This window comes from Aegilops tauschii, chromosome 3 (assembly GCF_002575655.3).
Source record: "Aegilops tauschii subsp. strangulata cultivar AL8/78 chromosome 3, Aet v6.0, whole genome shotgun sequence".
Taxonomy (NCBI): Eukaryota; Viridiplantae; Streptophyta; class Magnoliopsida; order Poales; family Poaceae; genus Aegilops; species Aegilops tauschii.
In genome coordinates this window covers 430278399-430350487 of record NC_053037.3, presented here as the reverse complement: position 1 = coordinate 430350487, position 72089 = coordinate 430278399, and the positions used below count along the sequence as shown (strand labels likewise).

At 46.5% G+C, this 72089-nt stretch overlaps 1 protein-coding gene across 6 annotated transcripts in view; it reads left to right on the top strand.

Annotated features, from left to right (window-relative positions):
* Positions 1-70066: 70066 nt before the first annotated feature.
* LOC109741570 (ubiquitin C-terminal hydrolase 13) overlaps positions 70067-72089 on the top strand; it is a 20959-nt gene continuing 18936 nt past the window's right edge. For 4 of the 6 annotated variants that reach the window (XM_073510749.1, XM_020300658.4, XM_020300659.4 and 1 more), the window contains exons 1-4: positions 70114-70314; positions 70541-70622; positions 71596-71731; positions 71813-71970. In XM_073510749.1, coding sequence (XP_073366850.1) covers positions 70285-70314; positions 70541-70622; positions 71596-71731; positions 71813-71970 — 406 coding nt within the window. In that variant the 5' untranslated portion in view covers positions 70114-70284. Of the gene's footprint in view, positions 70315-70540; positions 70623-71595; positions 71732-71812; positions 71971-72089 lie in introns of all 6 variants that reach the window. The other 2 variants (XM_020300657.4, XM_020300656.4) reach the window with 1 other exon arrangement.

Below are 72089 nucleotides of genomic sequence, written 5' to 3'. Positions count from 1 at the left end.
GCGAGAGGCCCAGCTACTAGCTAGATAGGGGGAGGAGTGTGCGGTTGTGAGATCGATGAAAAGAGGGGCGAGAGTTTACACGTGTGTGGGACCGTATGAGAGACACGAGGCAAGGACACATAAAGGAGGAGATTGAAGGTGCGTGTGTATGTTGTAGGCAGACATCGCTGGAGAGGTTTATTGATCGGTGTGTGTCGGAAAGGAGTTGTGGAGACTGTGGGAGAACGACCTAAAGAAAAAAATGAATGTGTGTGATGGATAGAATGCTGAGGGAGGGGGAGGGCGAGGAGGGCGTGTGCATGCACGAGAGAAAGTTAGTGGTAGCTACAAAGGTTAGAGGATTGTGTGGGTGTAAGAGACTAACAAAGATCATAATTTGATATGAAAGTGGATTCATATATTTGAATAGGAGATCATAGTGTTTTAAACATATGCATGCATGAATATAGCGGTGATACGCGTGTTGTGGTTTTGCACATGTTATACCATAATGTGATAATGCATGGCGTTTGCAACTCACAGCTAAATGTCGAACAATCTAAACCATACTATACATCGAAAAATCTCACATTTTATTTGAATTTGTGATAATGTGTGGCGTTTGCAGCTTACAACTAAATATCAAATAATCTAAACAATACTATATATCGAACATTCTCACATTTTATTTGAATTTGTGGTAATGTGTGGTGTTTGCAACTCACATCTAAATACTTGTGGGCGTAGAGGGCGGGGCACCATACATAATGTGATAAACACATTATACATATAAGACATGGTTTAGTTTGTGAAGATCTAGCTAGAGCTTGAAATGTACTATGATTTGAAATCAACATAAAGTGGATTCAAAAAATCGAGTTCGAGTTCATATACTACACATAGTTCATATGTAACTCGAGACTAATCATGTGGTGTGCTGTGAAGATAATACACAAACGATGGTTTAACTTGACAATAATGACGATTGTAGATCTTATTAAAATAGAGAAACGAATTCAAATGCTTTGACTTCACAACAATCATTATTGTAGATCTTATTCAAATAGAGAAACGAATTCAAATTTAGTTCATATTGAAGCGGTAGTATATACGTTTGGAATGCACTAAAACGTTCATTTGAGTACTAGGTTGCATGCATTATACACGTAGCGAAATATTTTAATTGAACATAACATGAATTCAAAGTTTTGAATGAAATTTGTAGTGCGAATTGATTTGGTACAGTACACGTTAGGCTTGTCCGGAAATTTCAACCCGCGCCTTGTGAGCCCAAAATATTTAAGATATATCTTTGTCTCGTTGTGCTCCGACAACTCCCTCCATCTCAACTCGCGCCTTGCTATTCCAAAATTACAACGCGCGTGAAAACTCCCACCTCCTGTGAATCCTGACACGCGAAATGCCCGTGATACCCCTGAATCGAAACAACCGCCTCAAATCGGTGGGGGTACTTTCGTAACTTACCCCATGTTTCGGACAAGCACGTCCCTAAGCCATGGTTCCCCACTCACATCCCATCTGGCCACCCATTCGTACACCGAGGCCAGGAAAACCCGCTAAGCCCCACACCCTCCTCCGTCCGCCACCTAGCCGGAGCCTCTTCCCCGACGATGTCGTCCACAACAACACCTCGACATCCCTCATCCACCGTGCCAAATGAGGATTTGTCGTCGATCTGGTCGTCCTGCCGGTTCAGCCACCCCGTCCTCCACCTCCAAGGAGCTGCCCTGACGTTCCCCTCGTCTTTCGCGCCACCTCCATTCCCAAACCGCTGTCTTCACCTGCACCACCGGAAGAGCATCATCATCACCGTTTCCTCGGATGAAGCTGCGGCCTAATCGGCGCCATCAAAGAGGTTGTACACTAATCACCGCATTTTCTTCTTGATTCGATCTCATGGTGCTATCGGCGCTCGGTCCCGAGCCGACACGGCGCGGCTCCATTCACGGCGGCGTCGCCGGCCACTTCCTCCACGGCGTCACTCCCTCGGCGGCGACGTCCACATCAGTAGGAGCTGCTGCTGGTTTAGCTCTCGCTCGCGCTGCTACTCTGCTCTTGCTCTCGATCCCCTGCCTGGTCTGCTCTTGCTCGCGCTGCTGCTCTCGCTCTTGCTCTTGCTTGCGATGCTGCTCCGATTTAGCTACACTTCAGTCGACTGAATCGACTTTTGGGTCAGTCGGTTTTCAGGGGGTGGGGGGCTCGCCGGAGTTAAGGAAGAACCAGCCGCAGTGGGGAGGGGGGCTCGCCGGAGAGGTACCCCACTATCTATCTTAGGGTTCAGGGTGGGGGCGATGGTCGCCGGCGGTGGTGGGGCGGTGGCGTGGGGATCGCCGGAGAAAAAGCTCGGCACGGGGGGCCTAGAGGGATGACCGGGGCGGCGGCGGACCGGCGGTGGGGAGTGTTTTCGGGCGGGCGGGGCGGTGCACCGCTGGCCATGGGCGGGGGGCGGCTGTTTGGCCGGTGGTAGCTGGTGGCTCAGGGGGGGGTGGAGGTTGAAGATGAACTGCATGCCCTTGATTTTGTATCCAACGGCTGCAAAATCGACTGACCAGAGATGAAAAAGTCAGTCGACTAACGTGTAGCCTCACCTCTAGTGCATTCAGTTTCGACAGTAAAATTCAGTTTCGACAGCAAAATTCAGTTTTGACAGTTAAGTTCAGTTTCGACAGTTAAATTCAGTTTTGACAGGTAAGTTCAGAGATGAGCGGCTGATGTATACATCTAGCACTTTCTGGTTATGTATTTTACGTCATCTATTGGAGATGCTATTAGAATTCCACTCAGGTTAAAGTTGTCTCTCTTGTCCTGCTTCAGCCTCGGCGTCGTACAACTCATCGGAGCTGCTCCAACGACGAAACCCTCCATCACAGCGGAGCAGTACCTCGGGCTTCATCTCCAGATGCCTAAGATCTTCTTCCCCTCCTCCGACAGCCAAGTCAGCCGGAGCATCCTCACCGGCCAACCCAATCACGTTGAGATCGACATGGCTTCGCCAAAGAGGTTGTACACTTCTTGTGGTTTGACTTAATCTCACCATGCTTCTTTGCATCCTGTGATCTTCCAATTCTTGTGAACCAAACACCCAGATTGGCAGAAATCATGTGTTTTTAAATTCTCTGTTTTGCATGTGCATTCCTATCCTATTCCTGTCTATTTCCTATCCCTGCATTGTTAGAATCCTCAAATTCAAACAAGCCCTTACACAATTACTCCTGTTACAGATATATTTCAAAGAAAACCTTGTGTGGTTTGTCCTGCTCCTGCGGTGCTGTGTTCCACCCCAGCTCAGCTGCTCCAACGACTGAAGGGTTCATCACAGCAGGGATCCGCTCTCCAGACTATCTTTCGCCGCCTCAGATCTTCTTCCCCGCCGCTGGCAGCCACGACAACTGCATTACCATCATCAACTGAGCAGATGACCTTGAGGACTACACGGGTCCGGAAGAGAGGTCACACTCTTCCGTGTCTGCTTACATTATGCATCGCTTAATATGATGACATGTTACTTTATCGTCGTGTTCACCTATTAGACTCCGAGTCAGGTCCAAACTTATGCTGAAACTTGAGTTTTTAAATGGTTGTGGGGTACATATTGGGGCAGCAATCAGTACTATCTATCTACTATCTGGTTAATCTCGGGTGTCTACTATGAGTTTCATGTTGGGTGTAAACAAACATTAAAGGAGCCATTATCTGTATTTTTTAACTAAAACTATTATCTGCCTGCTATCATTGGTTTTGGGTCTATCCATAGTTTGCTACCTTCACTCTGGATTTGTGCATGCACTCCTTACATAATCTCACTATGTTTTATTCCTATGCATGTCAGTTATTGTACACAATGGAACTGAACATGTAGAGCAAAAGAGATGAGCCTTGTGTGGCAATAAAATTTCATGCAGACGTCGCTCCATGGTGGGCGCAAAGGCAGCCCCCCTCCACCCATTTCGGATCGTAATCAAGAGGAAGATAACTGTTCTGAGGGGGATTCAGAAGCAGAAGACCACTCCTATTTACCCCATGAGGTCTTCGCTCTAACTGGGCATGCTGATGTTGGTAATATCATGCATATGGTGCCTTGCATTGCGTACTGTATACATCAACGATGTCATCTGCTTAGTTTAGACATGCTTTGTGTCAATGCCATCTGTTTAGTTTCTTTATCGTATATGTGAATCATGCAATGCCATCTTGTTTAGCTAGGCATCATATATGTGAATTTTGCAATGCCACCCTGGTTAGCCAGTCATCTTATATGTGAATTATATCATGACATCATTTTTTTTATTACGTGTTAAATTTGTCAACAATTTTAGTACATTCAATTACTCTTCCTGTGCATCAGCCATTCGGCACGGTCGTGGAAAAATCTAGAGTGGAAACAAGGTCTTCAGAGCAGACAATGCTATCTGACGAAGCGCATGTCTTGCTGGTTACAGATAGCTCCTCAGAGGAGGATTCAGAGACAGATGACCAGTCCTATCCCCCCCCCCCGAGGTGCATGCTCTAACTTGGCAGGGTTATGTTGCTCATATCGTGCGTATGATATCTTGCATTGCTATGTCATTTGCTTAGTTTAGACATGATTTGTGTGAATGCCACCTGTTTAGTGTCTAATTACCATATATGTGAATTATGCAATGCCATCTTGTTGCAAGACATTATATATGTGAATTATGCAATGGTATCTTGTTGCAAGGCATTATATATGTGAATTATGCAATGCCATGTTGTTTAGCCAAGCGTCATATATGTGAATTATATATGATGTCCCTTTTTTTTGTATTTCTCATTGCTTTTGTCGACAATGTTTGTATATTCAACTGCTCTTCCTATGCATCAGCCATTTGAATTGGTGATGGAGAAATCTGGAGTGAATACAAGGTCTTCAGAGCAGACAATGCTACCTGCTAAAGCAGATATCTTGCTGGTTACAGATAGCTCTTCAGAGGAGGATTCAGAGGCAGATGACCAGTCCTATTATCCCCCTGAGGTGTATGCTCAAACTTGGGCAGGGTTATATTACTCATATCATGCATATGTTGTATTGCAATGCTTAGTTTTTACATCATATACACGATATTGAATGCCATCTCCTTAGTTGACACATCATATATGTGATTGCCCTCTGCTCACTTCCTTAGTATATAAATCATACATTTCAATTATATCATGTCATGATGTTTACATAGACAGCATGTATCTGAATTATGGCATGCCAACCCATTTTCTAAAGACATAATATAGTTATATCATCTCATCCTGTTTACATAGTCATCATATTTTGAATTATGTCATTCTATCCGTGAATTATATCATGCCATCATGTTTCCGTCGACGGCATGTTTGTGATTTATGGCATGCCAGCCACTTTAATAGACACATCATATAGTTATATCATGTCATCCTGTTTACATAGTAATAACATTTTGAAGTATGTCATTCTATCCTGTTTAGTTAGCCATCATACATGTGAAATTGTGTCATGCTATCCTGTTTAATTAGCCATCATATATGTGAAATTATGTCCTGCTATTCTGTTTGGTTAGACAACATAAATGTGAATTATTTCATGCCCTGTTTTCTTCCCTACTATCCATTGCACCTATCTATCTTACAATGTCTGTACATTCAATTACTTTTCTTGTTTATCAGCCATTTCAATTGGAGGGGGTGATGGCAGTATCTGTGGGAGTAAAAACACGGTCTTCAGAAAAGATCGTGCTACCTGTCGATGGAGATAGAACCACGGTTGTACTTGCCCAAGAACCAGCCCCACCACACATAACCCAGACTCACACAGATTGTACCCCTACCCAGTTGGACAGAGAACCAGCTACACCCCTTCTAACCCCAACCCCAGCAGATAGTAACCTAGTTCCCGTTGACACAGCACCGTCTCCACCACAGAGCACCCAAACACGATCAGTTAGTAAGGCAACTGCAGTGCCCAAAGCACGAGGACCACCACTCCGAACCCCAAGTCAACGCTTAAAGCAGAAGAAGAGTTGTTCTCGGGTCAGGTTTCGTAGCTATGGTTCATACTACTCTGCTCTTGCATCACTGTATTTACTCATACCAACTAATTTCAAATTTGAAGGATGCAATTGAAACTCCAATGGCGCAACATGTATGTTGTAAACCTGTTTCTTTAACGTGTTTGCTGTTGTAACTTGCTCTATGTTGATTTCAGTTTCAATTGAATAAACAGTTATGTTCTCGTGCCATGCACATTACAAGTGTTGTTATTGTTGTGTAGTTTCCCACACTTCTATTCTGTCTATGCTGCTTTGTCTTAAATAGATATGATTCGAACTGTATCTATCTTGATTTGGCAACATAAACTAGAATGATATAGACCATACAGTGGCCATACTACATAGATATATGTTTGTTTCATGCTGTTATCCTGTCCACCTTACTACTGAACTGGTTTACCAAAATGGGTTTCATATACTACATTGTTAACCTATGATGGGTTTATTTGTTTCTCTTTTAGAACGCGGATAAAGTATTGGAGAAGATTACCCCGTTATGCAATGGTAAAGGAAGTAATGTAGATAAGGTTCAAGATAGTGAGACATCCCTGTTGTTCTCCAAGAAAGCTGATAAAAACTATATTAAAGACACTAAGACAACCCCAAAGTCCTGTCTTGATGTAGTGTTCGAGTTACTGGCTACTACTGCTGGCATCAGCTCTTCGAACTCGCTGCCTGAATCAGTTCGGCTTCTTGAGTCTCAACTTCAAGTTGAAAGACATCGATCAGATGTTATGCGACAGGAAGCCGAAGGACTGAGGAAGTCCCTGTAGAATTCAGATGCATACTTTCTGGTGCAACAGCAAGTGCTGGAGGATTTAAGCGCCAAACAAGAGAAAGTTAATAAGCTTGCTAACCATCTTGCCAGCATTATGGGTACCCAGGATATTGTTTCTTGAGCTCTTCTGAAGTGGTTTCAGTTCTGGACTTGTTTTGCTGCGGCGTTTATATGCTGCTTTGTTCCCTATATTTGCACTTGTGGCGAACTTTGATGCCTAGTGGATGTAATATGTGTAATAGCCGTGATAGCCTAGCATAAGTTGCTTGCTTATTTATTTCCTTATTGTCTTGTTTATTTGTTTTCTTGTAGTCAGTGCAGTTCATTTTCCGCGGTTAATAACCTATTTTTTAAAACTAGGCCACATTAACAATGGGCTACATATTTACTGTAGTTAACATGGGCCTCCTACGGGCCGTAGAAACAATGGGCCTTCTAAGGGCCGTAGAAACAATGGGCCTTCTAAGGGCCGTAGAAACAATGGGCCTTCTATGGGGCGTAGACACAATGGGCCTTCTACGGGCCGTATCATCAATGGGCCTTCTACGGGTCGTATGATCAGTTGGCCAAACATGGGCCAATAACAGACCACATTATGGTTGTAAATGGGCTAGAGTTGAAATCGTCCGTTCATGGGCCGACCATAATGGGTCGCGATTAATCGGCCGTATTTGATGACGCTATGAAAACGGCCCAACATATTAACGGGCCACAAACGGGCCGACTGTAACCACGGGCTGAATTTGGCCCACAAGCAGAAAATGACAGTAACGGGCCGAAAGTAAATGAATGTTGGAAATGAGCCCAAGAATAAATGGGCCCTGAGAAGGCCGAAAGATAACATGGGCTGGAAACAGCCCAACGGAATAATGGGCCGTTAATGGGTATAAAGTGATACACTGTTCATTACGGGCCAGTTTTACCACGGGCCGTTAATGGGCCGAGGGTTACTATGGGCCAAAAGATGTCATGGGCCATACATGGGCTGGAAGTTAAAACGGGTTGGAATTATATTGGACGGCCCAGATGACGCTACTGGGCCTAATTCGGATAGGCCGTAAACGGGCCCTGGGTTAGCGGGCTGTAAATGGGCTATATGCGAACAGGCCGTTAACAGGCTTGCCGTGGGCCGGCCCGCCACCTTTTGACCTGTTGGAAATATGCCCTAGAGGCAATAATAAATGGTTATTATTATATTTCTTTGTTCATGATAATAGTCTGTTGTTCATGCTATAATTGTATTGTCCGGAAATCGTAATACATGTGTGAATACATAGACCACAATGTGTCCCTAGTAAGCCTCTAGTTGACTAGCTCGTTGATCAACAGATAGTCATGGTTTCCTGACTATGGACATTGGATGTCATTGATAACGGGATCACATCATTAGGAGAATGATGTGATGGACAAGACCCAATCCTAAGCATAGCATAAAAGATCGTGTAGTTTCGTTTGCTAGAGCTTTTCCAATGTCAAGTATCTTTTCCTTAGACCATGAGATCGTGCAACTCCCGGATACCGTAGGAGTGCTTTGGGTGTGCCAAACGTCACAACGTAACTGGGTGACTATAAAGGTGCACTACGGGTATCTCCGAAAGTGTCTATTGGGTTGGCACGGATCGAGACTGGGATTTGTCACTCCGTGTGACGGAGAGGTATCTCTGGGCCCACTCGGTAATGCATCATCATAATGAGCTCAATGTGACTAAGGCGTTAGTCACGGGATCATGCATTGCGGTACGAGTAAAGAGACTTGCCGGTAACGAGATTGAACAAGGTATTGGGATACCGACGATCGAATCTCGGGCAAGTAACATACCGATTGACAAAGGGAATTGCATACGGATTGATTGAATCCTCGACACCGTGGTTCATCCGATGAGATCATCGTGGAACATGTGGGAGCCAACATGGGTATCCAGATCCTGCTGTTGGTTATTGACCGGAGAGGCGTCTCGGTCATGTCTGCATGTCTCCCGAACCCGTAGGGTCTACACACTTAAGGTTCGGTGACGCTAGGGTTGTAGAGATATATGTATGCGGAAACCCGAAAGTTGTTCGGAGTCCCGGATGAGATCCCGGACGTCACGAGAGGTTCCGGAATGGTCCGGAGGTGAAGAATTATATATAGGAAGTCCAGTTTCGGCCACCGGGAAAGTTTCAGGGGTTACCGGTATTGTACCAGGACCACCGGAAGGGTCCCGGGGGTCCACCGGGTGGGGCCACCTATCCCGGAGGGCCCCGTGGGCTGAAAGTGGAAGGGAACCAGCCCTTAGTGGGCTGGGGCGCCCCCCTTGGGCCTCCCCCCATGCGCCTAGGGTTGGGAACCCTAAGGGGGGGAGCTTCCCCCTTGCCTTGGGGGGCAAGGCACCCCTTTCCACTCCTTGGCCGCCGCCCCCCCAACCCTAGATGGGTTTTGGCCGGCCCCCCCTCCCAAGGGGGCCTATATAAAGGGGGGGAGGGAGGGCAGCAATACACAGCCTTGGGCGCCTCCCTCCTCCCCTGCAACACCTCTCTCTCTCTCGCAGAAGCTTGGCAAAGCCCTGCCGAGACCCGCTTCATCCACCACCACGCCGTCGTGCTGCTGGATCTCCATCAACCTCTCCTTTCCCCTTGCTGGATCAAGAAGGAGGAGACGTCGCTGCACCGTACGTGTGTTGAACACGGAGGTGCCGTCCGTTTGGCACTCGGTCATCGGTGATTTGGATCACGGCGAGTACGACTCCGTCATCCACGCTCATTGGAACGCTTCCGCTCGCGATCTACAAGGGTATGTAGATGCACTCCTTTCCCCTCGTTGCTAGTAGACTCCATAGATGCATCTTGGTGAGCGTAGGAAAATTTTAAATTATGCTACGATTCCCAACAGTGGCATCATGAGCCAGGCCTATGCGTAGTTACTATGCACGAGTAGAACACAAAGCAGTTGTGGGCGTTGAGTTTGCCAATTCTTCTTGCCACTACTAGTCGTTTCTTGTTTCGGCAGCATTGTAGGATGAAGCGGCCCGGACCGACCTTACACGTACGCTTACGTGAGACAGATTCCACCGATTGACATGCACTAGTTGCATAAGGTGGCTAGCGGGTGTCTGTCTCTCCTACTTTAGTTGGAACGGATTCGATGAAAAGGGTCCTTATGAAGGGTAAATAGAAATTGGCAAATCACGTTGTGGTCATACGTAGGTAAGAAAACGTTCTTGCTAGAAACCTACAAACCACGTAAAAACTTGCAACAACAATTAGAGGACGTCTAACTTGTTTTTGCAGCAAGTGCTATGTGATGTGATATGGCCAGAAGATGTGATGAATGATATATGTGATGTATGAGATTGATCATATTCTTGTAATAGGAATCACGACTTGCATGTCGATGAGTATGACAACCGGCAGGAGCCATAGGAGTTGTCTTTATTATTTTGCATGACCTGCGTGTCATTGAATAACGCCATGTAATTTACTTTACTTTGTTTCTAAACGCGTTAGCCATACAAGTAGAAGTAATCGTTGGCGTGAAGACTTCATGAAGACACAATGATGGAGATCATGATGATGGAGATCATGGTGTCATGCCGGTGACGAAGATGATCATGGTGCCCCGAAGATGGAGATCAAAGGAGCATGATGATATTGGCCATATCATGTCACTATTTGATTACATGTGATGTTTATCATGTTTTTGCATCTTATTTGCTTAGAACGACGGTAGTAAGTAAGATGACCCCTTATAATAATTTCAAGAAAGTGTTCACCCTAACTGTGCACCGTTGCGAAGGTTCGTTGTTTCGAAGCACCACGTGATGATCGGGTGTGATAGATTCTAACGTTCGAATACAACGGGTGTTGACGAGCCTAGCATGTACAGACATGGCCTCGGAACACGCAATACACTTAGGTTGACTTGACGAGCCTAGCATGTACAGACATGGCCTCGGAACACGGAGGACCGAAAGGTCGAGCATGAGTCGTATAGAAGATACGATCAACATGGAGATGTTCACCGATCTTGACTAGTCCGTCTCACGTGATGATCGGACACGGCCTAGTTGAATTCGGATCATGTTTCACTTAGATGACTAGAGGGATGTCTATCTGAGTGGGAGTTCATTAAAAATTTGATTAGATGAACTAAATTATCATGAACTTAGTCTAAAATCTTTACACTATGTATTGTAGATCAAATGGCCAACGTTGTCCTCAATTTCAACGCGTTCCTAGAGAAAACCAAGCTTAAAGATGATGGCAGCAACTATACGGATTGGGTCCCGAACCTGAGGCTCATCCTCATAGTAGCCAAGAAACATGATGTCTTAGAAGCACCGCTAGGTGAAGCACCAATCCCAGAGAACCAAGAGGTTATGAACGCTTGGCAATCACGTGCTGATGATTACTCCCTCGTTCAGTGCGGCATGCTTTACAGCCTAGAACCGGGTCTCCAAAAGCGTTTTGAGAAACATGGAGCATATGAGATGTTCGAGGAGCTGAAATTAGTTTTTCAAGCTCATGCCCGGGTCGAGAGATATGATGTCTCCGACAAGTTCTTCAGCTGTAAAATGGAGGAGAACAGTTCTGTTAGTGAGCACATACTCAGAATGTCTGGGTTGCACAACCGCTTGTCTCAGCTGGGAGTTAATCTCCCGGATGACGCGGTCATTGACAGAATCCTCCAGTCGCTTCCACCAAGCTACAAGAGCTTTGTGATGAACTACAATATGCAGGGGATTGAAAAGACCATTCCCGAGGTATATTCAATGCTAAAATCAGCGGAAGGGGAGATCAAAAAAGAACATCAAGTGTTGATGGTGAATAAAACCACTAAGTTCAAGAAGGGCAAGGGTAAGAAGAACTTCAAGAAGGACGGCAAGGGAGTTGCCGCGCCCGATAAACCAGTTACTGGGAAGAAGTCAAAGCATGGACCCAAGCCCGAGACTGAGTGCTTTTATTGCAAGGGAAGTGGTCACTGGAAGCGGAACTGCCCCAAATACTTAGCGGACAAGAAGGCCGGCAACGCCAAAGGTATATGTGATATACATGTAATTGATGTGTACCTTACCAGTACTCGTAGTAGCTCCTGGGTATTTGATACCGGTGCGGTTGCTCATATTTGTAACTCAAAACAGGAACTACGGAATAAACGGAGACTGGCGAAGGATGAGGTGACGATGCGCGTCGGGAATGGTTCCAAGGTCGATGTGATCGCCGTCGGCACGCTACCTCTGCATCTACCTGCGAGATTAGTTTTAAACCTCAATAATTGTTATTTAGTGCCAGCTTTGAGCATGAACATTGTATCTGGATCTCGTTTAATTCGAGATGGCTACTCATTTAAATCCGAGAATAATGGTTGTTCTGTTTATTTGAGAGATATGTTTTATGGTCATGCCCCGCTGGTCAATGGTTTATTTTTGATGAATCTCGAACGTGATGTCACACATGTTCATAGTGTGAATACCAAAAGATGTAAAGTTGATAACGATAGTCCCACATACTTGTGGCACTGCCGCCTTGGTCACATTGGTGTCAAGCGCATGAAGAAGCTCCATGCAGATGGACTTTTGGAGTCTCTTGATTACGAATCATTTGACACGTGCGAACCATGCCTCATGGGTAAGATGACCAAGACTCCGTTCTCCGGAACAATGGAGCGAGCAACCAACTTATTGGAAATCATACATACCGATGTGTGTGGTCCAATGAGTGTTGAGGCTCGTGGAGGATATCGTTATGTTCTCACTCTCACTGATGATTTAAGTAGATATGGGTATGTCTACCTAATGAAACACAAGTCTGAAACCTTTGAAAAGTTCAAGGAATTTCAGAGTGAAGTTGAGAATCAACGTGACAGGAAAATAAAATTCTTATGATCAGATCATGGTGGAGAATATTTAAGTCACGAGTTTGGTGCGCACTTAAGGAAATGTGGAATAGTTTCACAACTCACGCCGCCTGGAACACTTCAGAGAAATGGTGTGTCCGAACATCGTAATCGCACTCTATTGGATATGGTGCGATCTATGATGTCTCTTACCGATTTACCGCTCTCATTTTGGGGTTATGCTTTAGAGACTGCCGCATTCACTTTAAATAGGGCTCCGTCGAAATCCGTTGAGACAACACCGTATGAATTATGGTTTGGGAAGAAACCTAAGCTGTCGTTTCTAAAAGTTTGGGGATGCGATGCTTATGTCAAGAAACTTCAACCTGAAAAGCTCGACCCCAAGTCGGAAAAATGCGTCTTCATAGGATACCCTAAGGAAACTATTGCGTATACCTTCTGGAGAAGGAGTTTCTCTCGAAAGAATTGAGTGGGAGGAAAGTGGAACTTGATGAGGTGATAGTCACCCCTTCCGAAACGGAAAGTAGCGCAGCGCGGGAAAATGTTCCTGTGGTGCCTACACCGACTGGGGAGGAAGTTAATGATGATGATCATGAAGCTTCGGATCAAGTTACTACTGAACTTCGTAGGTCCACAAGGACACGTTCCGCACCAGAGTGGTACGGCAACCCTGTCCTGGAAATCATGTTGTTAGACAACGGTGAACCTTCGAACTATGAAGAAGCGATGGCGGGCCCGGATTCCGACAAATGGCTAGAAGCCATGAAATCCAAGATAGGATCCATGTATGAAAACGAAGTATGGACTTTGACTGACTTGCCCGATGATCGGCGAGCCATAGAAAACAAATGGATCTTTAAGAAGAAGACGGACGCGGATGGTAATGTGACCATCTACAAAGCTCGACTTGTCGCTAAGGGTTATCGACAAGTTCAAGGGGTTGACTATGATGAGACTTTCTCACCCGTAGCGAAGCTGAAGTCCGTCCGAATCATGTTAGCAATTGCCGCATACTATGATTATGAGATATGGCAGATGGATGTCAAAACGGCATTCCTTAACGGCTTCCTTAAGGAAGAGTTGTATATGATGTAGCCGGAAGGTTTTGTCGATCCTAAGAATGCTAACAAAGTATGCAAGCTCCAGCGCTCAATTTATGGGCTGGTGCAAGCATCTCGGAGTTGGAACATTCGCTTTGATGAGATGATCAAAGCGTTTGGGTTTACACAAACTTATGGAGAAGCCTGTGTTTACAAGAAAGTGAGTGGGAGCTCTGTAGCATTTCTCATATTATATGTGGATGACATACTGTTGATGGGAAATGATATAGAATTCTTGGAAAGTATAAAGGCCTATTTGAATAAGTGTTTTTCAATGAAGGACCTTGGAGAAGCTGCTTATATATTAGGCATCAAGATCTATAGAGATAGATCAAGACGCCTCATTGGTCTTTCACAGAGTACATACCTTGACAAGATATTGAAGAAGTTCAGTATGGATCAGTCCAAGAAGGGGTTCTTGCCTGTATTGCAAGGTGTGCAATTGAGCAAGGCTCAATGCCCGACCACGGCAGAAGATATAGAAAAGATGAGTGTCATCCCCTATGCCTCGGCCATAGGGTCTATTATGTATGCCATGCTGTGTACCAGACTTGATGTAAACCTTGCCGTAAGTTTGGTAGGAAGGTACCAAAGTAATCCCGGCAAGGAACACTGGACAGCGGTCAAGAATATCCTGAAGTACCTGAAGAGGACTAAGGATATGTTTCTCGTTTATGGAGGTGACAAAGAGCTCGTCGTAAAGGGTTACGTCGACGCTAGCTTCGACACAGATCTGGATGACTCGAAGTCACAGACCAGATACGTGTATATATATTGAATGGAGGAGCAGTAAGCTGGTGCAGTTGCAAGCAAAGCGTCGTGGCGGGATCTACACGTGAAGCGGAGTACATGGCAGCCTCGGAGGCAGCACAGGAAGCAGTCTGGATGAAGGAGTTCATTACCGACCTAGGGGTGATTCCCAATGCGTCGGGCCCGATGACTCTCTTCTGTGACAACACTGGAGCTATTGCCCTTGCGAAGGAGCCCAGGTTTCACAGGAAGACCAGGCATATCAAGCGTCGCTTCAACTACATTCGTGAAAGAGTTCAAAATGGAGACATAGATATTTGTAAAGTACATACGGACCTGAATGTAGCAGATCCGTTGACTAAACCTCTCCCTAGGGCAAAACATGATCAACACCAGGACACAATGGGTGTTCGATTCATCACAATGTAACTAGATTATTGACTCTAGTGCAAGTGGGAGACTGTTGGAAATATGCCCTAGAGGAAATAATAAATGGTTATTATTATATTTCTTTGTTCATGATAATAGTCTGTTGTTCATGCTATAATTGTATTGTCCGGAAATCGTAATACATGTGTGAATACATAGACCACAATGTGTCCCTAGTAAGCCTCTAGTTGACTAGCTCGTTGATCAACAGATAGTCATGGTTTCCTGACTATGGACATTGGATGTCATTGATAACGGGATCACATCATTAGGAGAATGATGTGATGGACAAGACCCAATCCTAAGCATAGCATAAAAGATCGTGTAGTTTCGTTTGCTAGAGCTTTTCCAATGTCAAGTATCTTTTCCTTAGACCATGAGATCGTGCAACTCCCGGATACCGTAGGAGTGATTTGGGTGTGCCAAACGTCACAACGTAACTGGGTGACTATAAAGGTGCACTACGAGTATCTCCGAAAGTGTCTATTGGGTTGGCACGGATCGAGACTGGGATTTGTCACTCCGTGTGACGGAGAGGTATCTCTGGGCCCACTCGGTAATGCATCATCATAATGAGCTCAATGTGACTAAGGCGTTAGTCACGGGATCATGCATTGCGGTACGAGTAAAGAGACTTGCCGGTAACGAGATTGAACAAGGTATTGGGATACCGACGATCGAATCTCGGGCAAGTAACATACCGATTGACAAAGGGAATTGCATACGGATTGATTGAATCCTCGACACCGTGGTTCATCCGATGAGATCATCGTGGAACATGTGGGAGCCAACATGGGTATCCAGATCCCGCTGTTGGTTATTGACCGGAGAGGCGTCTCGGTCATGTCTGCATGTCTCCCGAACCCGTAGGGTCTACACACTTAAGGTTCGGTGACGCTAGGGTTGTAGAGATATATGTATGCGGAAACCCGAAAGTTGTTCGGAGTCTCGGATGAGATCCCGGACGTCACGAGAGGTTCCGGAATGGTCCGGAGGTGAAGAATTATATATAGGAAGTCCAGTTTCGGCCACCGGGAAAGTTTCGAGGGTTACCGGTATTGTACCGGGACCACCGGAAGGGTCCCGGGGGTCCACCGGGTGGGGCCACCTATCCCGGAGGGCCCCGTGGGCTGAAAGTGGAAGGGAACCAGCCCTTAGTGGGCTGGGGTGCCCCCCTTGGGCCTCCCCCCATGCGCCTAGGGTTGGGAACCCTAAGGGGGGAGCTTCCCCCTTGCCTTGGGGGGCAAGGCACCCCTTTCCACTCCTTGGCCGCCGCCCCCCCCCCCCAACCCTAGATGGGTTTTGGCCGGCCCCCCCTCCCAAGGGGGCTATATAAAGGGGGGAGGGAGGGCAGCAATACACAGCCTTGGGCGCCTCCCTCCTCCCCTGCAACACCTCTCTCTCTCTCGCAGAAGCTTGGCAAAGCCCTGCCGAGACCCGCTTCATCCACCACCACGTCGTCGTGCTGCTGGATCTCCATCAACCTCTCCTTTCCCCTTGCTGGATCAAGAAGGAGGAGACGTCGCTGCACCGTACGTGTGTTGAACACGGAGGTGCCGTCCGTTCGGCACTCGGTTATCGGTGATTTGGATCACGGCGAGTACAACTCCGTCATCCACGTTCATTGGAACGCTTCCGCTCGCGATCTACAAGGGTATGTAGATGCACTCCTTTCCCCTCGTTGCTAGTAGACTCCATAGATGCATCTTGGTGAGCGTCGGAAAATTTTAAATTATGCTACGATTCCCAACATGACCAAGTCAAACGGGCTGGCCTTTTCACAGGAATGGGCCTCTGTTGGGTCGTGCCATGTGTCGACGTATCATAGGCGCTTTGGGTCCAATGAGTGGATGACATCTGTCCCAACGGTGAGCCGACACGTGTTTCCTCCAACCAATGATGATTTTACACGTGGAAAATCCCAATTGGTCGGGGCTGTTAATGGGTTATCGGATCCAAAACCGGACCCGATAGCTTAACGGCGTTCCGCTATGGTGGATGCCACGTGTCGGTCACCCTTGACGAAAGCACTTCTGTGACGCGCGATTTATCGTCATGGAAGTGGACACTTCCGTGATGATAATTTTGGTAATGTCATGGAACACTTCTACGACAGCACAGGTATGACTATCTTGATTCTGTCATAAATTTGTCATGGATGTACATGCATGACAGAAAACGTGACCTACTGTGACAAACACGTATCATCACGGAAGTGTATTTTTTTGTAGTGCATGAAGACCATGGAGTGTGAAGACATAGTTTCTTTCGTAGTTTCCTTTTATTCTTTGTTAAGTCATAGGAACCACCAAACTGTTAAGTGGGGTCCAAGTGAACAAAGTCAGAAGACCGACGTGATGCTGAACCCAAATCCTATGTCTTCGAGTGAAGACAATGAGAGCAAATCTTATCCAGAGTTGGATGAGTTAGCTTTGCTTGTAGCCCAAGCCAAGCTGTCGCGTCTGTTGGAAATCCGACCGTTGGACACGTGTCGGTTCCTTAGTGACCCAGGGTCATTTCATACATATCATGTCGGGTTGTCTGCTAGCTATAAATAGCCCACCCCCTCCACCATAAATTGGTAGCTGTTCAGAGTTAGTGCATGGCCGATACGTCCATTTTGCATCATGTTTTCTTACTGTTATTTATAATGTTTTTATCCATAATAATGCTTTTTGGAGTAATTCTAATGCCTTTTCTCTCATAATTTGCAAGGTACACACCACGAGGGAGAATTCTCGCAGCTGGAAATCTGGACCTGAAAAAGCTACATCAGGCCACCTATTCTGCACAACTCCAAATGAGCTGAAACTTCACGGAGATTTTTTTATGGATTATTTAAGAAATATTGGAGCCAATAACTACCAGAGGGGGGCCACCAGGTGGGCACAACCCACATGGGCGCGCCAGGCCCCCCAGGCGCGCCCTGGTGGGTTGTGGCCTCCTCGGCCCACCTTCGGTGCCCATCTTCTGGTATATAAGTCATTTTTACCTAGAAAAAAAATAAGGAGAAGACTTTCGGGGTGGAGCATCGCCGTCTCGAGGCGGAACTTGGGAAGGAGCACTTTTGCCCTCCCGCGGAGCGATTCTGCTGGGGGAACTTCCCTCCCGGAGGGGGAAATCATCGTCATCATCATCACGAACAACTCTCCCATCTTGGGGAGGGCAATCTCCATCAACATGTTCACCAGCACCATCTCATCTCAAACCCTAGTTCATCTCTTGTCTTCAATCTTGTTACCGAAACTATAGATTGGTGCTAGGGGGTGACTAGTAGTGTTGATTACATCTTGTAGTTGATTACTATATGGTTTATTTGGTGGAAGATTATATGTTCGGATCCATGATGCTATTTAATACTCCTTTGATCATGAGCATGTTTATTATTTGTGAGTAGTTACTTTTGTTCTTGAGGTCACGGGATAAATCATGTTGCAAGTAATCATGTGAATTTGATATGTGTTCGATATTTTGATAGTGTGTATGTTGTGATTCCCTTAGTGGTGTCATGTGAACGTCGACTACATGACACTTCACCATATTTGGGCCTAAGGGAATGCATTGTGGAGTAGTAAATACATGGTGGGTTGCAAGAGTGACAGAAGCTTAAACCCCAGTTTATGCACTATTCCGTAAGGGACTGATTGGTTCCTAGAGTTTAATGCTATGGTTAGAATTTATTCTTAATACTTTTCTCGTAGTTGCGGATGCTTGCGGGGGGGTTAATCATAAGTAGGAGGTTTGTTCAAGTAAGAACAACACCTAAGCACCTGTCCACCCACATATCAAATTATCAAAGTAGCGAACACAAATCAAACCAACATGATGAAAGTGACTAGATGAAATTCCCGTGTACCCTCAAGAACGCTTTGCTTATCATAAGAGATTGTTTTGGCCTGTCCTTTGCCTCAAAAGGATTGGGCTACCTTGCTGCATACTTATTGTTACTATCGTTACTTGCTCATTACAACTTATCTTGCTACCAAACTACTCGCTACTTACCGTCAGCACTTGCATACATTACCTTACTGAAAACTACTTGTCATTTCCTTCTGCTCCTCATTGGGTTCGACACTCTTACTTATCGAAAAGTGCTACAATTGATCCCCTATACTTGTGGGTCATCAAGGCTATTTTCTGGCGCCGTTGCCGGGGAGTGAAGCGCCTTTGGTAAGTGGAATTTGGTAAGGAAACATTTATATAGTGTGCTGAAATTTATTGTCACTTGTTACTATGGAAAACAATCCTTTGAGGGGTTTGTTCGGGGTATCTTCACCTCGACCGGAACCACAAGTAGCTACCCCTCAACCTACTGCACCTACTGAAAATATTGAATATGAAATTCCTTCGGTATGATAGAACAACTGCTAGCTAATCCTTATGCTGGAGATGGAACCGAACATCCTGATATGCACTTGATATATGTAGAACAAATTTCTGGATTCTTCAAGCTTGCAGGTTTACCCAGAGATGAGGTGATGAAAAAGGTTTTCCCCTTATCTTTGAAGGGAAAAGCATTGGCATGGTATAGGCTATGCGATGGCATTGGATCATGGAATTGGAATAGTATAAAATTGGAGTTCCACCAAAAGTTTTATCCTATGCATCTAGTTCATCATGATCGGAATTATATATATAATTTTCGGCCTCATGAGGGAGAAAGTATCGCTCTAGCTTGGGGGAGGCTTAAGTCAATGTTATATTCATGCCCCAATCATGAGCTCTCAAGAGAAATTATTATCCAGAACTTTTATGCTCGGCTTTCTCGTAATGATCAAACCATGCTTGATACTTCTTGTGTTTGGTTCTTTTATGAAGAAAACAATTGAATTCTGGTGGGATCTTTTGGAAGGAATTAAACGCAACTCTGAATATTGGGAACTCGATGAAGGTAAAGAGTCAGGTATAAAGCTTAAGTATGATTGTGTTAAATCTTTTATGGATACCGATGCTTTTCAAAAGTTTAGCACTAAATATGGACTTGACTCTGAGATAGTAGCCTCCTTTTGTGAATCAGTTGCTACTCATGTTGAACTCCCTAAAGAGAAGTGGTTTAAATATCACCCACCTATTAAAGATGAAATTAAAAAACTAGTACCGGTTAAAGAAGAAACTATACTTTATAATGTTGATCCAGTTGTTCCTACTGCTTATATTGAGAAACCACCTTTCCTGTAAGGATAAAGGAACATGCTAAAGTTTCAACTGTGGTTAACAAAAGCTATGTTAGAACACCTAAACCAGATGAACAAATTAGGGTGGAACCTAATGTTGCTATGGTTAACAATCTCTTAGAAGAGGATATAGATGGGCATGTTATTTACTTCTGTGCAGAAGCTGCTAGAATTGCTAAACCCGATAAAAGGTATAAACATTGACCAGTTGTTGGCATGCCTGTCATTTTAGTTAAAGTAGGAGATCACTGTTATCATGGTTTATGTGACATGGGTGCTAGTGTGAGTGCTATTCCTTACACATTATATCAAGAAATTAAGAAAGACATAGCACCTGCAGAGATAGAAGACATAGATGTTACTATTAAACTTGCTAATAGAGACACCATATCACCTTTTGGGATTGTTAGAGATGTTGAAGTCTTGTGTGGGAAAATAAAATACCCTACTGATTTTCTTGTTCTTGGTTCCCCACAAGATGACTTCTGTCCCATTATTTTTGGTAAACCTTTCTTGAACACAGTTAATGCTAAGATAGATTGTAAGAAAAAAACTGTCGGTGTTACTTTGGTGATGAGTCACATGAGTTTAATTTTTTCAAGTTTAGTAGAAATCATCATGAAAAAGAATTGCCTAGTAAGGATGAATTAATTGGTCTTGCTTCTATTGTTGTGCCACCTACTGATCCTCTAGAACAGTATTTGCTAGACCATGAAAATGATTTACATATGCATGAAAGAAATGAGATAGATAAGATTTTCTTTGAATAACGTCCTCTACTTAAACACAATTTGCCTATTGAAACTCTAGGAGGTCCTCCTCCACCTAAAGGTGATCCTGTGTTTGAATTAAAACAATTGCGAGACACTTTGAAATATGCTTATCTTAATGAAAAGAAAATATATCCTGTTATTATCAGTGCTAACCTTTCAGAACATGAAGAAGAAAGATTATGGAAAGTTCTAAGGAAGCACCGAGCTGCTATTGGATATACTCTTGATGATATAAAGGGCATTAGTCCCACTCTATGTCAGCACAAAATTAATAAGGAACCTGATGCTAGACCAGTTGCTGATCACCAACGTCGGTTAAATCCGAAGATGAAAGAGGTGGTAAGAACAGAAATATTAAAACTTCTGGAAGCAGGTATAATCTATCCTATAGCTGATAGTAGATGGGTAAGTCCTGTTCATTGTGTCCCTAAGAAAGGATGTATAACTGTTGTTCCTAATGATAAGAATGAACTTATTCCACAAAGAATTGTTACAGGCTATAGAATGGTAATTGATTTTAGAAAATTAAATAAAGCAACTAGAAAAGATCATTACCCTTTGCCTTTTATTGATCAAATGCTTGAAAGATTATCTAAGCACACACATTTTTGCTTCCCTGATGGATATTCTGCCTTTTCACAAATACTTGTTTCTCAACCTGATCAAGAAAAGACCACTTTTACTTGTCCTTTTGGAACCTATGCTTATAGACGTATGCCTTTTGGTTTATGTAATGCACCTGCTACCTTTCAAAGATGCATGATGGCTATATTCTCTGACTTTTGTGAAAAGATTGTTGAGGTTTTCATGGATGACTTTTCTATTTATGGGAAGTCTTTTGATGATTGTTTAAGCAATCTTGATCGAGTTTTGCAGAGATGTGAACAAACAAATCTTGTCTTGAATTGGGAGAAGTTCCACTTTATGGTTAATGAAGGCATTGTCTTGGGTCATAAAATTTCTAAAATAGGTATTGAAGTGGACCAAGCTAAGGTTGATGCAATTGACAAAATGCCATGTCCCAAGGACATCAAAGGTATTCGTAGTTTCCTACGTCATGTTGGTTTCTATAGGAGGTTTATTAAAGACTTTTCTAAAATTTCCAGGCCTCTCACTAATCTTTTGCAAAAGGATATTCCTTTTGTGTTTGATGATGATTGTTTAGAAGCCTTTGAAACACTCAAGAAATCTTTAATCTCTGCACCTATTGTTCAACCACCTGATTGGAACTTGCCTTTTGAAATTATGTGTGATGCTAGTGATTATGTTGTTGTTGCTGTTCTAGGACAAAGAGTTGATAAGAAATTGAATGTTATTCATTATGCTAGTAAAACTCTAGACAGTGCTCAAAGAAATTATGCTACTACTGAAAAAGAATTTTTAGCAGTGGTGTTTGCTTGTGATAAATTTAAACCTCATATTGTTGATTCCAAAGTAACTGTTCACACAGACCATGCTGCTATTAAATATCTTATGGAAAAGAAAGATGCTAAACCTAGACTTATTCGTTGGGTTCTCTTGTTAAAAGAATTTGATCTGCATATTATTGATAGAAAAGGAGCTGAGAACCCCGTAGCTGATAACTTGTCTAGACTTGAAAATGTGCTTGATGACCCACTACCTATTGATGATAGTTTTCCCGATGAGCAGTTAGCTGCAATAAATGTTGCTAATAGCACTCCTTGGTATGCTGACTATGCTAATTACATTGTTGCTAAATATTTGCCACCTAGCTTTACTTACCAACAAAAGAAAAAATTATTTTATGATTTAAGACATTACTTTTCGGATGACCCACATCTTTATAAAGAAGGAGTAGATGGTATTATTAGACGTTGTGTATCTGAGCATGAACATGGACAAAATCCTACGGAAATGTCACTCTGAACCGTATGGAGGGCATCATGCTGGAGATAGAACTGCTCATAAGGTATTGCAATCTGGATTTTATTGGCCTACTCTCTTCAAGGATGCTCATAAGTATGTCTCATCTTGTGATGAATGCCAAAGAATAGGTAATATTGGTAGGAGTCAAGAAATGCCTATGAATTATTCACTTGTTGTTGAACCATTTGATGTTTGGGGATTTGATTACATGGGACATTTTCCTTCCTCTAATGGGTATACACATATTTTGGTTCCTGTTGATTATGTTGCTAAATGGGTAGAAGCTATTCCAACTAGTAGTGCTGATCACAACACCTCTATTAAAATGCTTAAGGAAGTTATTTCCCAAGGTTTGGAGTCCCTAGATATTTAATGACTGATGGTGGTTCACACTTTATTCATGGTTCTTTCCGTAAAATGCTTGCTAAGTATGATGTTAACCATAGAATTGCATCACCCTATCATCCTTAGTCTAGTGGTCAAGTTGAGCTTAGCAATAGAGAAATAAAATTAATTTTGCAAAAGACTGTTAATAGGTCCAGGAAGAATTGGTCTAAGAAATTAGATGATGCACTTTGGGCTTATAGAACAGCATATAAAAATCCTATGGGTATGTCTCTTTATAAAATGGTTTATGGAAAAGCTTGTCATTTGCCTCTTGAGTTAGAACATAAAGCATACTGGGCAGTGAAAGAACTCAACTATGACTTCAAACTTGCTGGTGAAAGGAGGTTATTTGATATAAGTTCATTAGATGAATGGAGAACCCAAGCTTATGAAAATGCAAAATTATTCAAAGAAAAGGTTAAAAGATGGCATGACAAAAGAATCCAAAAGCGTGAGTTTAAAGTCAGAGAATATGTTCTTTTGTACAACTCTCGTTTTAGATTCTTTGCAGGAAAGCTCCTCTCGAAATGGGAAGGCCCATATGTCATCGAGGAGGTTTACCGGTCTGGAGCCATCAAAATAAATAATTCCGAAGGTACTAACCCGAAGGTTGTCAATGGGCAACGAATAAAGCATTATATCTCAGGTACGCTTATTAATGTTGAAAGCAATATTATCCAAACTTTGACACCGGAAGAACACATAAGAGTCCTTCCGGAACACTCCAGAATCGTTAAAATAAGGAGGTACGTGATATGGTAAGTAAACGGACTCCGAAAAATCCGCAAAAATATTTTTTGTCAGTTTTGGAATATTTTAGAATTTTGGAAATAAAGAAACTTCCAGGAAGTGTTCCCTGGTGGGCACAAGACACCAGGGCGCGCCAGGCATCCCTGGCGCGCCCAGGTGGGTTGTGCCCACCTGGGATACCTTTCGTACTCCGTTTTTCTTCCATATACTTGTTCTCCAAGATAAAAAGTCTATATATACTTCCCGAACCTGTTTATCACCATATCGCGAAGAAATCCTCTGCTCTCTTTTCTTGCTGTTTTCTGTACAGTTTTGAAAATATGTCGTCTCAAGACTCCGATGGAGAGAGCTATGTCTCACATCTCATTGCTGACCCAAAGACCTATGGGGACCTATCTCCCTATGGTCGAACTACGGATGACGAGGAGGATGCTCACTTGATGAGGATCAATGATTCAAGCACGGAGGATGAGGATGTTCCTCTACCTCAACCTGGAGATATGCACGTGGAGTACAAGAAATCAAGTCTCCCTAAAAGAGCAAACCGTTCTAAAAATCAATCTATTCCTTCTCGTTTTCGGCAGAAAAGCAAAGGGGATTTATGTGACAAGATCTTGAAGCTGGAGTTGGAAGTCGATGATTTGAAGGAGGAAATTGCTCTCCTCAACTACAATATGGAAAAGTTGAAGGCACAATTGTCATCACCAACATCACCTTCTTCACCACCAAAAGAGAACTGAGTATCGGGTATGGGCACTCACCTTGGCTTCCGCCAAGCTTGGGGGAGGTGCCCCGGTATCGTATCATCCCACTATCTTTTTGATTTTACTTATCTTAGTTCGATCCTTTTGCTTTAGATGAAATAAAGTTTAGTTCGATCGTTTCTTCTTTGAGAGTTTGCTTAGTGATCTATCATTGTAATCGTGTGCAAGTTATATAATAAAGTTATTTTGAGTTTTCACTTTCTTTACTTTCATGTTGCAAATAAAGAAAAGAAAAAGAAAAAGAAAGCAAATTAAAGAAAGGAAATAAATCAATAACATCATATACTAATCCTATGGTAGGTGATAGCACCACATAAGGAAAAGTATAAGTAGGAAATTTTATTAGAGATTGACTAACATAGATTAGTCAATGATGCAACTCATGCAAGAATTAATAAGGGAAGGGAAGTTTCACATATAAATATACTATCCTAGAAATCTTTTGTGATTGTGAGCCCTCATCGAAATACTATATGCTAAAATTGTTGACGTTGGACAAGGAAGACAACGTAATGGTTTATGTTTGTTTATATTCACAAAGAAGTCATATTGTCATAGATCCTTTAACATGTGGTGCTTGCCCCCTATCTTTGCTAGCCAAAATTTCCTCACTAAGTAGAGATACTACTTGTGCATCCAAAAACCCTTCAACCCAAATCTTTTTCAAGTGTCCACCATACCTACCTAGGGGTTGAGCAAGATCCCTCAAGTAAGTTGTCATCGGTGCAAAAAGGCAATAAAAATTGCTTCTAAAAGTGTGAGATTGTTTAGTGTAAGAGAAAATTGAGCGTTGCACAAACTTGGATGACAAAGGAAAAAAGCAACAGACTGCATAATAAAGGTTGTCATCTTAAGGGGCAATGTAACGTGACATTCTTTTGCACTAAGGGATTGAGCATACAAACAAATAAGCGCATGGCAACCTCTGCTTCCCTCTGCGAAGGGCCTATCTTTTACTTTTATGTATTTACTTTTATGCAAAGGGTCAAAGTTTTCCTTCTACTCCTTTTATTTTTCTCCTTTAACAAGCATCATGTGGTGAGGAAAGATCTAGGCACATATGCCCAGTTGAATATAGATAGCATGAGTTATTATTGTTGACATCACCCTTGAGGTGAGTATGTTGGGAGGCGAAACTATAAGCCCCTATCTTTCTATGTGTCCGGTTGAAACGTTTTGCTCATATGTACAAGGTGGGTGTTAGCAATCATAGAAGACTATATGATGGTTGAGTATGTGGACTTGCCTAAAGGATGACGAATTGTAGTTGCAAAGTTGACTGAGAACATAGTTTGTTGGTTTCTAATAGAATTTTTGCTTGATACTTCGATTATGTGATGAACTGATACTTATTCATGAGAAGTGTATGATAGAAGTTCTATGATAAAAGTATAATGTTTAAATTTGTTGTTGTTATAATAATCAACATGATGCTTCTATGTCCGTATCTTGTTTTTATCGACACCTCTCTCTCAAAGCATGTGAACATGTTTTTCGATTTCGGTTTTCGCTTGAGGACAAGCGAGGTCTAAGCTTGGGGGAGTTGATACGTCCATTTTGCATCATGTTTTATTACTGTTATTTATAATGCTTTTATCCATAATAATGCTTTTTGGAGTAATTCTAATGCCTTTTCTCTCATAATTTGCAAGGTGCACACCAAGAGGGAGAATTCCGGCAGCTGGAAATCTTGACCTGAAAAAGCTACGTCAGGCCACCTATTCTGCACAACTCGAAATGAGCTAAAACTTCACGGAGATTTTTTATGGATTATTTAAGAAATATTGGAGCCAATAACTACCAGAGGGGGGCCACCACGTGGACACAACCTACCTGGGCGCCCCAGGCCCCCAGGTGCGCCCTGGTGGGTTGTGGCCTCCTCGGCCCACCTCCGGTGCCCATCTTCTGGTATATAAGTCATTTTTACCTAGAAAAAATAAGGAGAAGACTTTCGGGGCAGAGCGCCGCCGTCTCGAGGCGGAACTTGGGCAGGAGCACTTTTGCCCTCCGGCGGAGCGATTCTGCCGGGGGAACTTCCCTCCCGGAGGGGGAAATCATCGTCGTCGTCATCACGAACAACTCTTCCATCTTGGGGAGGGCAATCTCCATCAACATGTTCACCAGCACCATCTCATCTCAAACCCTAGTTCATCTCTTGTATTCAACCTTGTTACCGAAACTATAGATTGGTGCTAGGGGGTGACTAGTAGTGTTGATTACATCTTGTAGTTCATTACTATATGGTTTATTTGGTGGAAGATTATATGTTCAGATCCATGATGCTATTTAATAGTCCTCTAATCATGAGCATGTTTATTATTTGTGAGTAGTTACTTTTGTTCTTGAGGTCACGGGATAAATCATGTTGCAAGTAATCATGTGAATTTGATATGTGTTCGGTATTTTGATAGTATGTATGTTGTGATTCCCTTAGTGGTGTCATGTGAACGTCGACTACATGACACTTCACCATATTTGGGCCTAAGGGAATGCATTATGGAGTAGTAAATAGATGCTGGGTTGCGAGAGTGACAGAAGCTTAAACCCCAGTTTATGCACTATTCCGTAAGGGACCGATTGGATCCTAGAGTTTAATGCTATGGTTAAAATTTATTCTTAATACTTTTCTCGTAGTTGCCGATGCTTGCGGGAGGGTTAATCATAAGTAGGAGGTTTGTTCAAGTAAGAACAACACCTAAGCACCGGTCCACCCACATATCAAATTATCAAAGTAGCAAACACAAATCAAACCAACATGATGAAAGTGACTAGATGAAATTCCCGTGTACCCTCAAGAACGCTTTGCTTATCATAAGAGACCGTTTTGGCCTGTCATTTGCCTCAAAAGGATTAGGCTACCTTGCCAAACTACTCGCTACTTACTGTTTCAGCACTTGCAGACATTACCTTACTGAAAACTACTTGTCGGTGTACCAAAGGAGGGGCGCACCTTTGTACCCCTTTACCTGTGCACGGGCAGTCGGAGCCGCGCCCACGGTCACACCAAGCAGAACAGGGGAGGTGAGCCAAGGTAAGATCGAAGCCCAAGATAACCAGAGCAACGCCAAGGCCAAGACCACAAAGAGCAGAGGGATGAAGCAGGTGGTCTTGACGGGGCAGCCTCAGCAGCCCCACACCAACAGAGCGAGCCACCCTTGAGCCCACGGTCTCCAGCATCACGTTGGGCCAGGGCTCGGGAGGCACCTCCATGGTGGCATGCAGATCTTTGTGAAGACAAGGAACACTCAAGATCAGATGAGGATCAGAAGACGATGATCCTCGGCAGGATCCTTGCCGAGGAAGGCCGCCAAACCCCCGGCAAGGTCCTTGCCGGGGACGACAGCGCGCCACGACAAGACCCTTGCCGGGCCCCCCCGCAAGGCCCTCACCGAGGACGCCAGCGAGGCCACCATCAGGCCCGCACCAACCAAGTTTCCACCGCCGTTCGCATGCAGCTGCCAACCCAACCAGCTGGGCAGGCACCTGCGTAGCAACATACAGCTCCCAGGCCAACTCATCAAGCGCCTGCGTGGCGGCATGCAGATATTCGTGAAGACCCTACCACCGCGCCACCTCAGCTGCCTGCCTGCCTACATGGCGCCGCACGCATCGCTGGCCAGGGCGCGTGTCGAAGCGAGGAGGAGCGGCGACGGATGGGACGGGCCTCGCCCCCGCCCGCGATAAAGCTAGGGGACACCTCAGCGGCGCATTAAATGCGAGTTGTCCTGTAATACGAGCGATAAGCTCATAGCACTATGCGCCTTTCAACCTCCTGTGTGCCACTGTGGCAGCCCCTTTCGACTATAAAAGGAGGCCCATGGCATACTGGAGAAGGATTCGGCTCTTTCGAACCACACACTCACCACAGCTAGTTCGAGAGCTCAAGAACTCTCTGAAATACACCCACCAAAGTAGGACTAGGGTTTTACGCATCCTCGTGGCCCGAACCTGGGTAAACGATCCTTGTGCTGACTACTGATCCTGCTCTTCTTGCAACCCTGCGCCCCGGCAACCGTAGTAGGGATTCTTGTGATCCCATAGGTGTCGTTCGACACCGACATCTTTGGCGCGCCAGGTAGGGGGCACAATTGTGAGAATCTGGTCTAGTAGTTAGCCTAGCAGCTCTTCGTCGCCATGGCTCCCAAGAAGAAGACGGCCACGGCGATCGGCTCGTTGGGAGCCGAACGGCCCGTGCCGGTGCGGACGAGCAGTGGACCGGTCGCGGACAGGACCCGGGCTGCGGTCCGCGAGCACCAGCATTGCCCTGGCAGTCAGAGCCTGGCAAGCGGCGTCGTTCGCACGCCAGACGACCGGCCGCACGTCACCAGACCCAAAGACGGAGTTGGGCCCCCCACAGACGGCGCGGAGCCCTCCAGGGGTGTCGTTGTGCCACCTTCGGGCGGCGCAGCGACCTCCAAGACGCCCACACCAGCGACCACTGCACGCTCTTCCCATGGTGTGCGCGCCGAGCAGCGTCACCACGCTGGTGATCCTGGGCACCGCCGTGGGAAGAGCCCTGTGCGTCATCCGCGGGATGAAGGGGTTCAGCATGCCCGCTGAAGTGCTGGCGGAAATGGCACGCAGCCGCTGGGTCGTAACGGAGCTACTTCTAATGCAGTTAGAAGTCGAAGCGCGCCGCGATCCACGCAGCTGTCGCCGCCGCCCACGCCCGCAGAAGCTTTGGCGCGCGCGCGGCTGCTCCTCGACTTCCCTCCTGCTGCAGAGAAGCTCGATGAGTGGAGGGCCACCATCCGAAGCCTCGTCGCCATCGCCAACAAAGATGATCCGCGACCGGCGGGGCCATCGGGTCGGCGCTCCACCGAGCCACCACGTGCTGGCGCTGGGAGGACCGGGGGAGCTGTGGCCACGGTGCACTCTCCTCCTCCTCGCCAGCCGCCGCGGGCGTCGGCCCGTCATGATGACGCTTGTGATAACATCTCCATAGCGTCGTCCAACCCGCGGACCCTCCGCGACCAGCGCTGAGTTCTTCGAGAACGAGCTCACGAAGATGCTCGGACCACCATCGCGCCGGCGCGATACACGCCACCAGTCGGACAAGCGGGCGAGACCCGCTATGGACCCCCCAGCACCAGGGGGCTCCAGCGGCCTACCTTACAAGGTGGGCTGCCCGGCCTTTACCCATGAGCTGCGGTAGTTCCAGTGGCCGTCCCACCGCATGTTCAAGCCCGACGTCGGCGAGAAGTACACTAGCAAGACCCATCCGTCCGAGTTCCTCAGCATCTACACCATCGCGATGCAGGCGGCCGGAGCTCGTGACGACAAGGTGCTTGCCAATTATTTCCCGCTGGCGCTGAAGCCCAATGTTATGTCTTGATTGATGCACTTGCCGGTGGATTCCATTTCTTCTTGGTTGGATCTGTGCCATGAGTTCGTTGGCGCCTTCACAGGAGGCCACCAAGCTCATGGCCAGGCCAGCGATCTGCATATCATCCCCTAGAAGGAAGGGCAAACCCTACGCAAGTACATCCAGAGATTCAGCCGGGTGCAGTACAACATTCCCGACGTTCAACCCGCCGCTGTGATCAGCGCGTTCCATCAGAACATGTGCAACCGCAAGATGCGCGAAGAGCTGGAGATGACCAAGGTTAAGGATGTGGCCGAGCTCTACGTTCTGGCCGATAGGTGCGCCCGGGCTGAAGATGGAAGGAAGTACCCCAGCGAAGACGCCGGTGCAGAAACCGACTCTACCGACGAAGACATCACCACCCCGACGAAGAAGGGTCGGCGTCGCAACAGGAAACGCAAAGGCAAGGCCGTGCTTGCCGTTGAAGGATCTGACGACACTGGCACTGCCAAGAAGGTCAAGGCAGACGCCCCCGGCAAGGAGATTGCCGGGTGCGCCGCCTGCCGGGCCTTGGCGGCTACCGACAAGCCAGGAAGCTCTAGCAAGCAATACTACAAGATCCACCGCACCAAGGGCCACGACCTCCAGAACTGCCGACAAGTCGAGCTGCTTGCTGAGAAGGAAAAAAGCTGAGTACGAGAGGCGGGACAAGGAGAAGGACCAGGATGGTGCCGAGGGATCCGGCAAGAAGCGTGGCGGCTAAGGAGGCCGCCGCGGCAAGGATAACCAGCAAGAGAGGCCCACCCGGGGCCGTGACAAGAAACAAGAAGACGATGATCACAACGAGGATGACGAGTCCGGTGAGCAAGAGTTCCAGAAGGCTACGGAGGCCATGTGCGTCGATGGTGGCGCCTCGCTGCATACTTCTCACCGCCAGCTCAAGCAGTGGGCGCGTGAGATTACAGCAGCGGAACCGTCGTTCGACACTCAGAAGCCGCTAAAGTGGTCCATCACGCCCCTCATCTTTGACGCCGAGGACCACCCTGACTGGACAACCGAGGTCGGGTGTTTGCCATTGTTGGTCTCACCAACGATACGCAACCTCAAGGTGAACAAGATGTTGGTTGACGGTGGGGCCGGCCTGAACTTGATCTCGCCTGTCGTGATCAAAAGACTGCAAATCCCTGACGGAGACCTCGAGGAAACGGGTACGTTTCAAGGGGTCAATCCGGGGAGGAGCCAGCCAAAGGGGAAGGTCACACTGCCCGTGACATTTGGAGGGGAGTTGAACTACAGAACGAAGAGGATCATCTTCGACGTGGCCGAGATCCCCTTGCCCTACAATGGGATCCTCGGCCGCCTGGCACTAGCCAAGTTCATGCCAGCATCACACTACGCCTACAACATGCTAAAGATGCCCAGGCCGTTGACCATCATCTCCGTCCCCTCCGACAAGAAGGACGCGTTGATCTGCGCCGACCAACTCTACCGGGAAGCAGTTGCACCAGCTGTCGTCAAGGCCCCTGCTCCTGCCGCTGAAGGCCCGGGAGGGAAGAAGAAGCCCGGCAAGACCTCTCGCACCCACTCCGGCAAGCGCACCTCCTCGGAGTGTTGTGCTACCGTCGAGGACATGCCAGAGAGCTCTACCGGCGAGAGCAAGAAATCTAGAGCTGAGCTGCCGCAGACCAAGAAGGTGTCCGTCAGGGAGGATGGCACGGGAGGGGCCTTCACCATAGGCTCCACCCTCGACAACAAATAGGAAGGCACACTCGTCACCTTCCTGCGGGCGAATGTCAACGTGTTTGCGTGGCAAGCATCCGACATCCCCGGTGTTCCCAGGGAGGTGATTGAGCACCACCTAGCTGCATGTCCTCATGCGCGGCCCGTCAAGCAGAAGGTCAGAAAGCAGGCTCTAGAGAGGCAGGAGTTCATCACAGAGGAGATCAGGAAGTTGGAAGCGGCAGGTTTGGTGAGAGGAGTGCTCCACCCGATGTGGTTGGCCAATCCGGTAGTGGTGCGCAAGGCAAATGGGAAGTGGAGGTTGTGTATTGATTACACAGATATCAATAAGGCTTGTCCTAAGGACCCCTTCCCATTGCCGCGCATCGACCACATTGTTGACTCCATGGCCGGGTGTGATCTGTTATCATTCCTCGACGCCTACTCGGGCTACCACCAAATCTTCATGATAAGAGAGGATGAAGAAAAGACAGCATTCATCACCCCATGTGGTACATATTGCTTTTTACGGATGCCTTTCGGGTTGAAGAGTGCTGGCTCGACGTTTGCAAGAGCAGTCCAAATTGGGTTTGAACCTCAGCTCCATAGAAATATGGAGGCATACATGGATGACATAGTGGTCAAAACCAAGGACGGGCCAACTCTTGTGCAAGATCTGGAAGAGACATTTGCCAACCTGCGCAAGATCAACCTCAAGCTGAACCCTGAGAAGTGTGTCTTCGGTGTTCCGTCCGGCAAGCTTCTCGGGTTCTTTGTGTCGCAGCGCGGGATCGAGGCAAACCAAGACAAAATCAAGGCTATCGAGCAGATTGAGGCGCCCAAGCGGATCAAGGATGTGTGTCGGCTCACCGGCTGCATCGCCACCATGAGCCAATTCATCTCCAAGTCCGCCGAGCGTGCCCTTCCTTTCTTCAAAATCTTGAAGAAGGCAGACCCAATGGAGTGGACCCCAGAAGCCGAGGCAGCTTTGCAGGAACTGAAGAAATACCTTTCCTCCACGCCAATACTGGTTGCGCCTAAACCACAGGAGCCATTGCTGCTGTATTTGGCGGCGACGAATCAAGTGGTCAGCGCCGCACTGGTGGCACAGAGAGAGGTCGACGAGGAGGCAGTGATGGCATCAGAACCAGCGGATGGCAAGCTAAAGATTCCCCCAGCAGGGCCTGGTGCCGGCAAGGCGAGGCCCCCGGCAGAGTCTGATGCCACCGAGGCAGTGCCCGCGCAGTCGAGTGAGGTGGTGCAGAAGAAGAAGATGATGCAGCACCCGGTTTACTTTGTCAGCTCCCTCTTGCAGGGAGCTAGATCGAGGTACTCCGGTGTGCAGAAATTGCTCTTCGGCCTCCTTATGGCCTCGAGGAAGCTGCGTCATTACTTCCAAGCCCACGAGATCACTGTCGTCACCCGCCTCCCATTGCAACGGATACTGCATAACCCAGATGCAACCAGAAGGATTGTGGAATGGGCCTTGGAGTTATCGAGTTTCGGTTTGAAGTTTGAAAGTACCTCGACAATCCAGAGGAGAGTCTTGGCGGAGTTCATTGCAGAATGGACCTCAACGCCTGACGAAGAAATCCAAGAGACCACTCTCCCTGGCAAGGAAGCAGACCGCGACTGGATCATGTACTTTGATGGGGCTTTCTCGCTGCAAGGCGCCAGTGCCGGTGTGCTGCTCGTCGCACCCACCGGAGAGCACCTCAAGTACGTGATCCAGATGCACTTCCCTCGGGAGATGTCCACCAACAACAATGCTGAGTACGAGGGATTGCTCGCCAGTCTCAGGATCGCGGCAGTCCTCGGGGTTAAGAAGCTCATCGTCAGGGGTGACTCGCAGCTTGTTGTTAGGCAGGTCAACAAGGATTACCAGAGCCCACTGATGGAGGCCTACGTAGATGAGGTGAGGAAGCTGGAGGAACGCTCGGTATCCAAGCAGAGCACGTCCCCCGAATGAAGAACGACATCGCCGATTACCTGTCAAAGCGTGCTGCATTCAAGCTACCTGTGGAACCAGGTACCTTTTTGCTCCGGTTAACTCAGCCATCCGTCGAACCATCAACGGGGCAGAACAAGCGGAGGAAGTCAGGTCCCGGCAAGTACTTTCCTACCGAGCTCCCTGGGGCTGCCGGCAAGGGTGCTGCCGCGGACGCTGGGCCTGCCCAAGAGCAACTGGCTCCGGCAGGGCGTCAAGCCCTGGCCGTAGAGACAGCCGCTCCCATGGCGGAAGAGATGCCTTTGGTCCTTGCCGTCGAGCCCCAGGCTCCAGCATGGGCGCAGCATACCGTCCAATTCCTCCAAACAGGGGAGCTTCCTAAGGAGCAGGAAGAAGCGGAGAAAGTAGCCCGTCGGTCCGCCCTGTACCTGTTCGTCGATGACATCCTGTACAGGAGAAGGTCGAACGGTGTGAAACTGAAGTGCATCCCTTGGGAGGAAGGACTGGAGCTATTGGCAGAGGTACATGGAGGCATATGTGGCTCCCACATAGGGTCGAGGGCCCTTGCCGGAAAGGCGTTCTAGCAAGGTTTCTTCATGCCCACCGCCCTCCAGGATGCAACGGCACTAGTAACCAAGTGTGAAGCGTGTCAATTCCATTCAAAGAAGCTTCATCAACCAGCTCAAGCCCTTCAAACAATCCCTCTCTCCTGGCCATTCTTGGTCTGGGGGCTCGATATACTGGGCCCTTTCCCCCGCGCTGTCGGGGGCTTTGAGTACTTGTACGTTGCAATCGACAAGTTCACAAAGTGGCCGGAGGTGGAAGCAATGAGAAAGGTGACTGCTCAGTCAGCTGTCAAGTTTTTCAAGGGACTGGTCTGCCGTTTTGGTGTGCCAAACAGAGTCATCATCAACAACGGCACGCGGTTCACAAGCCACACCTTCATGCAATACATTCAAGACCTCGGCAGCAAGGTCTGTTTTGCTTCCATGGCACACCCACGGAGCAACGGCCAAACGGAGAGGGCAAATGCTGAAGTGTTGCGAGGCCTAAGAACAAAGACTTTTGACAAGCTGCGCAAGAGCGGAAGGCGTTGGATTGATGAATTGCCGGCGGTTCTTTGGTCGATCAGGACGATGCCAAATCGAGCCACCAGCCAGACACCTTTTGCCCTGGTATATGGGGCAGAAGCAGTTCTCCCCCACAGAACTCATATACGGGTCACCTCGAGTGCTCGCTTATGATGAGCTTGAGCAAGAGCAGTTGCGCCAAGATGACGCGACGCTCCTTGAGGAAGATCGTCTTCGGGCGGCTGTGAGAGCAGCACGCTAGCAGCAAGCCTTGCGCCGCTACCATAGCCGCAAGGTTCATGCCTGAAGCTTTGAGGAAGGTGACCTTGTTCTTCGGCGCGTTCAGTCGGCCAAGAATTCCAACAAGTTGACGCCAAAGTAGGAAGGCCCTTATCGGGTAATGCGAGTCACCAGGCCCGGCGCAGTCCGCCTGGAGACCGAAGATGCTGTCCCAGTGAGCAACTCCTGGAACATCGAGCATCTTCGCAAGTTTTACCCATAAGGCGCGGCTTGCCGGGCCTCCCGGCAAGCCACCTTTTGTACAAGCTTTGCCGGCAAGGCATGTAACCCTTCATACAAAGCCAGGCGCAGACCCTGAGCATAAATAAATGAAGCATTGGCGCCCTGAGTTACAGCATGCATGCTAGGTCGAGTCTCTTCCTTGGTTAGGGTTGATAGTGCTTAGCGGCGACTAACCCCTAGCCTAGAGGTCGAGTGCGCGTCTATCTGTTTCTTTTCTGTCCTCCTTTAGTTTGCAGGGCACATGAGCACTTCTGCTAAGCTACTTGGAAGAAAGGAAACGGACCGGCGTCCCGACCCCGGCAAACCAGAGTTGCCGGGAGCTGCAAGCACAAGGATCCAACCGCGGCAAGACAAGGTTGCCGGGGGCTGCAGATCCAGATAAGTCTTTCATCCTCTATCATGCATTCCGGAACGAGAATGGGATATATGAAACGTCGTTTTATTTCTAGGCCACCGTGCTCCCCTTTTCTATACCCAAGGATTATCTCCTGGGCCCGGATATGGTTGTAGTCGCGGTGGCAAGGAAGTAGAACGAGGAGCCTAAGCCCGCTTCATCCCTGCCTCCACCAAGGGCGCGAGAATGGTCGAGCGAAGTGGGGGGACGGCAAGGCCTGTTGCCGGGTGAAAACGTTTATCTTAAATTGTAACAAGGATTCGCTCCTTGTCGCGGGGTCTACCCACGAACGAAAAACCCGGCAAGCATCCATTTTTCATTAAAAGCATCCCACACAGGTACAGTCCGTACGGAATGAAAAACATGAACAAGGGGGATTACAAGCCTTAAATTTAACAAGGCCCGAAGGCTTACAAATTAAAAAAGAGATAAGATGCCCGTGATCCCTTTCTTGTGTTGGGTAACGTAGTAATTTCAAAAAAAATCCTACGCACACGCAAGATCATGGTGATGCATAGCAACGAGAGGGGAGAGTGTTGTCCACATACCCTCGTAGACCGACAGTGGAAGCGTTATCACAACGCGGTTGATGTAGTCGTACGTCTTCACGATCCGACCGATCAAGTACCGAACGTACGGCACCTCCAAGTTCTACACACGTTCAGCTCGATGACGTCCCTTGAACTCCGATCCAGCCGAGTGTTGAGGGAGAGTTTCATCAGCACGACGGCGTGGTGACGATGATGATGTTCCACCGACGCAGGGCTTCGCCTAAGCTCCGCAACGGTATTATCGAGGTGTAATATGGTGGAGGGGGGCACCGCACACGGCTAAAATATCGTATATCAAGTGTGTCTAGAGGTGCCCCCTGCCCCCGTATATAAAGGAGCAAGGGGGAGGCCGGCTGCCCTAGGCGCGCCAAGGAGAGAGGGGGAATCCTCCTCCTAGTAGGAGTAGGACTCCCCTTTCCTAGTCCTACTAGGAAAAGAAGGGGGGAAGGAAAGAGAGGGAGAGGGAGAGGGAAAGGGGGCTGCGCCCCCCTCTCCTAGTCCAACTAGGACTCCTCCTGGGAGGGGGCGTGCCACCTCCTGGCTGCTGCCCTCTCTCTCCCCTCAAGGCCCACTAAGGCCCAATACTTCCCCGGGGGGTTCCGGTAACCCTCCGGCACTCCGGTTTAATCCGAAACTTCTCCGGAACACTTCCGGTGTCCGAATATAGTCGTCCAATATATGAATCTTTATGTCTCGACCATTTCGAGACTCCTCGTCATGTCCGTGATCACATCCGGGACTCCGGACAACCTTCGGTACATCAAAACATATAAACTCATAATATAACTGTCATCGTAACTTTAAGCGTGCGGACCCTTTGGGTTCGAGAACTATGTAGACATGACCGAGACACCTCTCCGGTCAATAACCAATAGCGGGACCTGGATGCCCATATTGTCTCCCACATATTCTACGAAGATCTTTATCGGTCAGACCGCATAACAACATACGCTGTTCCCTTTGTCATCGGTATGTTACTTGCCCGAGATTCGATCGTCGGTATCTCGATACCTAGTTCAATCTCGTTACCGGCAAGTCTCTTTACTCGTTCCGTAATACATCATTCCGCAACTAACTCATTAGTCACAATGCTTGCAAGGCTTATAGTGATGTGCATTACCGAGTGGGCCCAGAGATACCTCTCCGACAATCGGAGTGACAAATCCTAATCTCGAAATACGCCAACCCAACAAGTACCTTTGGAGACACCTGTAGAGCACCTTTATAATCACCCATTTACGTTGTGACGTTTGGTAGCACACAAAGTGTTCCTCCGGTAAACGGGAGTTGCATAATCTCATAGTCATAGGAACATGTATAAGTCATGAAGAAAGCAATAGCAACATACTAAACGATCGGGTGCTAAGCTAACGTAATGGGTCATGTCAATCACGTCATTCTCCTAATGAGGTGATCCCGTTAATCAAATGACAACTCATGTCTATGGCTAGGAAACATAACCATCTTTGATTAATGAGCTAGTCAAGTAGAGGCATACTAGTGACACTCTGTTTGTCTATGTATTCGCACATGTATTATGTTTCCGGTTAATACAATTCTAGCATGAATAATAAACATTTATCATGATATAAGGAAATATATAATACTTTATTATTGCCTCTAGGGCATATTTCCTTCAGTCTCCCACTTGCACTAGAGTCAATAATCTAGATTACATAGTAATGATTCTTACACCCATGGAGTCTTGGTGCTGATCATGTTTTGCTCGTGGAAGAGGCTTAGTCAACGGGTCTGCAACATTCAGATCCGTATGTATCTTGCAAATTTCTATGTCTCCCACCTGGACTAAATCCCGGATGGAATTGAAGCGTCTTCTGATGTGCTTGGTTCTCTTGTGAAATCTGGATTCCTTTGCTAAGGCAATTGCACCAGCATTGTCACAAAAGATTTTCATTGGTCCCGATGTACTAGGTATGACACCTAGATCGGATATGAACTCCTTCATCCAGACTCCTTCATTTGCTGCTTCCGAAGCAGCTATGTATTCCGCTTCACACGTAGATCCCGCCACGACACTTTGCTTAGAACTGCACCAACTGACAGCTCCACCGTTCAATGTAAATACGTATCCGGTTTGCAATTTCGAATCGTCCGGATCAGTGTCAAAGCTTGCATCAACGTAACCCCTTACGATGAGCTCTTTGTCACCTCCGTAAACGAGAAACATATCCTTAGTCCTTTTCAGGTATTTCAGGATGTTCTTGACCGCTGTCCAGTGATCCACTCCTGGATTACTTTGGTACCTCCCTGCTAAACTTATAGCAAGGGACACATCAGGTCTGGTACACAGCATTGCATACATGATAGAGCCTATGGCTGAAGCATAGGGAACATCTTTCATCTTCTCTCTATCTTCTGCAGTGGTCGGGCATTGAGTCTTACTCAATCTCACACCTTGTAGTACAAGCAAGAACCCTTTCTTTGCTTGATCCATTTTGAACTTCTTCAAAACTTTGTCAAGGTATGTGCTTTGTGAAAGTCCAATTAAGCGTCTTGATCTATCTCTATAGATCTTAATGCCTAAATATATATGCAGCTTCACCGAGGTCTTTCATTGAAAAACTCTTATTCAAGTATCCCTTTATGCTATCCAGAAATTCTATATCATTTCCAATCAGTAATATGTCATCCACATATAATATCAGAAATGCTATCGAGCTCCCACTCACTTTCTTGTAAATACAGGCTTCTCCAAAAGTCTGTATAAAACCAAATGCTTTGATCACACTATCAAAGCGTTTATTCCAACTCCGAGAGGCTTGCACCAGTCCATAAATGGATCGCTGGAGCTTGCACACTTTGTTAGCTCCCTTTGGATCGACAAAACCTTCCGGTTGCATCATATACAACTCTTCTTCCAGAAATCCATTCAGGAATGCAGTTTTGACATCCATTTGCCAAATTTCATAATCATAAAATGCGGCAATTGCTAACATGATTCGGACAGACTTAAGCATCGCTACGGGTGAGAAGGTCTCATCGTAGTCAATCCCTTGAACTTGTCGAAAACCTTTCGCAATAAGTCGAGCTTTATAGACAGTAACATTACCATCAGCGTCAGTCTTCTTCTTGAAGATCCATTTATTTTCAATGGCTTGCCGACCATCGGGCAAGTCAACCAAAGTCCATACTTTGTTCTCATACATGGATCCCATCTCGGATTTCATGGCTTCAAGCCATTTTGCGGAATCTGGGCTCACCATCGCTTCTTCATAGTTCGTAGGTTCATCATGGTCTAGTAACATGACCTCCAGAACAGGATTGTCGTACCACTCTGGTGCGAATCTTGATCTAGTTGACCTACGAGGTTCAGTAATAACTTGATCTGAAGTTTCATGATCATTATCATTAACTTCCTCACTAATTGGTGTAGGTGTCGCAGAAACTGATTTCTGCGATGATCTACTTTCCAATAAGGGAGCAGGTACAGTTACCTCATCAAGTTCTACTTTCCTCCCACTCACATCTTTCGAGAGAAACTCCTTCTCTAGAAAGGATCCATTCTTAGCAACGAATATTTTGCCTTCGGATCTGTGATAGAAGGTGTACCCAACAGTCTCCTTTGGGTATCCTATGAAGACACATTTCTCCGATTTAGGTTCGAGCTTATCAGGTTGAAGTTTCTTCACATAAGCATCGCAACCCCAAACTTTAAGATACGACAACTTTGGTTTCTTGCCAAACCATAGTTCAAAAGGCGTCGTCTCAACGGATTTCGATGGTGTCCTATTTAGAGTGAATGCAGCCGTCTCTAAAGCATAACCCCAAAACGATAGCGGTAAATCAGTAACAGACATCATAGATCGCACCATATCTAATAAAGTATGATTACGATGTTCGGACACACCATTACGCTGTGGTGTTCCGGGTGGCGTGAGTTGCGAAACTATTCCGCATTGTTTCAAATGTAGGCCAAACTCGTAACTCAAATATTCTCCTCCATGATCAGATCGTAGGAATTTTATTTTCTTGTTACGATGATTTTCAACTCCACTCTGAAATTCTTTAAACTTTTCAAATGTTTCAGACTTATGTTTCATTAAGTAGATATACCCATATCTGCTCAAATCATCTGTGAAGGTGAGAAAATAACGATATCCGCCACGAGCCTCAATATTCATCGGACCACATACATCTGTATGTATGATTTCCAACAAATCTGTTGCTCTCTCCATAGTTCCGGAGAACGGTGTTTTGGTCATCTTGCCCATAAGGCACGGTTCGCAAGTACCAAGTGATTCAAAATCAAGTGATTCCAAAATTCCATCAGTATGGAGTTTCTTCATGCGCTTTAGACCGATATGACCCAAACGGCAGTGCCACAAATAAGTTGCACTGTCATTATCAACTCTGCATCTTTTGGCTTCGACATTATGAATATGTGTATCACTACTATCGAGATTTATTAAAAATAGACCACTCTTCAAGGGTGCATGACCATAAAAGATATTATTCATATAAATAGAACAACCATTATTCTCTGATTTAAATGAATAACTGTCTCGCATTAAACAAGATCCAGATATAATGTTCATGCTCAACGCTGGCACCAAATAACAATTATTTAGGTCTAAAACTAATCCTGAAGGTAGATGTAGAGGTAGCGTGCCGACGGCGATCACATCGACTTTGGAACCATTTCCCACGCGCATCGTCACCTCATCCTTAGCCAATCTTCGCTTAATCCGTAGCCCCTGTTTCGAGTTGCAAATATTAGCAACAGAACCAGTATCAAATACCCAGGTGCTACTGCGAGTATTAGTATGGTACACATCAATAACATGTATATCACATATACCTTTGTTAACCTTGCCATCCTTCTTATCCGCCAAATACTTGGGGCAGTTCCGCTTCCAGTGACCAGTCTGCTTACAGTAGAAGCACTCAGTTTCAGGCTTAGGTCCAGACTTGGATTTCTTCTCCTGAACAGCAACTTGCTTGCTGTTCTTCTTGAAGTTCCCTTTCTTCTTCCCTTTGCCCTTTTTCTTGAAACTAGTGGTTTTACTGACCATCAACACTTGATGCTCCTTTTTGATTTCTACCTCCGCTGCCTTTAGCATTGCGAAGAGCTCGGGAATTGTCTTATCCATCCCTTGCATGTTATAGTTCATCACGAAGCTCTTGTAGCTTGGTGGCAGTGATTGAAGAATTCTGTCAATGACGCAATCATCCGGAAGTTGAACTCCCAGTTGAATCAAGTGATTATTATACCCAGACATTTTGAGTATATGCTCACTGACAGAACTATTTTCTTCCATCTTACAGCTATAGAACTTATTGGAGACTTCATATCTCTCAATCCGGGCATTTGCTTGAAATATTAACTTCAACTCCTGGAACATCTCATATGCTCCATGACGTTCAAAACGTCGTTGAAGACCCGGTTCTAAGCCGTAAAGCATGGCACACTGAACTATTGAGTAGTCATCAGCTTTGCTCTGCCAGACGTTCATAACTTCTGGCGTAGCTCTTGCAGGAGGCCTGGCACCTAGCGGTGCTTCCAGGACGTAATTCTTCTGTGCAGCAATGAGGATAATCCTCAAGTTACAGACCCAGTCCGTGTAATTGCTACCATCATCTTTCAACTTAGCTTTCTCAAGGAACGCATTAAAATTCAACGGAACAACAGCACGAGCCATTTATCTACAATTAACATAGACAAGCAAGATACTATCAGGTACTAAGTTCATGATAAATTTAAGTTCAATTAATCATATTACTTAAGAACTCCCACTTAGATAGATATCCCTCTAATCATCTAAGTGATTACGTGATCCAAATCAACTAAACCATGTCCGATCATCACGTGAGATGGAGTAGTTTCAATGGTGAACATCACTATGTTGATCATATCTACTATATGATTCACGCTCGACCTTTCGGCCTCTGTGTTCCGAGGCCATATCTGCATATGCTAGGCTCGTCAAGTTTAACCTGAGTATTCCGCGTGTGCAACTGTTTTGCACCCGTTGTATTTGAACGTAGAGCCTATCACACCCGATCATCACGTGGTGTCTCAACACGAAGAACTTTCGCAACGGTGCATACTCAGGGAGAACACTTTTATCTTGAAATTTTAGTGAGAGATCATCTTATAATGCTACCGCCAACCAAAGCAAGATAAGATGCATAAAGGATTAACATCACATGCAATCAATATAAGTGATATGATATGGCCATCATCATCTTGTGCTTGTGATCTCCATCTCCGAAGCACCGTGCTTGTGATCTCCATCTCCGAAGCACCGTAATGATCACCATCGTCACCGGCGCGACACCTTGATCTCCATCGTAGTATCATTATCGTCTCGCCAACTAATTGCTTTTACGACTATCGCTACTGCTTAGTGATAAAGTAAAACTATTACATGGTGATTGCATCTCATACAATAAAGCGACAACCATATGGCTCCTGCCAGTTGCCGATAACTCGGTTACAAAACATGATCATCTCATACAACAAATTATATCACATCATGTCTTGACCATATCACATCACAACATGCCCTGCAAAAACAAGTTAGACGTCCTCTACTTTGTTGTTGCATGTTTTACGTGGCTGCTACGGGCTTAGCAAGAACCGTTCTTACCTACGCATCAAAACCACAACGATAGTTTGTCAAGTTGGTGCTGTTTTAACCTTTGCAAGGACCGGGCGTAGCCACACTCGGTTCAACTAAAGTGAGAGAGACAGACACCCGCCAGTCACCTTTAAGCAACGAGTGCTCCGAACGGTGAAACCAGTCTCGCGTAAGCGTACGCGAAATGTCGGTCCGGGCCGCTTCATCTCACAATACCGCTGAACCAAAGTATGACATGCTGGTAAGCAGTATGACTTATATCGCCCACAACTCACTTGTGTTCTACTTGTGCATAGCATCAACGCATAAAACCAGGCTCGGATGCCACTGTTGGGTAACGTAGTAATTTCAAAAAAAATCCTACGCACACGCAAGATCATGGTGATGCATAGCAACGAGAGGGGAGAGTGTTGTCCACATACCCTCGTAGACCGACAGCGGAAGCGTTATCACAACGCGGTTGATGTAGTCGTACGTCTTCACGATCCGACCGATCAAGTACCGAACGTACGGCACCTCCAAGTTCTACACACGTTCAGCTCGATGACGTCCCTCGAACTCCGATCCAGCCGAGTGTTGAGGGAGAGTTTCGTCAGCACGATGGCGTGGTGACGACGATGATGTTCCACCGACACAGGGCTTCGCCTAAGCTCCGCAACGGTATTATCGAGGTGTAATATGGTGGAGGGGGGCACCGCACACGGCTAAAATATCATATATCAAGTGTGTCTAGAGGTGCCCCCCTGCCCCCGTATATAAAGGAGCAAGGGGAAGGCCGGCTGCCCTAGGCGCGCCAAGGAGAGAGGGGGAGTCCTCCTCCTAGTAGGAGTAGGACTCCCCTTTCCTAGTCCTACTAGGAAAAGAAGGGGGGAAGGAAAGAGAGGGAGAGGGAGAGGGAAAGGGGGCTGCGCCCCCCTCTCCTAGTCCAACTAGGACTCCTCCTGGGAGGGGGCGCGCCACCTCCTGGCTGCTGCCCTCTCTCTCCCCTCAAGGCCCACTAAGGCCCAATACTTCCCCGAGGGGTTCCGGTAACCCTCCGGCACTCCGGTTTAATCCGAAACTTCTCCGGAACACTTCTGGTGTCCGAATATAGTCGTCCAATATATGAATCTTTATGTCTCGACCATTTCGAGACTCCTCGTCATGTCCGTGATCACATCCAGGACTCCGGACAACCTTCGGTACATCAAAACATATAAACTCATAATATAACTGTCATCGTAACTTTAAGCGTGCGGACCCTTTGGGTTCGAGAACTATGTAGACATGACCGAGACACCTCTCCGGTCAATAACCAATAGCGGGACCTGGATGCCCATATTGGCTCCCACATATTCTACGAAGATCTTTATCGGTCAAACCGCATAACAACATACGTTGTTCCCTTTGTCATCGGTATGTTACTTGCCCGAGATTCGATCGTCGGTATCTCGATACCTAGTTCAATATCGTTACCGGCAAGTCTCTTTACTCGTTCCGTAATACATCATTCCGCAACTAACTCATTAGTCACAATGCTTGCAAGGCTTATAGTGATGTGCATTACCGAGTGGGCCCAGAGATACCTCTCCGACAATCGGAGTGACAAATCCTAATCTCGAAATACGCCAACCCAACAAGTACCTTTGGAGACACCTGTAGAGCACCTTTATAATCACCCATTTACGTTGTGACGTTTGGTAGCACACAAAGTGTTCCTCCGGTAAACGGGAGTTGCATAATCTCATAGTCATAGGAACATGTATAAGTCATGAAGAAAGCAATAACAACATACTAAACGATCGGGTGCTAAGCTAACGTAATGGGTCATGTCAATCACATCATTCTCCTAATGAGGTGATCCCATTAATCAAATGACAACTCATGTCTATGGCTAGGAAACATAACCATCTTTGATTAACGAGCTAGTCAAGTAGAGGCATACTAGTGACACTCTGTTTGTCTATGTATTCACACATGTATTATGTTTCCGGTTAATACAATTCTAGCATGAATAATAAACATTTATCATGATATAAGGAAATATATAATACTTTATTATTGCCTCTAGGGCATATTTCCTTCATCTTGTCCCTCTCCTCAGGAGGCAGGTCAAGGAGGCGAAATGGCAAAAGGGGCGCCTAGGCGAGCTACGAGCAGCAGAAAGCACCAAGAGAAGACCTCGGTGGCCGCCCACAGGTGGGCCGGTGATGATGGTGCCGGGAAAGGAGCTGGAAGACGAGGCGGCAGGACCGGCAATACGCGATGAAGGCGTCGGTGCCCGCGTACTCCGATTTGACGGCCTTGCCGCCTGCCCTCTTCCTCTTCCGCAACCTCCCAACGCCAGCCGCCCAAGGAGACGGCCCCGAGAAGTTCAAGGAGCTGGCCCCACCCCCGGCAAAACTCTGCCGGAGGAGCGGCCAGGTGCAGATGCTGCTGCTGCCGCACCCGCCCAGGCGCGGGGCGTCCGACGCCTAGTCGGACTCGTCCCCGTCATCTGCCTCGCTATCCTCCTCATCACTTTCGCTCGAGGAAGAGCTTCCATCGTCGGAATCTCCGTCGGAGGAGCTCTCCACGCAGCACTTCAAGCGAGTCCCGAAGTCTCTGAAGACCTTGACGGAGACAAGGCCGTCCTCCATTAATTTGAAATAGAGGACGAGCCCCGCCGTCAGGCTGTGGATGCGAGCGATGGTCTTCCATCCACGACGGAGGTACATGACCCGAGGAGCCGGGAAGTCGACGTCGGCCCGCGTTCCCCCATTCCCACCGCCCCTCATGTGCAATCTGAGGGATTGGGGCGGGTCACGCTCCATCTCTCGAGCAAACATGGCGGGAAGACAAAGACGGCAACGCGGAGGCCGTGCAGCCTGCTGAAGAACTCGTGGGGCTGGTCTCCAACATGGCCTTCCATCGGAAAAGGCATCATTGGTGGGGGCAAAGCCGGCGCACCGCCCCGTCCTCCTCTTCCCCGAGCACTACGACCTCTGCCCCGGCCTCGCCCACGGCCTCGCCCCCTTCCCCTCGCGGCTGGTTCCACCACCGCGGGCTCAGGAGGAGGAGGGATGCGCTGTCAAGCGGCGACCCTCGCTGCCACCGTCGAGGGACTAGGATTCCCTTTCTCCATGGCGAGTGAAAGGAAGAAGCAGAAGCGAGAGGAGATAGATGACAGAAGAATGCGGGACGCCATCCCCCCTTCCCCTCCTTATAAAGGGACGGGGTCGGGGCTCGGCCGCCCCGCTCGGCCAATCCGGCCACCAGAGGCACAGGGAATCGGGACCGACCCGCTGCCCCAACCAGCAACGGCCCGGTTTCTCGCCTCCACCGCTTGCCATCCCAAGCGCATGGAGGACGCGTGGCGAACAGGCAGAATCGAGGGGACGGGTGAGGCGACCTCTCCCCACCCCGTGATCATGGGGTGTGGACGCCTTGAAGACCGCGACCCGGCCCCGCGTGGAAAATGAGCCGCGCCTCCACGCCTCCCTCTTTTTATGGGGAAGGCGCGAGCCGCCTCTTTACCATGATGTGACGCATGCATGCGGGAACCGCCCCACGCATGCCGCCCACGTCACGCGCACCCCTCCACGCCACGCCGCACCGTGCGCGGGTCGTGGGAAGTGCAGCGCGCGAAAAGTTTTACCGCGGTAAAAACCGCCCCGCCTGCCCGCACACCGTTTTGGGCCTGGCCCAACAACGTGTCGCGCTTATGTGTGGACCAGGCCCGGGGGCTCCTGTCGGTGTACAAAAGAAGGGGCACACCTTTGTACCCCTTTACCTGTGCACGGGCAGTCGGAGCCGCGCCCACGGTCACACCAAGCAGAACAGGGGAGGTGAGCCAAGGTAAGACCGAAGCCCAAGATAACCAGAGCAACGCCAAGGCCAAGACCACAAAGAGCAGAGGAACGAAGCAGGTTCCCCCGGCAAGACCCTTGTCGGGGCAGCCTCAGCAGCCCCGGCAAGACCCTTGCCGGGGCAGCTCGCCCCACACCAACAAAGCGAGCCACCCTTGAGCCCACGGTCTCCAGCATCACTTTGGGCCAGGGCTCGGGAGGCACCTCCATGGTGGCACGCAGATCTTTGTGAAGACAAGGAACACTCAAGATCAGATGAGGATCAGAAGACGACGATCCTCGGCAGGATCCTTGCCGAGGAAGGCCGCCAGACCCCCGGCAAGGTCCTTGCCGAGGACGACAGCGCGCCACAACAAGACCCTTGCCGGGCCACCCGGCAAGGCCCTCACCGAGGACGCCAGCGGGGCCACCATCAGGCCCGCACCAACCAAGTTTCCACCGCCGTTCGCATGCAGCTGCCAACCCAACCAGCTGGGCAGGCACCTGCGTAGCAACATACAGCTCCCAGGCCAACTCATCAAGCGCCTGCGTGGCGGCATGCAGATCTTCGTGAAGACCCTACCACCGCGCCACCTCAGCTGCCTGCCTGCCTACATGGCACCGCACGCATCGCTGGCCGGGGCGCGTGTCGAAGCGAGGAGGAGCGGCGATGGACGGGGCGGGCCTCGCCCCCGCCCCCGATAAAGCTAGGGGACACCTCAGCGGCGCATTAAATGCGACTTGTCCTGTAATACGAGTGATAAGCTCATAGCACTGTGCACCTTTCCACCTCCTGTGTGCCACTGTGGCAACCCCTTTTGACTATAAAAGGAGGCCCATGGCATACTGGAGAAGGATTCGGCTCTGTCGAACCACACACTCACCACAGCTAGTTCGAGAGCTCAAGAACTCTCTGAAATACACCCACCAAAGCAGGACTAGGGTTTTACGCATCCTCGCGGCCCGAACCTAGGTAAACGATCCTTGTGCTGACTACTGATCCTGCTCTTCTTGCAACCCTGCGCCCCGGCAACCGTAGTAGGGATTCTTGTGATCCCATAGGTGTCGTTCCACACCGACACTACTTGTCATTTCCTTCTGCTCCTCGTTGGGTTCGACACTTTACTTATCGAAAAGAGCTACAATTCATCCCCTATACTTGTGGGTCATCAATGGCTTTTGTCATTTCAGAGCAACCCACCACTGAAGCCTTTGAGAGAGAGAATCCTTGCGAGGACAAGCCCAAAACAACCAGAGCTAAAGAGTGTTAGGCATCACTTAAGTCTTTCTGTCTGCGTGACCTGAAGACTTGTTACACTTGAGGACTGTGTATCCTCTAGCCGGTTAGGCGTCACGTTTTGAGGATCCAAGAGTCATTGTGGATCGCCGGTGAACGGATTCTGTGAAGGTTTGGAAGTCTATCTTGAAGACTTACCAGAGTGATTGTGCGAGGATTGGGTGTCCTTAGCTCAAGGGGAATAAGGTGAAGACGTGGTCTTCTGAGTTCAATCTCAGCCTCCCTACCCAGACGTACAGTTGTCACAGCAACTGGAACTAGTCTACCAAATCCATGTCTTCACCAAGCTACTGGTTTTATCCCCAACCTCCTTTACATTTCAGTTTGTCTTCATGAAGTCATTGCTTGTCTGCTTGATCTGTTTGACTTCACCGTACGAAGACTATTACCTGTTTGGCTTCATATTGTCTTCCATTCCGATCTGTTCTACCTAGCTGCTATTAGCCTTCGTGCTTTCATTATATAGCTCACTTGACTATGGTCTGTCTAGCGTAGTTTATCTTCCGCTGCATATCGTATAGGTTCAATTTGGTTGTTTGTCTTCAAAGACCTTGTGTCTTGAAGACTTTCATAAAAATCGCCTATTCACCCCTCTAGTCGATAACTAGCACTTTCAGCACATATCTTCACACAGCCTTTGGATGAGAAGAGGTTTTGCAATCTGCAGTGTGAGCTAAATATCTTAGAATCCTCGAATGTCCTGCGAATGGACACACATCCTAATGCTTATGCATGTTCATGACTTAGGTGTGCAACACACGAAGTAACGTATGTCTTCAATTCATGAAGACATACACTCTAAGTGTGAAGACATAAATGCGGATTTGACTTCAGAGCGCCACGATAATTGTGTGTCGTGTCTAGGTCTAATACTTCCTATATGGTGGGTAATGCCACCACCAATCTTTCTTGAATATTTTCATCTGGCGTCACATATCTTGCACTATCTTCATAATTGGTTTGTCTTCAACACTGGATTTGTCTTCATGATTTATCTTCGTGTTTTATTTGGGTCTCACTGCCTATATATATGTGTGTGTGTGTGTGTGTGTGTGTGTGTGTGTGTGTTTGTCCTCTATAGGATTCACTTATAGCTATGTCTTCAAGTTGCTTTTTCTGCATTAAGTGAATGTGATCGAACCCTTACTCCATCTGTGCTTATCTCTTCTAGATCTCTCTAAATCTTTATATGCATTCTATTACACGTGTCAATTGTCTTCAATGTGTCCTTGTCAGTCGAAGATTATTGAGACAAACATTTAAAACATTTTTATTATCCTTATCCTTTTTGCTAGAATCCGGAGAAGCCAGAACAACCACCCGCCATACCAGTTATGCGGTGGGGTCGTGGCATGGTTGTTTAAACTATGCATGCATGCCACACGTCGCACAAATGTGAACCGTCAGGGGCAACGCGGTAAATTCGCAACACAACCCTTCTCCTTATAAATGCATCGCCCCCTCGGTCATTAATTCTGCTACTCCCATCGCTGTCTCGCTCGCAACCCTAGCACTGTCGCTAGCTCTCATCATCGCCGGAGAAGAAGCTCTTCGCTGCAGCGACCTCTCCATCGTCGTACTCACGCCGGCCGCGGTCATCTTCGCCCTGCCGCCAAGTTAGGGCGCGGGAGATCGAACTGCTCGGCCTCCTCTCCCAACTCGTCTAGCAGTTCTTCATCTGTTCTTAAGCGGTAATAAACACTTACTTTTTACCGTTTGTTTGATCTAATGAACTTTCTATATCTTCAGAAAGTTGTTTTGTCACTTCCAAATCTGGATCTTCCATCCTTTACATCTCATGATTTGCAAGTACCTTCACTTATGCTTCGTAACTAGTATGATTCCTCACTTGTACTTATTCATGGATTCGTACAAATCTGGAACCAACTTATCCAAATAAGTGAATGTCTTCGCACTATGAGGTCAATGTCTTCAAACCAGTTTTATCTTGAAAATCCTCTGAGAATGCATATGACCTCTCCTAATTCCCTCGCATCTCTAATTCTTTCAGAGGTACATGTCCGTGGGCAAGTCTCTTGGTTCTCATAGTGTGAATTCATTTGCAGACTACTTACAACATCACCTTGACTCTCCTAGAGCCAGTTCCTGTCTGTCAAGTAGAGCGAAGCCAATCATATTTGTGAAGCCAATGGAAAGTGGAAAGTCTGCTAAGAAAGGGGGTAAACAGCATTGTGAGAATACTGCACTGGATCTGCCTTCGGATCTATATGAGATGTACAAATCTGACCCTGATGAAACATATGCAGAATGCAAATCGCGCGTGTAATGGATTCGTAGGTACTGGGCTAAACAATGGTTTCTTTACAATTTTGTGACCCTAGAGTACGCTGCCATGGACACTGTGAGGCCACCGTGGGCAAATATTATCTATAAGAAGCTTCACCCAAAGACCAAGGCAGAAGCCGTTCAGCAAGGCTTCTATCCTTGCATGGTGCGGCGGCCAATGCCAGAGAACCCAGATCCATCAAGTTTGCTGTGGTGCCATGATGATGATCTTTTTGAAGCCAACTATCAATTTGCCAGGAGCTTTGTTGTCCAGAACAAGAAAGACTATGTGATTGACTTCAATCCAGGTCCAACAGGACCAAGGGCAGATGGTTCACGTGAAGCCAAACCCAATCTGATTGGCCCCTTTGATGATTTTGCTGCATTCCTGGCATATTACACCGCACAAAGAGCTAGTTTTGAAACTGATCAAGAATATGAGCAACAAACTGCTCCTGAACCCCCGAAGCCAGCCAAGAAGTCAAAGGCTTCAAAAGCTGCATCTGCACCAAAAGCTTCAAGAACGAAGCCACTGAAAATTGCACCTCCTGAATCCAGTGTGCCTTCGGAAGACTTATCTCAGACCTCTCCGAAGACGAAAGATACTGTTGAGCGTGCTCCTCCTCCTACCAGAATTCTGCGTGATGATGGTGACATCATTGTTCTGTCTAATGATGAAGATCTTGATGATGATGCATTGGAGCTGCTGATCAAGAACAAGTAGGACGAGGTTGATATATTCAAGAACCTGCCTCTGTTCGATGCTGGCATTCTAAACAACTCATTGATGAGTGGTTTGACAATCCCGAACTCTCACTTGAAGATCTACAGCTACCCATTGTCATTAGCGTTACCTTCCAAGATTTCATGAACAAAGAACTTGCTATTGCTCAGAAAGTGATTGAGCAGAAAAACAAGATTAATCATGAGGAGGCTGTCTTCAAGAAGCATGTGGCCAAGCTTAGTGCCACTGATATTGTAAAGTTCAAGTTGATGATGGTTGACCTCAAAGCTGAATTTCAAAGGCGTCGTGATGAAGCCAAAGGCTCTCGTGAGCATCTGAATAACTATGCAGAGAAGTGCGTTCAAGCTCACAATGACGCATTAAAGAGAAATGCACTTGGGCGTCCAGGGATTTACCCCAAGCTTGCATCAAAGAAAAAGAAGAAGGCTGACACTTCTACCCCCGAGGCTTCACGGCAAGAAATGCCAAAGATCATCTTCCCTCCTAGCATGGCTAGTCTGAAACAAAATGCTCCATTTGTTGCTTCCGAGAGGAAGAAAACCAAGCAAGCTGAAGCTGAAGCCAAGAAGCGCAACCATCAAGAAGCTTCTGAAACTGCTCCTTCTGAGAAAAGGCTGAAGTCAAAGGCTTCAAAGGCTTCCTGAAGGGAACAAGCACCAACATCCTCATCTGCTCCTCAGGAGCCACTGCTTGTGAAGCCAATATCAGTTGCCTTACCTGCCTCATACAATAGAGAAAGAAGAATGGTTCTGCATGAACCTGCTATCATAGAGGATCATGTCACCGTTGAGATTCCAACTGTTGACAATATCGCAGCTGAAGACATTGGTCGTCATGACAATGTAGAAAGAAATGATGATGAAGTCCTTCCTCAACTGACCCAGATGCCGGTATCACCGTCTGTGCCTTCGCACATCCCACAGCACCAATTGCCCAAGATGAGTTCTGGGAAGAGCAACACCCAACTCCCCGCTACATGAAGTCATTCCACATACTCCACCGTATCAAGTCACTACACCAATGGTTGTGACGCCCCAAGCAACACCAGAATATGTGGAGTAGACAACACCTTCCCCTCAAGCGTCGCCAGCATTCCGCAGGCTTCGCAAAGGCCCAAGTGAAGGAAATATGCCCTAGAGGCAATAATAAAGTTGTTATTTATATTTCCTTGTATCATGATAAATTTTTATTATTCATGCTAGAATTGTATTAACCGGAAACTTAGTACATGTGTGAATACATAGACAAACAGAGTGTCCCTAGTATGCCTCTACTTGACTAGCTCGTTAATCAAAGATGGTTAAGTTTCCTAGCCATAGACATGCGTTGTCATTTGATCAACGGCATCACATCATTAGAGAATGATGTGATGGACATGACCCATCCGTTAGCTTAGCATTAATGATCGTTTAGTTTTATTGCTATTGCTTTCATCATGACTTATACATGTTCCTCTGACTATGAGATTATGCAACTCATGAATACCGGAGGCACACTTTGTGTGTTATCAAACATCACAACGTAACTGGGTGATTACAAAGATGCTCTACAGGTTTCTCCGATGGTGTTTGTTGAGTTGGCATAGATCGATATTAGGATTTGTCACTCCGTGTATCGGAGAGGTATCTCTGGGCCCTCTCGGTAATGCACATCACTATAAGCCTTGTGAGCAATGTGACTAATGAGTTAGTTGCAGGATGATGCATTACGGAACGAGTAAAGTGACTTGCTGGTAACAAGATTGAACTAGGTATGATGATACCGACGATCGAATCTCGGGCAAGTAACATACCGATGACAAAGGGAACAACGTATGTTGTTATGCGGTTTGACCGATAAAGATCTCCGTAGGATATGTAGGAGCCAATATGAGCATCCAGGTTCCGCTATTGGTTATTGACCGGAGATGTGTCTCGGTCATGTCAACATAGTTCTCGAACCCATAGGGTCCGCACGCTTAACGTTTGCTGACGATTTGTATTTTGAGTTATGTGATTTAATGACCGAAGTTTGTCCGGAGACCCGGATGAGATCAGGGACAAGACGAGGAGTCTCGAAATGGTCGAGAGGTAAAGATTCATATATTGGAAGGTTACATTCGGATACCGGAATGGTTTGGGTTGTTTCGGATGAGTTTCGGAGTATCGGGGGTTACCGGACCCCCCCCCCCCCCCGGGAAGTTCATGGGCCTTAGTGGAAAGGAGAGGAGGGCCACACGGGAGGCCGCCCCTCCCCATGGCCAGTTCGAATTGGACTAGGGAGGGGGCAGCGCCCCCACTTTCCTTCTCCCCCTCTTCCTCCTTCCCTCTCTCCCTCTCTTGGAAAGGAAGGGGACTCCAACTAGGATTGGGAATCCTAGTTGGACTCCCCATGGCGCGCACCCCCTTGGGCCGGCCACCTCTCCTCCCCCCTTTATATACATGGGAGGGGGGCACCCCAAAGGTACACCAAGTCTTCTCTTAGCCGTGTGCGATGCCCCCCTCCACAGTTTACCACCTTGGTCATAACGTCGTAGTGCTTAGGCGAAGCCCTGCGCCGGTAACATCATCATCACCGTCACCACGCCGTCATGCTGACGGAACTCTCCCTCGTCCTCAACTGGATTAAGATCTTGAGGAACGTCATCGTGATGAACGTGTGCTGAACACGGAGGTTCCGTACGTTCGGTACTTGGATCGGTTGGATCGCGAACACGTTCGACTACATCAACCGCGTTACTAAACGCTTCCGCTTTTGGTCTACGTGGGTATGTGGACACACTCTCCCCGCTCGTTGCTATGCTTCTCCTAGATAGATCTTGCGTGATCGTAGAATTTTATTGAAATACTACTTTCCCCAATGGTGGTATCAGAGCCAGGTCTATGCGTAGATATTATATGCACGAGTAGAACACAATGAGTTGTGGGCGATAATAGTCATACTGCTTACCAGCAACGTCCTACTTTGATTCGGCGGCATTGTTGGATGAAGCGGCCCGGACCGACATTACATGACCGTGTTCATGAGACTGGTTCTACCGACGTGCTTTGCACACAGGTGGCTAGCGGGTGTCAGTTTCTCCAACTTTAGTTGAATCGAGTTTGACTACGCCCAGTCCTTGTTGAAGGTTAAAACAACACACTTGGCGAAAAATCATTGTGGTTTTGATGCGTAGGTAAGAACGGTTCTTGCTAGAATCCCGTAGCAGCCACGTAAAACTTGCAACAACAAAGTAGAGGACGTCTAACTTGTTTTTGCAGGGCTTGTTGTGATGTGATATGGTCAAGACGTGATGAGATATAAATTGTTGTATGATATGATCATGTTTTGTAACCGTTATCAGCAACTGGCAGGAGCCTTATGGTTGTCGCTTTATTGTATGAAACGCAATCGCCATGTAATTGCTTTACTTTATCACTAAGCGGTAGCGATAGTCGTAGAAGCAATAGTTGGCGAGACGACAACGATGCTTCGATGGAGATCAAGGTGTCAAGCCGGTGACAACGGAGATCATGACGGTGCTTTGAAGATGGAGATCAAAGGCACAAGATGATGATGGCCATATCATGTCACATATTTTGATTTCATGTGATGTTTATCCTTTATGCATCTTATTTTGCTTAGTACGGCGGTAGCATTATAAGATGATCCCTCACTAAATTTCAAGGTATAAGTGTTCTCCCTGAGTATGCACCGTTGCTATAGTTCGTTGTGCCGAGACACCACGTGATGATCGGGTGTGATAAGCTCTACGTTCACATACAACGGGTGCAAGCCAGTTTTGCACACGCAGAATACTCGGGTTAAAGTTGACGAGCCTAGCATATGCAGATATGGCCTCAGAACACTGAGATCAAAAGATCGAACGTGAATCATATAGTAGATACGACCAACATAGTGATGTTCACCATTGAAAACTACTCCATCTCACGTGATGATCGGACATGGTTTAGTTGATTTGGATCACATGATCATTTAGATGACTAGAGGGATGTCTATCTAAGTGGGAGTTCTTAAGTAATATGTTTAATTGAACTTTAATTTATCATGAACTTAGTACCTGATATTATTTTGCATGTCTATGTTATTCTAGATCAATGGCCCGTGCTACCGTTCCTTTGAATTTTAATCCGTTCCTAGAGAAAACTAAGTTGAAAGATGATGGTAGCAACTACACGGACTGGGTCCGTAACTTGAGGATTATCCTCATTGCTGCACGGAAGATTTACGTCCTGGAAGCATCGCTAGGTGCAAGACCCGCTGCAGGAGCAACATCGTTATGAACGTCTGGCAGAGCAAAGCTGATGACCACTCGATAGTTCAGTGTGCCATGCTTTACGGCTTAGAATCGGGACTTCAACGACGTTTTGAACATCATGGAGCATATGAGATGTTCCAGGAGTTGAATTTAATATTTTAAGCAAATGCCCGAATTGAGAGATATGAAGTCTCCAATAAGTTCTATAGCTGCAAGATGGAGGAGAATAGTTCTGTCAGTGAACATATACTTAGAATGTCTGGGTACCACAACCACTTGACTCAACTGGGAGTTAATCTTCCTGATGATAGTGTCATTAACAGGGTTCTTCAATCACTGCCACCAAGCTACAAAAGCTTCGCGATGAACTATAATATGCAAGGGATGGATAAGACAATTCTCGAGCTCTTCGCGATGCTAAAGGCTGCGAAGGTAGAAATCAAGAAGGAGCATCAAGTGTTGATGGTGAACAAGACCACTAGTTTCAAGAAAAAGGGCAAAGGGAAGATGGGGAACTTCAAGAAGAACGGCAAGCAAGTTGCTGCTCAAGTGAAGAAGCCCAAGTCTAGATCTAAGCCTGAGACTGGGTGCTTCTACTGCAAAGGGACTGGTCACTGGAAGCGGAACTGCCCCAAGTATTTGGCGGATAAGAAGGATGGCAAAGTGAAAGGTATATTTGATATACATGTTATTGATGTGTACCTTACTAATGCTCGTAGTAGTGCCTGGGTATTTGGTACTCGTTCGGTTGCTCATATTTGCAACTCGAAACAGGGGCTACGGATTAAATGAAGGTTGGTTAAGGACGAGGTGACGATGCGCGTGGGAAATGGTTCCAAAGTCGATGTGATCGCCGTCGGCACGCTACCTCTACATCTACCTTCGGGATTAGTTTTAGACCTGAATAATTGTTATTTGGTGCCAGCGTTAAGCATGAACATTATATCTGGATCTTGTTCGATGCGAGACGGTTATTCATTTAAATCAGAGAATAATGGTTGTTCTATTATATGAGTAATATCTTTTATGGTCATGCACCCTTGATGAGTGGTCTATTTTTGTTGAATCTCGATTGTAGTGGTACACATATTCATAATATTGAAGCCAAAAGATGCAAGGTTAATAATGATAGTGCAACTTATTTGTGGCACTGCCGTTTAGGTCATATTGGTATAAAGCGCATGAAGAAACTCCATGCTGATGGGCTTTTGGAATCACTTGATTATGAATCACTTGATGCTTGTGAACCATGCCTCATAGGCAAGATGACTAAGACTCCGTTCTCCGGAACAATGGAGCGAGCAACAAACTTGTTGGAAATAATACATACTGATGTATGCGGTCCGATGAGTGTTGAGGCTCGCGGCGGGTATCGTTATTTTCTAACCTTCACAGATGATTTGAGCAGATATGGGTATATCTACTTAATGAAACATAAGTCTGAAACATTTGAAAAGTTCAAGAATTTTAGAGTGAAGTGGAAAATCATCGTAACAAGAAAATAAAGTTTCTACGATCTGATCATGGAGGTGAATATTTGAGTTATGAGTTTGGTCTTCATTTGAAACAATGTGGAATAGTTTTGCAACTCATGCCACCCGGAACACCATAGCGTAATGGTGTGTCCGAACATCGTAACCGCACTTTATTAGATATGGTGCGATCTATGATGTCTCTTACTGATTTACCGCTATCGTTTTGGGGTTATGCTTTAGAGACGGCTGCATTCACGTTAAATAGGGCACCATCTAAATCCGTTGAGACGACACCATATGAACTGTGGTTTGGCAAGAAACCTAAGCTGTCGTTTCTTAAAGTTTGGGGCTGCGATGCTTATGTGAAAAAGCTTCAACCTGATAAGCTCGAACCCAAATCGGAGAAATATGTCTTCATAGGAAACCCAAAGGAGACTGTTGGGTACACCTTCTATCACAGATCCGAAGGCAAGATATTCGTTGCTAAGAATGGATCCTTTCTAGAGAAGGAGTTTCTCTCGAAAGAAGTGAGTGGGAGGAAAGTAGAACTTCGTGAGGTAATTGTACCTGCTCCCGAATTGAAAAGTAGTTCATCACAGAAATCAGTTCCAGTGATTCCTACACCAATTAGTGAGGAAGCTAATGATGATGATCATGAAACTTCAGATCAAGTTACTACCAAACCTCATAGGTCAACCAGAGTAAGGTCCGCACCAGAGTGGTATGGAAATCCTATTCTGGAGGTCATGTTACTTGACCATGACGAACCTACGAACTATGAGGAAGCAATGATGAGCCCAGATTCCACGAAATGGCTTGAGGCCATGAAATCTGAGATGGGATCCATGTATGAGAACAAAGTGTGGACTTTGGTTGACTTGCCCGATGATCGGCAAGCCATAGAGAATAAATGGATCTTCGAGAAGAAGACTGACGTTGACGGTAATGCTGCTCTCTACAAAGCTCGACTTGTTGCGAAAGGTTTTTGACAAGTTCAAGGAGTTGACTACAATGAGACCTTCTCACCCGTAGCGATGCTTAAGTCTGTCCGAATCATGTTAGCAATTGCCGCATTTTATGATTATGAAATTTGGCAAATGGATGTCAAAACTTCATTCCTTAATGGATATCTTAAAGAAGAGTTGTATATGATGCAACCAGAAAGTTTTGTCGATCCTAAAGGTGCTAACAAAGTGTGCAAGCTCCAGTGATCCATTTATGGACTGGTGCAAGCCTCTCGGAGTTGGAATATACGCTTTGATAGTGTGATCAAAGCATGTGGTTTTATACGGACTTTTGGAGAAGCCTGTATTTACAAGAAAGTGAGTGGGAGCTCTGTAGCATTTCTGATATTATATGTGGATGACATATTGTTGATGGGAAATGATATAGAATTTCTGGATAGCATAAAAGGATACTTGAATAAGAATTTTTCAATGAAAGACCTCGGTGAAGCTGCTTATATATTGGGCATCAAGATCTATAGAGATAGATCAAGACGCTTAATTGGACTTTCACAAATCACATACCTTGATAAAGTTTTGAAGAAGTTCAAAATGGATCAAGCAAAGAAAGGGTTCTTGCCTGTGTTACAAGGTGTGAAGTTGAGTCAGACTCAATGCCCGACCACTACAGAAGATAGAGAGAAAATGAAAGTCATTCCCTATGCCTCGGCCATAGGTTCTATCATGTATGCAACGCTGTGTACCAGACCTGATGTGTGCCTTGCTATTAGTTTAGCAGGGAGGTACCAAAGTAATCCAGGAGTGGATCACTTGACAGCAGTCAAGAATATCCTGAAATACCTAAAAAGGACTAAGGATATGTTTCTCGTTTATGGAGGTGACAAAGAGCTCATCGTAAATGGTTACATCGATGCAAGCTTTGACACTGATCCGGATGACTCTAAGTCACAAACCGGATACGTATAATATTGAATGGTGGAGCTGTCAGTTGGTGCAGTTATAAGCAAAGCGTCATGGCGGGATCTACGTGTGAAGCGGAGTACATAGCTACTTCGGAAGCAGCAAATGAAGGAGTCTGGATGAAGGAGTTCATATCCGATCTAGGTGTAATACCTAGTGCATCGGGTCTAATGAAAATCTTTTGTGACAATACTGGAGCAATTGCCTTGGCGAAGGAATCCAGATTTCACAAGAGAACCAAACACATCAAGAGACGCTTCAATTCCATCCGCGATCAAGTCAAGGAGGGAGACATAGAGATTTGCAAAATACATACGGATCTGAATGTTGCAGACCCGTTGACTAAGCCTCTCTCACAAGCAAAACATGATCAGCACCAAGATTCCATGGGTGTTAGAATCATTACTATGTAATCTAGATTATTGACTCTAGTGCAAGTGGGAGACTGAAGGAAATATGCCCTAGAGGCAATAATAAAGTTGTTATTTATATTTCCTTATATCATGATAAATGTTTATTATTCATGCGAGAATTGTATTAACCGGAAACTTAGTACATGTGTGAATACATAGACAAAGAGAGTGTCCCTAGTATGCCTCTACTTGACTAGCTCGTTAATCAAAGATGGTTAAGTTTCCTAGCCATAGACATGTGTTGTCATTTGATCAACGGGATCACATCATTAGAGAATGATGTGATGGACATGACCCATCCGTTAGCTTAGCATTAATGATTGTTTAGTTTTATTGATATTGCTTTCATCATGACTTATACATGTTCCTCTTACTATGAGATTATGCAACTCCCGAATACCGGGGGAACACTTTGTGTGCAATCAAACATCACAACGTAACTGGGTGATTATAAAGATGCTCTACAGGTGTCTCCGATGGTGTTTGTTGAGTTGGCATAGATCGAGATTAGGATTTGTCACTCCGTGTATCGGAGAGGTATCTCTGGGCCCTCTCGGTAATGCACATCACTATAAGCCTTGCAAGCAATGTGACTAATGAGTTAGTTGCGGGATGATGCATTCCGGAACGAGTAAAGGGACTTGCCGGTAACAAGATTGAACTAGGTATGATGATACCGACGATCGAATCTCGGGCAAGTAACATACCGATGACAAAGGGAACAACGTATGTTGTTATGCGGTTTGACCGATAAAAGATCTTCATAGAATATCTAGGAGTCAATATGAGCATCCAGGTTCCGCTATTGGTTATTGACCGGAGATGTGTCTCGGTCATGTCTACATAGTTCTCGAACCCGTAGGGTCCGCACGCTTAACGTTCGATGATGATTTGTATTATGAGTTATGTGATTTGATGACCAAAGTTTGTTCGGAGTCCCGGATGAGATCACGGACAAGACGAGGAGTCTCGAAATGGTCGAGAGGTAAAGATTCATATATTGGAAGGTTACATTCAGACATCGGAATGGTTCGGGTTGTTTTGGATGAGTTTCGGAGTACCGGGGGTTACCGGACCCCCCCCCGGAAGTTCATGGGCCTTAGTGGAAAGGAGAGGAGGGCCACAAGGGAGGCCCCCCCATGGCCAGTCCGAATTGGAGTAGGGAGGGGCGCCCCCCTCTTCCTCCTGCCCTATCTCCCTCTCTTGGAAAGGAAGGGGACTCCAACTAGGATTGGGAATCCTAGTTGGACTCCCCATGGTGCGCGCCCCCCTTGGGCCGGCCACCTCTCCTCCCCCTTTATATACGTGGGAGGGGGGCACCCCAAAGGTACACCAAGTCTTCTCTTAGCCGTGTGCGGTGCCCCCTCCACAGTTTACCACCTCGGTCATATCGTCGTGGTGCTTAGGCGAAGCCCTGCGCCGGTAACATCATCATCACCGTCGCCACGCCGTCGTGCTGACGGAACTCTCCCTCGTCCTCAACTGGATCAAGAGCTCGAGGAACGTCATCGTGCTGAACGTGTGCTGAACACGGAGGTGTCGTACGTTCGGTACTTGGATCGGTTGGATTGCGAAGACGTTCGACTATATCAACCGCGTTACTAAACGTTTCCGCTTTCGGTCTACGAGGGTGCATGGACACACTCTCCCCGCTCGTTGCTATGCTTCTCCTAGATAGATCTTGCATGATCGTATAATTTTTTTGAAATACTACGTTCCCCAACACCAAGGCCCTCTGTCTCCATGTCAAGTATCCGTGAAGAGGATGTGCAAACCATAAGCTCAGTAGCATGCGAAGTGTTCCCTAAAGACATCCCTTCACATACTGCACAAGAGTCTGAAGCCAAAGAGGCTAAAGATATTCCGGCTGCATCAGCCGATGACAACCAAGAAGAAGAACATGCTGAGATTCCTGCTGCTGACAATATTGCACTAGAAGTGAACCTATCTGACCCTCCGGTCATTGAAGCCAGTGATGCTGCTACTTCTGCCATCCATACTGAAGCGAGTGATGTGATCATGGCTGAAGCCACTTCGCAGCTTGAAGCCAGTCTGAACCTTGAAGCCAATGCTGCCACTGAAGACAGTCAACCATCTACCTCTGATGTTGTTGCTGCTGCACCTGTACCACATACAATGGCGCGGGCTTTCAATCATGAAGGACAATTGGTCAGTGTCAGATGGCCTGTACTTACACCTCCTGATATCCATGGGCCTTTATATGAATACCACGTTGAGCAAATGCCTCAAACACAGAAGCCAATGCCCAGATTGCCAAGGATTCCCAGTGCTGCCACAACTTGTACTTCCTTCAGTGTGCTGAACTTCAGACAGCACAACACTTTCTTTGACAGGGCCAAGAATCCTTACGAGAGGCCAAAGATGTCTTTGTACAGATTCTGGAGTCCATTGCAGCAAAGCTATTGCTCATGCATTCTTTACAATCAGGACATGATCTTTCCTCACAAGCGCCTCTGCTGTGATGCTATGGCTGGCCTCCCTGCTTAGAAGAAGCCCTTGATTGCTTCTGAAATGTTGGCCTGCTTCCCTTTGTCGTCGACAAGGAGCACTGGAATGAAGAGTTGCTGCTCCAATTCTATGCCACGCTACACATATGTGGCTACAACAGGGATCTGAAGACATGGGTCCTTGAGTGGATGACAGGAGATGTCCATCATGAAGCCAAAGCTCAAGATATTCTTGAGCTCACTTCCCTGCCCACTCCTGGTGATCTTTATGAGCCAGGTTGTCAACTTTATGAAAAGGAGCTTGAGAGCATATTCCAGAAGACAGAGCCCAATATGAGCCAAATGTTGTCTATGATGAAGCCATTGCCTGCAGATGCTGAGTACCCCACTCATTTCTTTGTCAATGACCTCGAGTACTTGCCACACACCATCTACCACATTGTGAGGCATACTCTATAGAAAATCAAAGGGCACTCATCTTCTGCGAATCTTGAAGGCACTATGAAGACTTTGGTTTTCTACATTCTCAACGGCATTCGCTTCAATACTCATGTTTTCTTCATTAGGCAGTTGGCAGCTTCAGGCATTAATCTTTTTGGCCAGTAATTTTATGCTCCATGGATAATGCGGCTAATTAAGCTTTGCTGCACTGTCAACTATCAAGCTTCAGCTTGCAATCATGTTGTCTTCCTGCTAGAAGTTGATATGTCTCATGAAACCATCTATCCTGAGCCTGCCAAAGAACCACTGCGTGAAGACAATGCAGCCTTTCAGAGCTTCTCAACACCTTTTGAAGCCACTCCTATTCCCAAAATACTGCTCTGCCTGGTCCACTTGTCGGACAACTTCATCTGCCGCATCATGCTAACACTGATGCGACCGCCAGCATAGTTCCTCAGAGGGCTCAGAAGCATGCTTGATTTCTAATGACAGGGAACTTCTAGTTTCTCTCCATCAGAAGCATGATAGGCATCATAATTGGATGAAATGCCAGATGCAAAGTCTTCTCGTGGATGTCAATCGGATTCACAACCTCTCCACCAAGAACTCATTTGTTGCTCATGAAGCCTCCCAGCGTGCTTGGAAGAGCCTCACGATTCTCCCTTCTGAAGATGAACTCATTGCAGATGGCTTCACATAACGCTTCAAGTTTGACTCCAAGCCTCCAGAATCTGCTAAGTGGCGTCCAACACCATCCATTGAAGACTCAGACTATTCATCCTCCGCTCCAACTGTTGTTGCTCGCGTGATTAATGAAGAGGACGACGTCACTTCACCCGCTATGGCTTCACTGCACCAAGATGCTGCATCAGGCCCTACTGCACTAACATCTTCACCAACGCCTCCCGGGAACGAATAGACGCCCTATGTCTTCATTCCTTTTTGGTTATTCGATGACAAAAGGGGAAGAAGCATATGGGTTGATGCTACTTCTTGAGCTTGCTTTGATTTTTCCCTTGAAGAGGAAAGGGTGATGCAGCAAAGTAGGATAAGTATTTCCCTCGGTTAAGAACCAAGGTATCAATCCAGTAGGAGGAACAAGCAAGTCCCCAAGAGATGCACCTGCACAAACTAACAAACACTTGCACACAACGCGAAAAAGGGGTTGTCAATCCCTTCACGGTCACTAGGAAGAGTGACATCTGATAGAGATAGGTGTAAAAGATAAGTAAAAGTGTAAAATAAAGTAAATATAAATAAATTGGAGCAAGGTATTTTTGGGTGTTTAGTTTATAGATCTGAAAATAATATGATATGATTTCATATTTTCCCCCTAATGGCCGTATGGGCAAACCACTTGCCCGAGGTTCTTGGAGGCACATTCATTGATCCTGCTATCAAATGTATACCATATATCAACAAACCATACTAACAATCGTAGCTATCTTTTCTACTCTCACGACGAGTCATATCATTAAGACTACGTGAACCATTGAATTTTGAATTTGCTAGCTTGACCTATTAAAACCATCCGAGATCGGTACGTGTCCCTCTATCGTCATACCATCAACATGCATTCATGAATTTCAAGAGTGTTTTAAATCCCATCACATTTAGTCGTCACATTTCTTTTTGATGAAGTCGTCACATATTTAACCTATTATTATGTTAAAAAAATGCATTGCTGCATTTTCACACATTTTAAATTTTAGAATCGTTTATATTATACATAATATATTCATAAACAATTCTCCAATCCCACAACAATGCTCGAGGCACCTTCTAGTTTTTGCAGCAACAAACACCATGTATTCCTTCTCGTCGAGCCCGAAATCTCTATCCCTCTTGCCCTGCGTGAACACGAGGCTCGTCGGAATATCAAATCGACCCTCGATTAAAGCCGCGGCCCCGCGTTCTTTAGAAAATCGCAAAGAGCATGGGCCCTCCCATCCCTTTTTTTACCCCCTCCCCCCTTCGTCTTCGTCTCCTCCCCGCTTTGTCGCCCCCCCCCCCCCCGCCCGCCTCTCCCCTAGCTAAACCCTAGAACGCGAGCCCCGAATCCCAACACTCTTCGCGACGATCACCGACGCGACCCAACCCTGCGGTCGCCCGTAGCGGCGGCCGCTGCAAATGACCATGGTGACTCATCGCGCCCCAGAGGTAAAAGCCCCGAGCAACCTCGCCATTCTCACCACTCCGCCTAGAGTCGGGGTGGTGGATGTCAACAAAAGGGTGAATTTGCGGGACTTGTTGCCTCTCCGGCCAGGAGTCACGAAAGACGGATGAGTAAACGAAACATAAAGAAAGAGAGATATGAGAGAATGGCTAGAGGAAGAAGAAAGGCCCATGGGTTATCCCGTGATTTTTTTTGTGGGCAACGAAAATGAAAGCCTCTTTGTTGCTGGCGACAGTGAAATTAATAAATGTCGGTTGGTGGGGAGCTGTGGGAGCGGGAGCAGACAACTCGCGACCACGTGTTGTAGTCGACATCAATGAAGATACCTTTACGGGCAAGTGGCCACAGAAACCCCCTTTTCGTTGGTGGGGGCAACACGTACTTTTTTCCGTTATCGGCAACACCGAAAACTACCTTTTCGTTGCTTACTTCAACGACATGGTACTAGATTTGATGTTTCTGAGACAGTAATTATAGTTTGAGGGTTTCATATTTTTCCCCTAATGGCCGTACATGTAAACCACTTGCCCGAGGTTCTTGGAGGCACATTTATTGATCCTGCTATTAAATGTATAACATATATCGACAAACCACACTAACAATCCTAGCTATTTTTTCTACTCTTAGAAGAAGACATTGATTGCTTCCTAGATGTTGGCCTGCTTCCCTTTGTCGCCGACAAGGAGCACTGGAATGAAGAGTTGTTGCTCCAATTCTATGCCACGATGCACATATGTGGCTACAACAGGGATCCAAAGACATGGGTCCTTGAGTGGATGACAGGAGATGTCCATCATGAAGCCAAGGCTCAAGATATTCTCGAGCTCACTTCCCTGCCCACTCCTGGTGATCTTTATGAGCCAGGTTGTCAACTTTATGAAAAGGAGCTTGAGAGCATATTCCAGAAGCCAGAGCCCAATATGAGCCAAATGTTGTCTATGATGAAGCCATTGCCCTGCACATGCTGAGTACCCCACTCATTTCTTTGTCAATGACCTCGAGTACTAGCCACTGTTGGGGAATGTAGTAATTTCAAAAAAATTCCTATGCACACGCAAGATCATGGTGATGCATAGCAATGAGAGGGGAGAGTGTTGTCCACGTACCCTCGTAGACCGAAAGCGGAAGCATTAGCACAACGCGGTTGATGTAGTCGTACGTCTTCACGATCCGACCGATCAAGTACCGAACGCACGACACCTCCGAGTTCAGCACACGTTCAGCCCGATGACGTCCCTCAAACTCCGATCCAGCCGAGTGTTGAGGGAGAGTTTCGTCAGCACGACGGTGTGATGACGATGATGATGTTCTACCGACGCAGGGCTTCGCCTAAGCACCGCTACAGTATTATCGAGGTGGACTATGGTGGAGGGGGGCACCGCACACGGCTAAAAGATCAAACGATCAATTGTTGTGTCTCTAGGGTGCCCCCTTGCCCCCGTATATAAAGGAGCAAGGGGGGAGGTGCGGCCAGCCAGGAGGGGCGCGCCAGGAGGAGTCCTACTCCCACCGGGAGTAGGACTCCCTCCCTTTTCCTTGTTGGATTAGGAGTGGAGGGGGAAAGAGGAGGGAGAGAGGAAGGAAAGGGGGGGCGTCGCCCCCCTCTCCTTGTCCTATTCGGACTAGGGGGGAGGGGCGCGCGGCCCTGCCCTGGCCGCCTCTCCTCTTCTCCACAGAGGCCCACTATGGCCCATTAAGCCCCCGGGGGGTTCCGGTAACCCCTCGGTACTCCGGTAAAATCCCGATTTCACCCGAAACACTTCCGATATCCAAATATAGGCTTCCAATATATCAATCTTCATGTCTCGACCATTTCGAGACTCCTCGTCATGTCCGTGATCATATCCGGGACTCCGAACAACCTTCGGTACATCAAAACTCATAAACTCATAATATAATTGTCATCGAAACTTTAAGCGTGCGGACCCTACGGGTTCGAGAACTATGTAGACATGACCAAGACACGTCTCCGGTCAATAACCAATAGCGGAACCTGGATGCTCATATTGGCTCCCACATATTCTACGAAGATCTTTATCGGTCAGACCGCATAACAACATACGTTGTTCCCTTTGTCATCGGTATGTTACTTGCCCAAGATTCGATCGTCGGTATCTCAATACCTAGTTCAATCTCGTTACCGGCAAGTCTCTTTACTCGTTCTGTAATACGTCATCCCGCAACTAACTCATTAGTTGCAATGCTTGCAAGGCTTAAGTGATGTGCATTACCGAGAGGGCCCAGAGATACCTCTCCGACAATCGGAGTGACAAATCCTAATCTCGAAATACACCAACCCAACAAGTACCTTCGGAGACACCTGTAGAGCACCTTTATAATCACCCAGTTACGTTGTGACGTTTGGTAGCACACAAAGCGTTCCTCCGGTAAACGGGAGTTGCATAATCTCATAGTCATAGGAACATGTATAAGTCATGAAGAAAGCAATAGCAACATACTAAACGATCGAGTGTTAAGCTAACGGAATGGGTCAAGTCAATCACATCATTCTCCTAATGATGTGATCCCGTTAATCAAATGACAACTCATGTCAATGGCTAGGAAACATAACCATCTTTGATCAACGAGCTAGTCAAGTAGAGGCATACTAGTGACATTCTGTTTGTCTATGTATTCACACAAGTATTATGTTTCCGGTTAATACAATTCTAGCATGAATAATAAACATTTATCATGAAATAAGGAAATAAATAATAACTTTATTATTGCCTCTAGGGCATATTTCCTTCAGCCACACACCATCTACCACATTGTGAGGCATACTCTATAGCCAATCAAAGGGCACTCATCTTCTGCGAATCTTGAAGGCACTATGAAGACTTTGGTTTTCTACATTCTCAACGGCATCCGCTTCAATACTCATGATTTCTTCATCAAGTAGTTGGCAGCTCCAGGCATTGATCTTTTTGGCTAGAAATTCTATGCTCCATGGATAATGCGGCTAATTAAGCTTCGCTCCACTGTCAACTATCAAACTTCAGCTTGCAATCATGTTGTCTTCCTGCCAGAAGTTGATATGTCTCATGAAGCCATCTATCCCGAGCCTGCCAAAGAACCACTGCATGAAGATAATGCAGCCTTTCAGAGCTTCTCAACACCTCTTGAAGCCACTCCTATTCCCAAAATATTGCTCTGCCTGGTCCACTTGTCGGACAACTTCGTTTGTCGCATCGGGCTAACACTAATGCGACGGCCAGCACAGTTCCTTAGAGGGCTCAGAAGCGTGCTCGATTTCTAAATGACAGGGAACTTCTAGTTTCTCTCCATCAGAAGCATGATAGCATCATGATTGGATGAAATGCCAGATGCAAAGTCTTCTCATGGATGTCAATCGGATTCGCAACCTCTCCACCAAGAACTCGTTTGTTGCTCATGAAGCCTGCCAGCGTGCTTGGAAGAGCCTCACGATTCTCTGTTCTGAAGATGAACTCATTGCAGATGGCTTCACAGAACGCTTCAAGTTTGACTCCAAGCCTCTGGAATCTGCTAAGTGGGGTCCAACACCATCCAATGAAGACTCAGACTATTCATCCTCCGCTCCAACTGTTGTTGCTCGCGTGATTAATGAAGAGAACGACGCCACTTCACCCGCCATGGCTTCACTGCACCAAGATGCTGCATGAGGCCCTACTTCACCAACATCTTCACCAACGCCTCCCGGGAACGAGTAGACGCCCTATGTCTTCATTCCTTTTTGGTCATTTGATGACAAAAGGGGGAGAAGCATATGGGTTGATGCTACTTCTTGAGCTTGCTTTGATTTTTTCCTTGAAGATGAAAGGATGATGCAGCAAAGTAGTGATAAGTATTTTCCTCAGTTAAGAACCAAGGTATCAATCTAATAGGAGGAACAAGCAAATCCCCAATAGATGCACCTGCACAAACTAACAAACACTTGCACACCTAAAAAGGGGTTGTCAATCCCTTCACGGTCACTACCAAGAGTGAGATCTGACAGAGATATGTGTAAAAGATAAGTAAAAGTGTAAAATAAAGTAAATATAAATAAATTGCAGCAAGGTATTTTTGGGTGTTTAGTTTATAGATCTGAAAATAATATGATAGGATTTCATATTTTTCCCCTAATGGCCATACGGGCAAACCACTTGCCCGAGGTTCTTGGAGGCACATTCATTGATCCTGCTATCAAATGTATACCATATATCAACAAACCACACTAACAATCGTAGCTATCTTTTCTACTCTCACGACGAGTCATATCATTAAGATTACATGAACCATTGAATTTTGAATTTGCTAGCTTGACCTATTAAAACCATCCGAGATCGGTACGTGTCCCTCTACCGTCATACCATCAACATGCATTCATGAATTTCAAGAGTGTTTTAAATCCCATCACATTTAGTCGTCACATTTCTTTTTGATGAAGTCGTCACATATTTAACCTATTATTATGTTAAAAAAATGCATTGCTGCATTTTCACACATTTTAAATTTTAGAATCGTTTATATTATACATAATATATTCATAAACAATTCTCCAATCCCACAACAATGCTCGAGGCACCTTCTAGTTTTTGCAGCAACAAACACCGTGCATTCCTTCCCCTCGAGCCCGAAATCTTTATCCCTCTTGCCCTGCGCGAACATGAGCCCCGTCGAAATATCAAATCGACCCTGGATTAAAGCCGCGGCCCCGCGTTCTTTAGAAAAGCGCAAAGAGCACGCGCCCTCCCATCCCTTTTTTTACCCCCTCCCCCCTTCGTCTTCGTCTCCTCCTCGCTTTGCCCCCCGCCCGCCTCTCCCCTAAACCCTAGAACGCGAGCCCCGAATCCCCACACTCTTCGCGGCGATCGCCAACACGACCCAACCCCGCGACCGCCCGTAGCGGCGGCGGCCGCCGCACATGCCCATGGTGACTCATCGCGCCCTAGAGGTAAAAGCCCCGAGCGACCTCGCCATTCTCACCACTCCGCCCAGAGTCGGGGTGGTGGATGTCAACAAAAGGGTGGATTTGCGGGATTTGTTGCCTCTCCGGTCAGGAGTCACGAAAGACGGATGAGTAAACGAAACATAAAGAAAAAGAGATATGAGAGAATGACCAGACGAAGAAAAAGGCCCATGGGTTATCCTGTGAATTTTCGTGGACAACGAAAATGAAAGCCTCTTTGTTGCTGGTGACAGTGAAATTAATAAATGTCGGTTGGTGGGGAGCTGTGGGAACGGAAGCAGACAACTCGCGACCACGTTTTGTAGTCGGCATCAATGAAGATACCTTTACGGGCAGGCAGCCACCGAAACCCCCTTTTCATGGGTGGGGGCAACAGAGTACTTTTTTTTCGTTATCGGCAACACCGAAAACTGCCTTTTCGTTGCTTACTTCAACGACATGGTACTAGATTTGATGTTTCTGAGACAGTAATTATAGTTTGAGGATTTCATATTTCCCCCCTAATGGCCGTACATGCAAACCACTTGCCCGAGGTTCTTGGAGGCACATTCATTGATCCTGCTGTCAAATGTATACCATATATCGACAAACCACACTAATAATCGTAGCTATTAGCTATTTTTTCTACTCTCACAAGTCACAACGAGTCACATCATTAAGATTACGTGAACCATTGAATTTTGAATTTGCCAGCTTGTCCTATTAAAACCATCTAAGATCGGTACGTGTCTCTTTATCATCATATCATCAGTATGCATTCATGCATTTCAAGAGTGTTTTAAATCCCATTACATTTAGTCGTCATATTTCCTTTTGATGAAGTCGTCGCATATTTAACCTATTATTATGTTAAAAAAAATGCATTGTTGCATTTTCACATTTTAAATTTTAGAGTTATTTATCTTATATACATACATAATATATTCAAAAACAATCCTCCAATTCCACAACAATGCTCGAGTCACCGTCTAGTTTTCGCAGCAACACACACCGTGCATTCTGTTCCCTACAGCCCGAAATCTCGATCCCTCTTGCCCTGCGCGAACACGAGCCCCGTCGAAATATCAAACCGACCCTCGATTAAAGCCGCGGCCCCGCGTTCTTTAGAAAACCGCAAAGAGCACGCGCCCCTCCCATCCCTTTTTTTACCCCTTTCCCCCCTTCGTCTTCGTCTCCTCCCCGCTTTGTCCCCCCCGCCCGCCTCTCCCCTAAACCCTAGCACGCGAGCCCCGAATCCCCACACTCACCGCGGCGATCGCCGACGCGACCCAACCCCGCGGCCGCCCGTAGCGGCCGCCGCCGCCGCACATGACCATGGTGACTCCTCGCGCCCCCGAGGTAAAAGCCCCGAGCGACCTCGCCATTCTCGCCACCCCGCCCGAGTCCGCTCGCTTCGGCCCGGAGTGCGCCGCTGTCTCCTCTAGGGTTTCTGCGATTAGGGGGTTGTTTCGACCTGATTCGATTTGGCGTGGTTTTGTGGGCGGTCTTTCTTGGTGGCGATTTGTTCGGTTCTAGTGTTGTTTAGCTCCCCGTGCTGAACTGTTCGGCTGCCTGTTGTCTGCAGCCGCCGCCGCAGGACCAGGACGAGGAGATGCTTGTGCCACAACAGGAAGTGGAGGTCTTTGAGGGGCCGCAGCCGATGGAAGGTGAGGGTTTTCTGTGCCCCCTGTCTGGTTAATTTCGACTGAAAGATCTGCTATGCATTATCTGTGGCTTTCATGGTAAAATGTGTTAAATCTTTTCTGCGTGCTACCGTTCCGTCCTTTCCCATTGTCTGTTTGACTGTTAAATGATTTATGGGCACTCCTTTCAGTCTTAGCTTGATGCCAATTTTTTCTTGGTTTGTACTAATATTAGTTTAAGGGTGATTTTACGGCAGGTTATATAGGTCTACATATGTTTGGTCCATGTACTGCTATCGGTGACATGTTCGTTTCAAAGTTGAATTGCCTGTCTGTTACACCCTACAATATCTGTATTACCAGATGAGTTGATATAACCTACATGTTGCATCAATGAACTTCGAGAAAACAAGAAAATGTTGCATCACAAAATCAAAGGAAATTGATTGAGCATCCAGGTTATAACCAAAGAAAATTTTGCATCAATGAACATGATTTTGATTTTGATTGATGTCGATGTGTACATCGTCCTCAATCGTAGCATGCCAATGCTTTATGGGAGGGTATCGCCACAATTTATGCATTCAATTCTGTATGGCTTTAATAGTTTTTGTAGTGCTGGTGTCTGATGTGAAGGCAAAAAACACTAACGTTAAAAGATGAATCCTGAACTTACATTCCAAAACATGTTGGATTTTGTGGTATCCCTTGCGGCTGTACATGTTTTTCCTTTTTCGGTGGGTGACTAGGTGGTAGATGGCTACTGTTATTAGGTCATGGCGGTGATGGCTTTTCTGTTGTAAGTGCATGTTGATTAGCTAACATATGCTAAGCCTTAGTTGGATGCGTAGCCAATTCCACAAAGGCAACTTTTAACATTATTATTGGTGCGTGCTATGTTTCGCTAAATAGTACACAACTGTCAACGGTGGAGAACAAAAAAGTCAGGTTAGGTGTTAATTTCTTCTTCTCTTGTTTACTCTTATTTGGTCTGCAGAATCCATGCCAGCTGTTGACAATGAAAGTTTGCCTGATGCATCAACTTCCAGATTTACATGGAAGATTGAAAGTATATCCAAGCACAGTGGTAGAAAAACCCACTCTGATATTTTTGTGGTTGGGGGTTACAGCTGGTCAGTAAACACAGCTCTTATTGCTACCTTATACATCCATTACTTCTGTGGCTTACTTCTTTTCCTATTACCTCTTTGCAGGCGAGTGTTGGTTTTCCCCACAGGAAACAATGTAAATCACCTTTCAATGTATCTGGATGTTGCTGATGCCAAGTCTTTACCTATTGGCTGGAGTAGGAGTGCCCAATTTAGCCTTGCTGTGATCAACCAATTAGACAGCAAGCACTCAGTAAGAAAAGGTACCTCCTGTTGTTTCTCAACCGACCTTATTGCGTACCTACGTATCTTGAAGTATTAACTTAAGTTTGATTTCGCTAGCAACACAACTGGTATCCGAATTTTTACTACCTCAAATGTT